Raw genomic sequence first — 72089 nt, 5'->3', positions numbered from 1 at the left:
GCAGTACCTCCCCACCACCTACCTAGGGCAGTATAACCCTAATAACTACAGTAATCTCCACCCATACAGCTGTAGTATACTGTCTACCATTATTAGCCATTACAATGTATAGTTCTGTAGTTAATTTGCTGTCGGTTGTTAAGAAAATCGCGCCGTTAAATTTAAATAGTACTGTACTAATATTCACAATAATTTCTTACATTTTGCTGTTTAATATAACATCTTTTTGATGATGATGTAGTTTTGATCTAAAACATTCTGTATATAAAATAGTGAAGAGAAGAGGATGGCTGTGAATCTGGTGATGCAGAAGTACAATTCGCTTAACAAACACTGATCTGTCAAATGATATAATTATAACTTCTCCTAAGGTCACCAAAAATGGGTTGAGCTGGTTAATTAGGTTAACCAATCCCATGTATATAGGGCCATAGGGGGGTAATGTTGACAATTATACATCTGCATAATATAAAAATAAATTCTCAGGAGAGACAGAAGTTTACTGCATGAGTTCTGGACTTGCACACAGAAGACGCACCTGTCTCCTTGCTGGTGAGTTTGAACCTCTTCTCAATGGTGGAGAGGACTGAGACAGAGTAAGTGAAGAACATGCCCTGCGTCAACCCCACCAGGCAGTACACCAGCATGTACATCTCCTTTGTTGCAAACCACTGTCAAGAGAACATACCATAAGGCATCTAATATACTATAGGACTAGGCGTGTGTCTGTCCGTTTGTGTGTGTGTCTGTCTGTTTGTGTGTGTGTCCGTTCTGGGCAGCCGAAACGGCACAATCGTTTTTCATCAAGCTTGGTGGAAAAATCGCAAAAAATTCGTAGAGTGCCACAAACCTGGTCCCATATCGATAGTTTCTTTAGGAAGCCATTACATAAACATTTTATTTACGCTGGAAAACGATGCAAGTCTACGGACTTGGCGCACCCTCATTCGCTGTACGCTGTCAGCCCACGATTGCAGTTATCGTACGGCTCCCTCCTCCTCCCCCCACTTTTTTCTTAGCCTACTTTTTTTAATGTTGTTTGGATTAGTAAAGGAAGGAAGATGAGTAAATAGAAGAATAAAGAAGGGGAAACAGAAAATAGTTCAAGAGATAACAGGTGGGGGGGAGCTGAGTTTCATCATGCGTCTGGATGCACAGTTTCAACGTTACCAGACGACCTTACAGCTACAGTGTATACTTATTCCTGTGGGTGACTGTACATGGAAAAAGAGAAGAGATAAAAAGATAATAACAGGAATGCATGGAGAAGATCACTCCAATAGACACAGGGTGAATATAGACAGTGAAACAGACAGGAGGTTGACAAAATTAGACAGATTCATACAGGCACATGCACAAATAGACAATATGGCAACTAACATGACAGACAGACAGACAGCTGACTGACTGGTTCACATTAGACAAACAGGCAGACACACGCCAACAATGGATAAGACAAGACAGATTTGACGACACAAAGAGTACAGACGGGCTTACATTCAAACACCACGCAGACGAACAGACAGTTGGGATGGCAATAGACAGGACGGATAGACTTGAAGCAGATTAGAAGGCATTTATAAACAAGAATAACACCAAATTGACCATAGCTGTGTCAGTGAGGGTAGGAGGTCTTACATCCACCAGCGTTAATAATAAGACGCATTGAAAACTAACACCCTCGCGCGGAAAGAACATAGATTGTCGGTCAGTCATGTGAAATGGGCCTAAAACTGACTAACGTAGATGATGACTTAACACAGGTGATGACTTAAGCAGATGGTGACTAATCTAACCAGAATCAAGGTCACTTCTCTTCATCGTACAGTATAATTTATCTCGGAATGATCATCAGTGATTCATAATAATTTTTTTTTTATGATTTTAACCTCTCCTTATGGCGAATATTTCTTTAACTAATTATTCTAACCTTTATTCTATTCCTTCTTATAGTATATTAGATACTGTAAGTATCACAACCATGATTATAACAACCACGACCATGATTATAACAACCACGACCATGATTATAACAACCATGACCATGTTTATAACAACCACGACCATGATCATAACCACGACCATGATTATAACAACCACAACCATGATTATAACAACCACGATCATGATTATAACAACCACGACTATGATTATAACAACCAGGACCATGATTATAACAACCACGACCATGATTATAAAAACCTCGGTAAACTGTACCACCGGACTCGCCACCGAGCACGAAGGGCCCACGATCACTTGTCACTACTATAATAGAAGCTTAAGTGTGTGCCCATCACACTATAGTGTATTTTCATCCTGTTGATATCTTTGTCTGTTATGCTTGAACATTAGCACACCAATGACATGCATATCAGATATGCTTCAAAATTCATTAATTAGTGAACAAAGAATTCAAATAGAGATACGAGTATGTTCACCAAGAAAAAGACCTATATATCAATGTCTTGAGTTTTGAACAACAAGCGCCTGAACTTGCCTAGCTTATACTACAGACGGGCAAGGGGCGACCTAATTGAGGTGTATAGACATCTCAAGGGGCACTACTCAGTCGAGTGTCCTTACTTGGAGCTGGCGGACGCTCGCCCCACAAGGGGTCACGGCTCAAGATTGAAGAAGCCGCAGGTCCAGAAAACTGTGAGGGCAAACTTTTTTGGAGTGAGAGTTGTGAACTCTTGGAACAATCTGCCAGAAAGTGTTGTGACGTCACCAAGTGTGAGCTCTTTCAAGATCAGACTTGACCAACACTGGAGCAGGTTCAGGTACATTCAGGAGCCGGTGCATGCCCAGTACTTGCCAACAGTGCATAATAGAGATGAGAGATGTGACCGATCGCCCAAGAGGCTAACGAGCCGATCAGTGGTGAAGAGGATAAAAGTAAAGTAAAAGTATATGCTGAGAAAGCGAACAAGGGGCTTATCTAGCAATCGTCCCAGTATATGGGCATTCAAAACTCCAGATGGCTGTACAGGCCTCACCTGGAATACGCTCAGTCAGTCAGTATAGTCCCCATGTAGCGTAGGAAGAAAACTGTGGTCGCTATTGAGAACATCCAAAGGAGAGCAACAAAGTTGGTTCCAGGCTAAAGGAGTTGAACTATCCCAAGAGGCTGAAGAAATTACCAACACTGGTATACCACTGCCTTACAGGAGATAGATACAGGTGTAAAAGATTATGAATAGGAAATATGACGAAGATTGATAGATGCATCAATCTGCCTGTTAAAGCACGGACAACTACTATGGGAAATGTGTTGAAGCTATACAGTACAAAAAAGATGTCAAATGCAGATAAAACAGGAAAAGTGATCAGTCCATGGAATATTCTTCCAGATATTGTAGTCAGTGTCCCTATACTGTACTGTATACAGTATATACCAGTATATATATAAAGAGAGAGCACACTAAGTAAAAGGACCCACCTGTAGCCACTTGGATTTACATGGTCCCAGGCCACACTGGGTGTCCTTCAGGTCCTCCTCAGTAAAGAGAGCCTCCAACTGGTCCTTCTGCTCTTTGGTCATCTTGTGGCTGAGGCTCTTTTCCTTTGGTGCCACCCTATTGGCCTCTCCTTTTTCTGTCATTTCCTAGGCCTATGCAAAATGGAGAAATGGTTATTATGAAATATATAAAATTAAGAAAAAAAATGCATAACCTGTTAAATACAGAAAAGGAGTAGACAATCTGTAAAAGAAACGTCAGAAGACACACAAAACATATACAGTACTGTATAAGAAATATAAAAATTAGTTCTTGTGAATTGCTCATGTCCTCTGGGTAATGAATGAAGTTTCATGCAAGACAGATGTAAGGACTCGCACCAGACACCGATGGTAGGGACAATGACAATACCCCCCAGACAAGGGGTATAACGGTATTTACAAAACACTCCCCTACTTACGACATACTTGACTTACGACAACCCGGACATACGACCGCCGTGGTTGTATAAAATATTTTTCAAGTTACGTATTTTCTAGTACCGACGTTAGTGATCGCGCTGTGTATTGACAAAATTTTAGAATTTCTATGTATTATTTTTGCCTTTTTGACTTACGACCTGGTCATCGAGACGGAACCCTGTCGTAAGTCGCCATTTTGACATAGGTGTGTCATCTGCATTCTATACTTTTTTGTATGTTTTGACCATGAAATTAGAATGCCTACACAGTAATTTAAAATTGTAGGTGTTGTGCCAAGGTCACCGAGTCACTGAGAGTCAGCGCAGCAAAGAGGGCAGAGTCAACTTAAAGACTTTACCTTCACCTTTCTCCAAACTCTACCACTAACCTACCTTTCATTCTTCATATCTTTATTGAGGTGGTGTGGCTGCCAAGACCTGAAAGGGTGTGATCTCTAGCACTGTTTTTGGGCTCTAGCTGCTTTTGTAGCAGTGTCGCTCCTTGAGAGGAAACCCAACCCTTCACCCCCTCCTCTGCTGCCAATGCTGGGCGGGGAGGTTCTGGTCCTGACGATCTTAGGACAATCCTATTCCATCGGGCAAGCTGTGTTGAGCCACAGCACCCTTTTCTACTCCTACAACTCCCTTCCATCCACCCTTTACCCTTCCACTGAACCTTCTTCACTTTTTACTTTTATCCTCTTCACCACTGATCGGCTCGTTACCCACTTGAACGATCGATCACGTCTCTGTTACGCACTGTTGGCAAGTACTGGGCATGCACCGTCTCCTGAATGTACCTGAACCTGTTCCAGTGTTGGTCAAGTCTGGTCTTGAAAGAGCTCACACTTGGTGCCATCACAACACTTTCTGGTAGATTGTTCCTAGAGTTCACAACTCTCACTCCGAAAAGTTTGCCCTCACAGTTTTCTGGACTTGCGGTTTCTTCAATCTTGAGCCGTGACCCCTTGTGGGGCGAGCGTCCGCCAGCTCCAAGTAAGGACACTTGACTGAGTAATGCCCCTTGAGATGCTTATACACCTCAATTAGGTCACCCCTTGCCTGTCTGTAGTATAAGCTTGTCACCTGTCTTTTGTTTAGTTAATTAGTTGTTTTGTATCATTCTCTCTGAGGAAGGCACAACGATGAAGTGTAAGAGAATAAAACTTCTGCTGTATTCTGTGCTTCCTTACCACCACAATTCACTCATGTATCATGAGTCCAGTCAAAATATATACATATATACAGGTTATATAAATATATAGGGCCGGATCCAGGCCGATGCGAATGATGCACTTACTTCGCTTAAAAAAATTCTGACTGATGCAAAGGTATCATATGCATCAGTCAACTGTCGGTAATGTGATCTCATTGTCAGTGCTGACCTGCATGGCTCGCCAGCTTCTGACCGTAGCTGTCACTTTCTGTCTCAAGGGCCTCGTGTCCCAAGGGCCTTGTGTCTTGTGTGATGGAGGCTTTCAGTTACAGCATCACATTAATCTTGCTAAGACACTCATCTCTTTATTACATCACATAACTTGTAAATAAATAAATAAGGTTGTGGTTATTTACACGGGTCTGTCTCTTTGTATGTTTGCTATTGTCAGTAATGGCTAGTGTAAGTTGTGAGCACGTCTGTGCCCTTCTGAGGGCCGAGTTAGTGAAGGTCAAGGACGAAAACTTGAAATTAAAGGAAGTGATTGCGAGGAGGAAGACACGAGACAAGGAAAGCCCATGTCTGACGAAGACACAGACGAATGGAGGGTTATCGGGAGAGGAACGACCAAATTAGTTAATTTCGCCTGATTGGTGGTATCATTGGTATACCGGTAGTGTGCTTGCCTCTCTTCATTATGTCATGGGTTCAATTCCCGACCCGGGACACATGAGAAGAGTGTTATAGTGTGATACTACCACACATGGCGGGTCTCCTTCAGATACCTGAACTACAGTCAATCCTGTACAGACACTGGACAGTATAGGTTACACTAATAACACGCCGATCTTTTGGTGAAGAGGATAAAAGAAAAGGAAAAGTAATCAGAGACGTGACCGATCGCCCAAGCTGCTAACGAGCCGATCAGTGGTGAAGAGGATAAAAGTGAAAAAAAAGGTGAAGCTGACATATGGTAAACAAAATACAGAAATTGTTTGACTGGAAAGTGACTGTCAAATAGCCAGCTCGTTGGGGGGGGGGGTCAATATTCCTGCTAAGTATCGGAAAAAACCGTTCACTGCTTTGGACTTACAGTACAGTACCTTGTTCACTTGAAGGTCACGTCTGGGCACAAGAGGCAGTAAGCTATTCCTTATAGTCCCACAAGCTTGTTCAGGGATACAATGAGTTCGTTATGTGACAGGTAAAAATATGTTGGTCACTGGTCTCTATACAGTAAATCATTTGTGTATGTCCAGTCACATCAAAACGTAATTTATGTAATAATTTGAGCTGATTCTCAAATGAGATGAACGGTTAGAAAATAAGAACGTGGCCATTTTGCGATTCTCAAGAATCACAGGTAAATTTTCTTCTTACCTGGAGATGGGATGTGTCTTATTTGAGCCATGACGCTGTGGTGGTGGCTACAGTGTAATTACATTGACTTTCAGTCGTGTTTATAAGTGTTGTCTTGTTTACAGTCAGTGCACCAAAGTAGTGTATAAACTTTTACGAATATGTAAGGTGAAAATTATACTGATGGTGCGTCAGTTACAATGGTGAGGGAGATTATGTTACTGTATTTGGCAGAACTTATACGACTCAATCAACGTAATAATATGATTCATGCCTAACGTAATCCAACACTCTATTTAAACTAACCTAATAATACCTAAGCCAGTCTAACTCTCTCTACCTGTTTGCACGAGTACAATAACACGCAGAAATACTTTTACTAAAAACGTACAGATTCCTACAGTAGTAGTAGCAACAGCAGCAGCAACTGTCGGGGCAGGGTTAAGTGTGTGCTTCCTGCCCATACACCGCCATCATCACTACACAACCAGTGGGTTACACTTAATAGTTGACAGCCGCCGCCAACCTTACTCTTGCACTACTGCCTCCAGATCTTCAACTATTTTGCAATAACTAATATCCCACAAAAAACATAAAGGCGAGAGGGGAAGGTGCCGATAGTCTCGAGGCTACTTGTCCGGTCGTATGTCTGTGGGTAATGGGTTTTTAGCCTTAAACCGACATCATTTTTGGCAGTAGCTGATTGAGTAAAAGTCTCACACTTCGACATTTTATGTTAAAATTGGACTGTAAAAGCTTTGAGAATCCGGTAGCAGTGCTTACCTCTGAGTTGGGATTTCACTCCCCGGTGTTGCGTTCTCAGAGGTCCCCCATCCTCAGAGGGCCCCTTGTATAATATGTGCCGTCACAACACTCTCTGGCAGATTGTTCCAAGAGTTTACAATTCTCTCTCTGAAAAAGTTTGCCCCCACAATTTTCTGGATTTGTAGCTTGAGCTGTGACCCCTAGTGAGGCAGGCGTTCGCCAGCTCCAGGTATAGACACTGAGTAGTGTCCTCTGAGATGTTTATAAACTTCAATTAGGTCCTCCCTTGCCCATCTGTAGTATAAGCTAGAAAGTTCCAGGCGCTCTAATCTATCTGGGTAACTGAGGTGCAGTATTACAGGCACTAGTCTGGTGGCTCTCCTTTGGACATTTGCAATCAACTGACAGTCTCTAGCATATCTCGGGGACCAGACGGGGTGACACTACTCCAAATGGGGAAGCACCTCACTCTTTGAAGAGCGTTACGATATCTATAGATATATGAGCGACCTCATAAGACCTACTAGCTTAGTTGCTTGATTCACCTTCTCACAATGGCCCGAGAAGTTCAGTTCATTGTCAACATACACACCCCGGTCCTTTTCGTATTCGGTCTCTGTTAATCTGTTTCTTCGTCCCGTTGGGACACGTGATATGCCTCCTTACTGTTGGTATGACCTATGTGCATTCTCTTACACTTCGTGCATTGAATCTTAACAGCCATTTCTTCAATTACTCTTGAAGCTGTCAAGAGATCTTTCTGCAGCTCTTCACAGTCTGTTTGGTTCTTAATTTCCCTGAATATCTTGGCATCGTCTGCAAATATTTGTATGGAGGAGTGTATAGCTTCTGCCATGTCATTTATGAAACAAGCAAACAACAACGGGCCCAGTACACTGCCCTTTGGTAGCCCGTTTGCCACGGGTACACATGACGATTTCGTGCCATTAATTACCACACGCTGCTTGCGGTCATGAAGAATGTCTGCGATCCACGCTAGGACACTTCCCCGAATCCCTTACCCTTCCAGTTTAATTCTCAGCCTTTCATGGACATCGCTTAACACAGTCTCGCAAGCCAAATGACAACACTCGGCTTGGGGTCAGTATTCTTAACTGTTCTCTAAATTTCCCGTTGTTTGAGATTATGTAATTGGCTCACTTAGCTACTTTATGAAATAGGCTGCCAATATGTTGTCATATTTCGCTGAGACTCGTAAATATAGATTTCGGACCCAACTGCAGCAAGGAAACTCATCGAAATAAATTGTACTTCTCCCAACAACCATTATCTGCTTTATCTTGAGTGTACGTCACATAAAACTTTCACCTGAGAGTTTGATATATAACTCAGGTTATCTTTAATTGAGTCACGCGGAAGACAACATACATTAAAAGGACATCTACAGAGTGGTACCTACAGTAACTATAACAGCTGGGGAGGTTAAAGGTAGTAGACTGCAGTGCCGGCCATGTTGTCTCCTTGTGTACTGAAGATTTCGATTTCAGTGTAACATAACTCTACCTTCGTCATGACAAGTGGGATCACTTGTAACTTACTCCTATAAAGTACGACACGAAGAAGGTGACTCAGGTGATCTTACAGTCAAGGCTTAGGATCACCTGAAGGTTAAACATCCTAACGCTACCTGGGGGTTAGGTTAGGTCAGGTCAGGTCAGGTTTGGTTTGGTCACGTTAGCGTTAGGTTCGGTCAGCAGTTTAGTTTTCATATTTAAGTTGGCTGAAAATTTAACGTTGGAACCCATGAAAATCTTGATACCTGTGAGATAACACTGACTAAGATAACACATTTATCTGTCGTGTATATCATTAATGTTATCACTGAGGGATGATAACTGTGTAGGATAATGAGGTCGTTTCTGTGCGTGTATGGAGACCTGTGGTGTAATGGTCAGCATGCTCGCCTTGCAAGCGAGTGGACTCGGGTTCGATCTCCGAGCAGCAATTGGGAACCTGTATGTTAATCGATTTGCTGATCGTGTTCTGGGGTAATGGTTAGCCAGTGCAGTTGGCGAGTTGTCCGATCTTCTCGGACTATTCCTTGACACCGGGTCATGCAGCTCGTTAACTCAGGGTGTGGTTGTTGTGTTGACGACAGCTTCTACACCTTAAACAAATTCATGCCGAGGTGGCATCCATTATTATTATCTGTGCGTGTGTTAGGGAGACTAGTGTTTATGTCATGTGTTGAGCTGTTGTGGCCACTGTAGTAAGAGTTGTGTTAATAGTTAATACCATGAAGCCTCGGCCTCGACCCACAACACAACACCTCTTATTGTGTTAAGCGATAGAGAGAAATTAGTATAAATCCAAGAAAATTTTTATAGTAAAAATATTCCAAATAAACACAATAGGTGGGCAGGTTAATGTAGCCTCACAGGAGGTAACGCGCGCACTCACTTTCATGCCAAAGGTTCGAGTCCTACTTTGCCCGGGCACATGTGAGGTGTCATCTAGTGTCACTACCAAACATCACATATTTTCTCCTGTATTAACACTGGACAAATAAAGTTCATAACAGAGTAACAAAGAACGAACCAACCACCCTAAAACTTAGTAAGTTGATAAGACTTGAAATGATGAAGGCGGCCATGGAGGCGAGGTCAACCAATCACGAAGCAGTTTAGAATAATACGGGCCTTCAAATAGCCAATCGAATCCCAGGAGATTTATAACTTCAATTTCGAGTTCAAATTATATAAACAAATAAGTCTAGGGATATAAAGTAGAGTTAATTTAAGCACACGACTATGTTAACTAAACGTAAACTTGTTTTAATAAAGGTAAAAGAAGTTTCATGTACCATCAACAGATACGACTCTGTGATCAAAGAGAGGACAGATTGCACTTCAAAGAGACTCTTAGTGTTAATAATCCCCAACCTTACCATTTATATATTTATGTAAGGCCCATCAGGATTGGGAACCATTAGGACTGAAGCCCATAACGTTTGGGCTTCAGTCCTAATAGTTATGTTAGGTTACTTAACTTGGGTGTGCTAGGACTTGGTCATTTGACTAGTGTCCAAGGTGACTTATTTTACAAACCTCACACACACACATACACTGAGAGAGAGTAGCAGTACGTCCTCTCCCCTTCACAGTCAAGGTTACACTGACTTACGAAGCTTCAATCTGACATCTCAGTAGTACGACTAAGTACCCTCTTTGAGTGGTCATCGTGACTATTGATTTAACAACACTGATAATAGTTGAAATAACCAAATGTGATTTTATTTTATTCATTTGTGTATACAGTATAAACACATATTTGTCTCTAAGATTACGCACGTGAACACTCTGTTAACCACAAAACTAATTATAAATAATGGATAAATTAGATCCAAGAGTAAATATGTAAATTTCGACTAGATGGTCAATTGTTTCGAATATGCAGGTGTTGTTAATCTATACACGACTTTGACTCACTAATGGAGAAAAAATGAATTTCACTCTGACGCTACGTACAAATAACTTAATATTTCAGCTTAACTAAATTATAAAATGACACATTATTATATAATATTGCACCAAGCTATAAATTACTTAATCTGTAGTAAGTTTAAGGTTCACAGATTATGAGAAACACGAGAAAGTGCACTTTACCTGTGTGATAAGTGATGGACACTGAGGAGATTGGTGACCCGAGTGACGTTATCAGTAATCATTATCAGTACTAAGTAACGACAAGTTTAATGTTGGCACTCCTGATATGCTGTTATATTTATAGTTTCATATATCCCCTCATATTTATAGTTTATCATGTAGTCTGTTACAGTTATAGTCTGTCATATATCAGGACTAACACGGGACAAATACAGTTCTTAGAAGGTAACGAAGACTTAACCAACCGTCCGAACGGCTAGTAATCTGATAAATGATATATACGGCACTTGTAAATAATAAGAAAAAAAAAATATATTTTAAGATCATTTGAGATTGGATCCTCCCCCCAGCCTATTTCACATGATCAACCACGCTCCTTGGGGGAAGTTAGGTTAGGTTACGTTATGTTAGATTAAAAAATATTAGGTCATGTTAGGTTAGCATTAGGTATGGTAAGATTAGGTCACGTTAGGTTAGGTTAGGTTAGGTTAGGTTACATTACGTTGCTGAAGATCTTACAGGAGCAGGAAAAGTGGAGGGCATCAGAAAGTGGTGGGACCCGGTAACATCACGTGGTCCACAAATATGGTACCACCCAAATGCCAGCAAGTCCTTCCTCTTTGTGAAGCCAGAATACCATGACCGGGCTACAGAGGTGTTCAGCGGAAGTGAGGTCAAAATAACAAAGAACGGCCTAAGACACCTAGGTGCGGTAATCGGCACGAACGATTTCAAGGCCGAGTACGTAACGGGAAAGGTAAATGAGTGAGTGAAGGAAATCAAAGCTCTGTCTGATATTGCTAAGCCACATGCGGTCGTTTGCGGCATTCACCCACAGGGTCTTGCATCGCTGAACTACCTGATGCGTACTATCCCCGATATCGGACCCCTCCTCCACCCGCTGGAAGAAGCCATCACGGTCGCTTATTACAACACTAATGAAAAGCCACCATTTAACCCCAGCCGAAAAGTCACTCCTTGCACTACCACCGAGACTGGGAGGAATGGGAATTGCTAATCCAGAGGAGCTTGCTGACACCGAACATCAGAACTCTGTCAACTCATGGCAGCCCTCACTGAGCGCATAATAGCTCAAAATGTAGCAAGTCAGGCGGATACCAACGAATTAAACAAGATTCGACGTTCCATTACGACATATCGGCAGCACACCCACAGCTATAAACTTCAACAATTGATGCAGCAACTGTCACAACCAACGAAGCCAGTGTGGACGTCAGTGCTCGAGGAGTCTAGATGCGGGGGCAGCGACCCTTCTTTGATTTCAGGATATTCGATCCCATGGCCGTATGTCACCGTAACCTGTCTTTCAAGGCTGCACACAAAGAGAACAAGAACGACAAGAACACGGCGTATGACGAGAGAATTAAGAACTCCTTTGGTGATCACAACATTTGGCGGGATGGGACCAAGTGTAAGATGCTTCCAGACTGGCCGATGTGTTATCTGAACAGAAGCAGCATCCCAGAAGCTGTGTTGCAGCCTGGTCAGCATTGCTTTGCCTCGGGGAACAACAGTCGTAGACAGACTATGAGGCAACAGTCACTGAATGCAGCATAGATTTGCCGCTTAACTAACTCAGCTAGGGTAGCTACTTTTGTATTAGGATAATTAGGTAATAAAATGGTGGAGAAGGATGGCTATAAAGAGAGGTTGGAGGCCATAACCAAACGAAAGAAAAAAATAGTAGTAACATTAGTAGTACGTTATAGTCCTCGTGTTCATTTGTACTGCGTTAATTTTTTCACGGGTGGTATTTTATTTCCTTGCTTCTCATGTTGTGGTTCAGCCATCTGGACCTCCTTCCTTACTTCCTTCTTCCGGGGTACACACCTTTACTTCCTTCTTCCGGGGTACACACCTTTACTTCCTTCTTCCGGGGTACACACCTTTACTTCCTTCTTCCGGGGTACACACCTTTACTTCCTTCTTCCGGGGTACACACCTTTACTTCCTTCTTCCGAGGTACACACCTCCTTCCTTATTTCCTTCTTCCTGGGTACACATTCCTTTACCACTGCCTCGAGGATTTGTTTATATTTTTGCTAGTTCTTTTTTTTATCTAATTATTTTATTATGACATATTCTCAATTAATTGCTTTTATATTTTTACGTGCGCAAGCAAGTCTCCGTGGATGACGTTATAAATTATCCTTGTATAACTCTCATCTGGTTTTCAAAGATTGTTTTCCTCCTCACTAGATAATGGTCGCTGGTAGTAGACTTCCTGGATGTGGACCTCGTCTACCGCTGCTTTGTGTTCCCTCGTGATCTTATGTGAGGTCAGGGAATTCTTCTTCTATGCCGTCTGAGGTAAGATTCACCCAGTTTATCTCTTTGTGGTTAAAATGTAACATGATGATCGCTTGTGGCTGAAAATTTCCCTAAATGGCTCTGAACCAAACTCTATCTGAAAAATAACGTTATTATTCATCTTCGCCACAGATCGGCTCGTTAGCTGGTCTGGCGGTCGCTTAATTCTCTCTTACGCATTGTTTAACTTTTATCCTCTTCACCACTGATCGGTCACGTCTCTGTTACTTTTCCTTTTCTTTTATCCTCTTCACCAAATGATCGCCTCGTTAGCCGCTTGGGCGATCGGTCACGTCTCTGCTTAAAACATAGCTTCGTTGTCTTCGTCATATATTTCAGGATATGGGTACAGTATATAGCCAGTGCAGTGAGTGGATTTGAGTTCGGACCATCGTGACTTCTGATCGTGTACCTTGTAGTTGTTTTGGGGATTACTGGCCACTTCGCCTTTAGGCTATTTCGGCCGAAGCTGTTTTTTTCCTGAGTCGTATACTTTGGACTTCTTCCTTTTGTTCTTTTTACTTATCAATTTCCATTCTTCTTCTTGGTCTTGTTCTTGTATATTTTCGTAAAAGTCTAAAAACGGTGATGATTTTAATGTTACACTAGTATCTGGATCCCGTTAATTTCTGTTATGTTGGCTATTTGCTGGGCCTATCCTTATTCCGTGAAGGTGACGATAAGGCCACCACTCACTGGTCTGCGGACGACCCTTGTCACCCTCCTGATTCCTAAGGAGTCAAAAAACTTCCTAAGAACAAGGAGGTTTAGTTGCTTGTGCGAAGGGCATGTGACTGGATACAGTCTTACGACCTTCGCCTGGTCACTAGTCAGCATCGTCAGGTTCACGTAGTACCTCGGGAGCAGAAAAGATCTTGCCTCGCCAAGGTGCAGTTCTCAGTCTCGAAACCTTGTAAATGTGTTTCCCCTTTATAGGCAGTCACTGAAAACGCGTTGATTCGTTTTCTGTAAAGTTATAATGGCTAAACTTAAGTAACTTTTTTTTTCATAAATTTAATTTCGGGTACAAGTAATTTCTGACTCATACGTTAATGTTATTCCTTCCGACTGAGGCTTCTTTACACTCTTCAATGGAAACTATGCTAAGGGATGCTGGACCACCTCCAGTGGCATTCATTATTTTAATGGGAGCTACAGTCCGACGAACGTCCATCCCCTTGCAGAGGAACCTTTTAATGAAAGCCATAGCTAGACTAGAGTTATCGTCCACACCCTATCTGCAATGGTTGTGAGCGCAATAACCCACCTTCCGCTGCCGATGAGACCTCAGATAACTAGATCATTCTCACTCATTTTCAAAAGAGTTTTGCAAGAGACCACAGTGACCCAGCTCAGGGCTAAGAAATATCTAAATTTCGTACGAAGGATTTTTCTTCCCCAACTGTATGTGAGACCCCATCTAACAGGTTCACTTAAGAGGGATATGCATTTACGTTAGCGGGTCTCTTGGGTTGGATAAAGGGTTTGTATTTACCTTAACCCCTTCACTACGGAGTCGCCACTTTTGATATTTTATTTGGCGGTGGTTTTAGATAGATATAAGTTTGATAATTACATTAAGGGAGATATAGGATTGTATCGCACCGACGATGATCAAGTCAAAAAGATTCATTTCAATACTAAAACGCCCAAGCGGCTAACGGGGCCGATCAGTGGCGAAGAGGATAAAAGTATAAATACAGTATATCGGTCATATGAGGATCAAAACTACATTGTGACTAGTGTAAATACGTGTTCCTAACTTTTGTCATAGATGATATAAACGGAAAGGCAATACACTGTATACACGGCGAGGCAGTTACCAAGAATCCAAATTTTCAAGAGTTTTCAGGAGTACTGTATTTTTTTTTTCATTATTTATTGGGCACTCCCCACATCCTTGTGTAAGGTGAAGCGCAGAAGCGTTTACAGCGCCCAACAGGGAAGCATGCTAAGTTCATGCTTGCCTTTATGTCTCATGAATTAAGGGCGTAGAAGCCTGAAGAGTCAAGGGCATAGAAGCCTGAAGAGTCAATGGTTTATGTCATCAAGTTATTGGAAGCTCCAACAACTTGTCCCTGAATACGAATTCGCAACTTTCGACTTACACCAGGTACCTACTTTACTGCTAGGTGAACAGGGACTAATGGGGGCTAGGAAGTAAGTCCAAACAACTTCCACCGGCCCGGGAATCTTTGTAAAGTTCCTCTCCGTGAGTGACAAACCCGCGGGTGATTGCTTTTACACAAACATAATGCCACGGACAGAAACATTTTGGGGCCGTGGTATCATTGGGGACGGAAACGTGCTGTACTGAGACAATTTTTTTTTAGACTGAGACAAGGTTTTTTGATGAGACAGAAACGTTGTGGATGGCATTATGAGCGAAGACACCAAAAATTAGAAGATAAACATGCCAGTGAGTCTCTTGGAAAGGATTCTATACCCTATTTTCTACTCTTGAATGGTACACACTGAATTAGAAGCCTTCCGTACATTAGCATTCGACCGCCTTCACTTTGTGTCTATAAAGTCAGGCACCTCTTTACAGTTTGGTAAACTGGGCTCGAACCAGTACCCGTTAGGGCAGAAGACGAACATTGTATCCACTTATCCGCCATGCACTGATGTATTGTGGTCGTTTTCAGCACTGCTGCGTTTCCTGGAAGCGGTTAGAGCATTCTAAGTACTCCAGGTTATGGCATAATGTGAATGCGTGACTTCAGAAACCCTCTTTTCAAAGCTTTGATCTTGGCCTTTGACCTTCGAGAGGGGGATTACCAGGCGGAAGTTGACATTGACCTTGAGGGTAGTTTAGTTGATTATATGTGGTTGGAAAGAGAACTGCTAATATAATACATTTATAAAATCAGACAAAATCTTGATGTTGTTGAAATGAGAGAACCATGTTTGTTGTGGTGAGTACAACAACGGTCTGAATGTAACTGACAGGGCGGCGTCATTGTGTGTCCCGCAGGTGGTGGCGGTGTTTTGTTAATTTTAATTCAGATACAGTGCTGGTGGGGTACTTATGTACTGCACACTGTGTATACTATCTAAACTTTTGTTATGGTGTACACGGGACCTCTCTGAACACAACTCACTATATCTGTAAAGTATCGCGAACAGGGTAAATTAATCCTTTATTTTTCACACGATACGAGCAAACCAAACCGACCCTGAACTAGCCTAACCACATGATCCCAGCACTGCATTCGTTAGGTAAGGTTAACTGGGCTCGTTCGTGTGCCTCTCTAACATTATACATTTAGTCAGATTGGTTGTTGCCAGTGTAGCTCTCAGCTGCTGGCAGTGTTGTGTGTACACTGTTAAGTTGTTACACCGCGACTGCTGGAGCTGTTCTCTTACAGCTGCTGAAGCTGAGCACCAGAGAGAGAGGAAAGAGAGATGGACACAAAATGGAGTGAAAGAAAAATAGAGAACTAGGTGAGAGACAAAAAGTAAACAAGGTGAGAGATACACAGAGAGAAAGAAACACAGGCTGAAGAAAGGAGAGTAAGGAGAAGAGATGTATAAATAAATACACACAGTGGGCGAGACAGCACACAGGGGTGGGTGGGGGGTAGAGATGCAACAATAATCTGTTTCCTCTTTAACGTACACTATCTCTTGTAAGTGACCAAGTGGTGCAGCTCTTCCTAATATATATATATATATATATATATATATATATATATATATATATATATATATATATATATATATATATATATATATATATATATATATATATATATTTATTTATTTATTTATTTATTTATTTATTTATTTATTTATTTATTTATTTATAAAGAGAGAGAGAGAGAGCGTTGAGTTGTGAGGATGAGAAGGAAGCACGTTGTTAAGCATACACACACACACACCCTCATACACCAACACTCCTCATAAAACTCTCCTTCATCCACTTCTGCCACTCTCGATTTTGTTTCTATTCATCATCGCCTCGTCCCTGTGTACTGTTATTTCATTTTTTTGTTTACCTCTACACTGTTTATCATCATCCTGTTTATCCGTATTCATTATCTCATCTCCTACCTCTCATATGTTGTTTTGCAGTCAGTGTCGTCTTTGTCTGTCTGTCTGTTTGTCTGTCTCACTTAGGTATTTTATTCTGGCTAACGGTAGAAAGGTTAATGAGATGTAAACAATGTGTAAGTGACCACAAGTACCACAAGCACACATGTATTGATCATGAACAGGGTCAAGGGAGGGAGGTCATGGGGTTCTCTGACGCTTAGGTAGTTAGTTGGTTGGTTACGTAGTTAATTACGTAGTTATTAGTTAGTTTGTTTGTCAAATGATCTCTCAATCAGCGAGTCTATCAGCCAGTTACCCAATAAGCTATTAAGTTAGTTTGTTAGTCAGGCAGCCAGTCAATTATGTAGTCAATTAGTCACTCACTCAGTCAGTCAGTCAAACGATCAGTCTGGAACGTTGAAATAAACTTAACTAATATTCACCCACGAGGTAAGTTCATTCACCTCTGGGAGTTAATTAGGAGATGTAGGGCAGGTACACCACCACTCACTGATAAGGCGAGTCTTACCTGGAAGATGACAAGATAAGCCTCATCTGATCACACACACACACACTGACCTTCGCCATCAGTACACACAATGATGGACTTCCGCAGTGTGTGGGTGACCTTGACTCCTCCCAGCCACCAGAGCTGTCCACCAAGACTGAGGAAAGTGTCCACCAAGACTGAGGAAAGTGTCCACCAAGACTGAGGAAAGTGTCCACCAAGACTGAGGAAAGTGTCCACCAAGACTGAGGAAAGTGTCCACCAAGACTGAGGAAAGTGTCCACCAAGACTGAGGAAAGTGTCCACCAAGACTGAGGCAGGTGTCTAAATACTCATGCCCGACTTTACATGGTCAAATGGTACCATTTTATTTATTCATCTTCAACCCAATAGTACACCAGAGCTTTGAAGACCAGACCCTGAAGTACACACACACACACACACACACACACACACACACCTTAGTATTCTCATAGGAGCTAAAACAAAGCAAAATAACTTCTTAACATTTCCAAGTCATCTTTATTCTTTATCTTCAATATTGATGAGGAAGTAGGAACTGGATCACCAAACTCATGATGCCAAGATGGAGCCAGAAGTGCGTTGTGGTTTTACCGTCCTCTCGAGTGTCGTATTTGTGGCATCAATAATGTGTGTGTGTGTGTGTGTGTGTGTGTGTGTGTGTGTGTGTGTGTGTGTGTGTGTGTGTGTGTGTGTAATAATAAAATAATAATAATAATTAACGGTTTATTGAATGAGCATAGCAGCCAGAAGGCTGAAAATATACAGTTACATAATTGGGGAATGGGTTACGAATTACAAATAATATCATAAGTGATACAAATAAGCTATATAATAACTAGATGGGGAAAAGCTCAAACTACAGGGCATTTCAACATAGTGGCAGTGCAAGAAGTAGGATTTACTGGGAGTGAATACACTGGTTTATTACAAGTTATTGATAATTTTTACAGTGGTTGGGACTGGGCTGTTCTTATAGCGATCAGTTCGTGCACGTATGGGCTGGGTGCGGTTGTGGTGTCGAACAGCAATTCTCGGGCTAGGGATCTCAGGTGGTAGTAGGAGCCGGTGTCGAGGTTGGTGTAGAAGCTTCTTACCAAATTTGCAGATGAGGTCGTGGTGATGGTCAGTGAGAGTCGAAAGGGTACAGTTAAAAAAAAATAGAGACCTCAGTTCCTGTAGGCTTCAGGCGTACTGTACCTTACCCTAACCTATCCCACCCATTAAGACTTCAACCACCCAATTCTAAGGATAGGTTATGTTTGGTTAGGTTAGGCTTCATTAAGTTAGGATAGGTTAGGTTAGGTTAGGCTAAGGTCAGACTAGGTTAAGAAAGGTTAAGCTTGATTCGATTAAGTTATTTTAGGTTAGGTTAGTTTAGGTGTGAAGCCAATAAGACAAGACCCCATTAGGAACAGGACACATATTCCCTTTGACAAATATTACAGGAGCATTACTAAACGTTATGTAACTGTAATTTGTTATGTATTCTATAATTATGTAAGTGTTTGTCTACCATTATATAAGATCAAGTCACTTACCCTTAACTAATTTCACAGTGATAGTGCATTTACTAATATACTCACATAACTTTAATATAAGTACAGTACCTAAGCTGACCCTCACACATACACACACACAGAGGCAATAGACACATCATTGTTGACCTACATGTTACCATACACTTATTTTTGTTGTTTGTTAGAGATTATGGCTTTGAGTTAGGCCCTACACCGTACTAGACTGTGGCAGTGTGGTGAGTGTATCAATCAATCACTGGGTATAGATTTTTCATTAGAAAGGAACATTAAGAAGCAGTTGTTGTGTGTGATGAAGTGTGAGGAGGAAGAGAGAAGTGTGTGACGGAGGGTGAGGAGGGAGAGAGAAGTGTGTGACGGAGAGTGAGGAGGGAGAGAGAAGTGTGTGACGGAGAGTGAGGAGGGAGAGAGAAGTGTGTGACGGAGAGTGAGGAGGGAGAAAGAAGTGTGTGACGGAGGGAGAGAGAAGTGTGTGACGGAGAGTGAGGAGGGAGAGAGAAGTGTGTGACGGAGGGTGAGAGAAGTGTGTGACGGAGAGTGAGGAGGAAGGGAAGGAAGAAGGAAGGAATAGCTCTTTCATTATATACAAAACCATATACAAATATATACTGTACGTTCGTTACTCCACCAGACACCACTAATAAGATGTCACAGCGCCGTTCTCTTAAAAAAAAAACAACAACAACACACAACAAAAAAACATCAATATCCAATGTTTTTGTTTTTAATCTCATTCTTGTTGTGGATCAGTGAGCGGCTGAGTTTCCCCATCATTGTTAGAGTGACCATTCCCCAAGACTGCTTCATCTTCCTTCTTGCCGTACAGGTCCAGCTGACGACTGTAGTAGAAGACGACAATGTCCCCGAACACAGAGATGAAGATGAACGCTGCCACACAAACACATAAATACACCGAATGAGTGACTCGAGTATAGTGACATTGTATATATGTGAATAATTACTATACGCATACATGAACTGTGTTGATGTATTAAAATGATGGTTAAATTTAAACGCATATACATACTGTACATACATACATACATACACACACATGCATACAAACACACACACATTCAAACAAACAGTACACACACACCCACACACACACCTACAGTACACCTACACCTACCTGCCGGGACCAGATGAATGATGAGTCGGAACTTGTCAGTGTCGTACAGCCAACAGTTACCTGAGCGGCCACACTTATTGTCCCACACCACACACGCTGAGTCTGTACCACCCCGGAGTGGATAAAGTAGATTAGTTAAAGTAGATGAAGTAGAGACCTATAATTTAACCTGTATTGACCTATAATTCACCTGTACCGACCTATAATTCACTTGTACCGACCTATAATTGACCTGTACTGACCTATAATTCACCTGTACCGACCTATAATTGATCTGTACTGACCTATAATTCACCTGCACTGCCCTATAATTCACCTGTACTGACCTATAATTCACTTGTACCGACCTATAATTGACCTGTACTGACCTATAATTCACTTGTACTGACCTATAATTCACCTGTACTGCCTTATAATTCACCTGTACCGACCTATAATTCACTTGTACCGACCTATAATTGACCTGTACTGACCTATAATTCACCTGTACTGCCCTATAATTCACCTGTACCGACCTATAATTCACTTGTACCGACCTATAATTATTGACCTGAACTGACCTATAATTCACCTGTACGTACCTATAATTCACCTGTACCCTATAATTCACCTGTGCCACCTGTACCGACCTATAATGTACACTTGTACTTGTACCGACCCCTATAATTGACCTGTACTGACCTATAATTCACCTGTACTTACCTATAATAATTGACCTGTACTGACCTATAATTCACCCGTAATGCCCTATAATTCACCTGTACTGACCTATAATTCACCTGTTACTGACCTATAATTCACCTGTACTGACCTGTATCTCACCTGTACTGACCTATAATTGACCTGTTACTTACCTATAATTGCGCCCATCAGTATAGGAGCAGGTAGGAAGGCGAACACACTCAGAATCACGTTGAGTGTACCTAACGCGATGCCTTTATCTTCCTCCGCTACTGATCTGTTAACATAGAGGATCATTATTACCTTTACAGTATGTCGTTGTTTTGGTTGTTGTTTTGGTTGTTGTTTTGGTTGTTGTTTTGGTTTGTTTGTAGTTATTTATTTATTTAGTTTAGTATTATAATTATTGTTGTAATATTATCATTAAAGGTAAAATATAACATAAATACTTGAGGTAATATATTCAATACTTTTATATCAGTCACCTATACAAATCTTTTAATAATACGTGTGTGTGTGTGTGTGTGTGTGTGTGTGTGACAGGTAAAGAAGGAAGGTGGAAGTGGTTATGAACTATATATTTGACTATTGTATGTATGTATGTATATGTATGTATGTATGTATGTATGTATGTATGTATGTATGTATGTATGTATGTATGTATGTATGTATGTATGTATATGACAGTGGATGATGAACCTGTACCTTAGATTAATGAGGTTACTACCGACTCTACCAGTGGAAGCTACCGTCTTTATCGCCATCTGGATAACAATATAGTAGATGAAGTTACCACACGGTTCTGGACAATAGCCGCTGCTTCCCGACCCGTAGGAGGCACCGTTCATCTGTAGAGGAAGGTCGTGACGTGTAGTGAAGATAAACCTACACACACACACACACACACACACACACACACACACACACACACTTTTTTCTTCCTTACATTTTAAAATATAATAAGAATTTTGGGGTGCGTTTATAGTTTCGTTGTGTATATATAGACAGACAGACAGACAGACAGAGAGGGAGGGATAAATAAACTGATAGATGGACAGATATCTTGTTACAACAGGTGAGCGAGTGACTTACCGAGTGGGTGGGGTCAAAGGTCACATTACTGAGGAGTGGTAGAGTGTCATTGTTGCTGCTGGTTATGTTGTCGATACACCTACAGTCACCGTATGCCTGTACAAGACGATACAATGTGTAATAAAATACTATATAATACAGTTTAATACATCATAATTCAATAGCTTATATCAGAGAAGAAAAATATAGGACACGTGAAGATTAGACACCCCATTTTACCTGATGATCAAACACCTAATTCTTCTACCTGTGGGGGGGGGGGTTAGGTTAGGGTAGGGGAGGTTAGGTTAGGTTATTACAGGTGGGTTATATTATACCTGGTTAGGTTAGGTTAGGTTAGGTTAGGCTATTACAGGCGGGTTACATTATGCTAGGTTGGGTTAAGTTCGGCTGGGGTGCCTATTCTTCAGGTGACACAAGATCACCGCTTACGATGGGGCTGGTGGAGGTGTTGACGGTGGAGCAGCCGGCGTAACAAGCGGAGTAGTAGAGGGTAGACTGGTCCTCTGCACACACTGGTGAGAACTTATCCGAACACCCACACTGAGTTGAGCAGTTGGGGGGAAGTGACCTGTGTTGGGAGGGCGATGGTGTATGAGTCTCTCTCTCTCTCTCTCTCTCTCTCTCTCTCTCTCTCTCTCTATGTATGTATGTATGTATGTATATGACAGTGGATGATGAACCTGTACCTTAGATTAATGAGGTTACTACCGACTCTACCAGTGGAAGCTACCGTCTTTATCGCCATCTGGATAACAATATAGTAGATGAAGTTACCACACGGTTCTGGACAATAGCCGCTGCTTCCCGACCCGTAGGAGGCACCGTTCATCTGTAGAGGAAGGTCGTGACGTGTAGTGAAGATAAACCTACACACACACACACACACACACACACACACACACACACACACACACACACACACACACACACACACACACACACACACACACACACACACGCACGCGCACACACACACACACACACACACACACACTTTTTTCTTCCTTACATTTTAAAATATAATAAGAATTTTGGGGTGCGTTTATAGTTTCGTTGTGTATATATAGACAGACAGACAGACAGACAGAGAGGGAGGGATAAATAAACTGATAGATGGACAGATATCTTGTTACAACAGGTGAGCGAGTGACTTACCGAGTGGGTGGGGTCAAAGGTCACATTACTGAGGAGTGGTAGAGTGTCATTGTTGCTGCTGGTTATGTTGTCGATACACCTACAGTCACCGTATGCCTGTACAAGACGATACAATGTGTAATAAAATACTATATAATACAGTTTAATACATCATAATTCAATAGCTTATATCAGAGAAGAAAAATATAGGACACGTGAAGATTAGACACCCCATTTTACCTGATGATCAAACACCTAATTCTTCTACCTGTGGGGGGGGGGGTTAGGTTAGGGTAGGGGAGGTTAGGTTAGGTTATTACAGGTGGGTTATATTATACCTGGTTAGGTTAGGTTAGGTTAGGTTAGGCTATTACAGGCGGGTTACATTATGCTAGGTTGGGTTAAGTTCGGCTGGGGTGCCTATTCTTCAGGTGACACAAGATCACCGCTTACGATGGGGCTGGTGGAGGTGTTGACGGTGGAGCAGCCGGCGTAACAAGCGGAGTAGTAGAGGGTAGACTGGTCCTCTGCACACACTGGTGAGAACTTATCCGAACACCCACACTGAGTTGAGCAGTTGGGGGGAAGTGACCTGTGTTGGGAGGGCGATGGTGTATGAGTCTCTCTCTCTCTCTCTCTCTCTCTCTCTCTCTCTCTCTCTCTCACACGTAGAAGTAGCTCTTAACTCACCCGTCTACAGGCCCTATGATGTCCAGCCTGGGGCAACCAATGGAGCTAAGGACGATGTAACTACAGCAGGTAAATAGCGTGATGAAGATGTTGTACCCTGTCACGAACCTGGGACCTGGTTGTGCCCACCTGAGTACAGCTCCCCCTAGTCCCGTGCCCAGTACCAGGGATACAAACGATGCCATACCTGTGAAAATAAGAGTACCTGTTGAACCTGTCATTTAATCCTCAATCACCTGTAATTTTTGCCTGTATTTATACCTGTTCTTGATTCATCCTCACCTGTCGCTGTACCTGTTCTTGATTCTGCCTCATCTATCACTGTACCTGTTCTTGATTCATCCTCACCTGTCGCTGTACCTGTTCTTGATTCTTCCTCACCTGTACATGTTCTTGGTTCTGCCCCATTTGTAGCTGTACCTGTTCTTGATTCTTCCTCACCTGTCGCTGTACCTGTTCTTGATTCTTCCTCATCTGTCGCTGTACCTGTTCTTGATTCTGCCTCATCTATCACTGTACCTGTTCTTGATTCTTCCTCACCTGTCGCTGTACCTGTTCTTGATTCTTCCGCACCTGTCGCTGTACCTGTTCTTGATTCTGCCTCATCTATCACTGTACCTGTTCTTGATTCTTCCTCATCTATCACTGTACCTGTACTATAATTCTCTCTCATATCTTGTCATCTTGCATTGGTGTTTGAATGCAGGTCCTGGGTCTTATCGTGTACCTGTACCTGTGGGAGTCAGGTAGTGGTGGTGATAGGTTGATACTGTGTGGTAGCTCCGTCAGGTATGTTCACAAGTAGTGTGGTCAAAAGAGGTCCAATCCTATCAGGTCCCAGCGTAAGGTAATCTAATCTGACTTCACCATTAGGACTGGAACACTTTCTATAGTCCTCATTTAACTCAGTACTGGTGGACTATGGTACAAATGAGTCATGATTTAATGGTTAGATTTAGTTAAAGGTTAGGTTAGGTTAGGTTAAATTTGATTATGTTTAGGTTAAGGTCTATTATAAGTGGAGTTCTTCTGATCTACGTCCTACTCACACATTCACCTGTAGAGAACAGGTAGACTCACCTAAGGTAGAATCCAGGTATACTAGAGGTAGACTCAACTGAGGTATACTCGAGGTAGACTCACCGGTGTAGTAGCTGGCGGTGGTGGCGCTCTGCCTATACTGCGTCTCCAGGTATTTTGGTTTAAAGTTCCAGTAGCCGGCCACACCAATCAAGTAGGTGGTGGTGTTAAAGAGGTTCCCTACCCAGATCTTATTGGTGAAGAGCCGCTTCAGTGCTTTCAGCAGGTCTGAGGAGACGAGAGTTATAACATGATAACACCTGGTAACTTAAGGAGCCTCAGTAGACCTTTTAATGACCAAAGTTATACCCAGATGAAAGATGTTAACTCACTCTTCATCGTGGGTTTCTCCTCTGTCTTCTTGTTCTTGACGAGGGAGGCGAAGTACTCCACCCCTCTCTGGCCTCCTCCGTCCTTATCGTCCTTATCCGCCTGGCGAACGATCTTCCTTGCCTCTCTCTTCAGCGTCTCCGGCAGTTTACGAGGGAATAGGAAAAGGAAATTACCCGTGAGGAGCAATCCGAAGCCGATGATGAGAAAGCCTGAAGAGGATGAAGAAATAGACAAAGTCACGTTATAGCTGTTCAGGTAGTTCAGTAAAAAAGTTCACCCTCACCACAGAACTTGACGCCACTCACACTAACTTGTCTTGCTGATGAATATATAAATCACGTATAAACACTGTAGTTGTTTCCAAAATTTAGCTGTGAAGACAACATACTACATACTGTAGATGTACTTCCCTACTTTCAGAGCAGTGACCGCTCCTCACACATGACACTGTCCGCACCAGTACAGAATCATGCGGTAGTGTGTGTGTGTGTGTGTGTGTGTGTGTGTGTGTGTGTGTGTGTGTGTGTGTGTGTAGGTCCTATTAGAGTAAAATACATAGACGAAGAACCACCATAAGCTAGAGACTCACCTATCCACCAAGCGCCGTACCAACGTGGGTCCTTTCTCGTAAGGTTAGGCTGCACGGACGGATCTATCCACAAAGACAGACACTTGCCACCCACGAAAAACCCGCATACAGGCCCCATGACCCTCAACATGAAGGCGAGGGCTGAAGGATAATAACACTTGACTTATAAGCTTGTTGACATATAATTCAGGATGAGGAATATAAACAAATACGAAAATAAATGTATGTGTAACGAATAGAAGAAGAAGAAGAAGAAGAAGAGATTAACTAATTTTTTAAGACTATAAAACAACAAAATGATAAAGAGAATGCGAAAGAGACAGAGAGGAAGGGGGTGGGGGTACTCACAGTAATACATAGGGTAGGTCTTCTTGCTAATGTTATCGTCCATGTAGGTAATACCGAGGCTGTAGAAGATGCTGAGGGTGATGCCAAAGAGGAACTGAGAGACGAAGAAGAGGATGAGAGGTCCATGAACGGCTCTCTGCTGTCCCGTCCGCTTCCGTCCTCACCACAGTTCTCCTCCGGCTGGAAGAAACACAGCTCCTCTTTCTCTGTCGGGGCGGAGAGAGGGATGAGTTGAGGGAGGCTGTCGGGACGGAGAGAGGGATGAGTTGAGGGAGGCTGTCGGAGCGGAGAAGGATGAGTTGAGGGAGGCTGTCGGGACGGAGAGAGGGGTAAGTTGAGGAGGCTGTCGGGACGAAGAGAGGGTGAGTTGAGGGAGGCTGTCGGGGCGGAGAGAGGGTAAGTTTAGGAGGATGTCGGGGCGAGAGGGATGAGTTGAGGAGGCTGTCGGGACGGAGAGAGGGGTGAGTTTGAGGCTGTCGGGGCGGAGAGAGGGGTGAGTTAAGGGAGGATGTCGGGGCGGAGAGGGATGAGTTGAGGGAGGCTGTCGGGGCGGAGAGGGATGAGTTGAGGGAGGCTGTCGGGGCGGAGAGAGGGATGATTTGAGGGAGGCTGTCGGAGCGGAGAGAGGGATGAGTTGAGGGAGGCTGTCGGGACGGAGAGAAAAAGAGAGGGGGGGGGATATTCAACTTAAAGTACATTTCAATCAATCGTTAAAGTCCTATCCATCCATCCATCTGTCTGTCTGTCTGTCTGTCTCTATCTATCTATCTATCTATCTATCTATCTATCTATCTATCTATCTATATCACAATGACTTCATCCCCAACCACACATTGTAGAGTAAACACAGACTCACAAGAAGATCCATAGATAACAACAACACCATCAGTCAGGACAGGTCAGGAGGTCAGGTCTTACTAGTGTGAGAAGTGAGGCTGGTGATGTTATCCAGTAGATCTGGAGTGGCACCAGCAGTGGCGGCGCGGGCGATGGCGAGAGCTTGTTCGCCAGGGCCATAGAGGAAGTGTGGGAGGGCGGCGGCGAAGCCAGATAGGGCAGCGAAGAATACCCCCATACCCACCCAGCGAGGCCGATGACCAAAGGTGCCATAGTAACCCAAGACGATGGATAAGATGATCTGTGACACGTCGTTGCCCGAGAGGATGGTACCTGGATGAATCAGTAGTGGTTACGTTAGGTTAGGTTGGGTTAGGTTAGATTAGGTTAGGTCTAGGTTAGGCTAGGTTAGGTTAGGTTAGATTAGGTTAGGTCTAGGTTAGGCTAGGTTATAACTGGGACTATATTGATCAGGGCCCATTTTGATTTGGGTCCACTATGACTAGGACCTATTATAACTAGGACCTATTATAACTAGGACCTATTATAACTAGGACCTATTATAACTAGGACCTATTATAACTAGGACCCATTATGTCTAGGAGCCCATTATAACTAGGACCCATTATACCTAGGACCCCATTATAACTAGGACCCATTATACCTAGGACCCATTATACCTAGGACCCATTATACCTAGGACCCCCATTATAACTAGGACCCATTATACCTAGGACCCATTATAACTAGGACCCATTATAACTAGGGACCCATTATGCCTTGAACCCCATTATAACTAGGACCCATTATAACTAGGACCCATTATACCTAGGACCCATTATACCTAGGACCCATTATAACTAGGACCCATTATAACTAGGACCCATTATGTCTAGGAGCCCATTATAACTAGGACCCATTATACCTAGGACCCCATTATAACTAGGACCCATTATGCCTTGAACCCCATTATAACTAGGACCCATTATACCTAGGACCCATTATACCTAGGACCCATTATACCTAGGACCCATTATACCTAGGACCCATTATGCCTAGAAACCCATTATACCTAGGACCCATTATACCTAGGACCCCCATTATAACTAGGACCCATTATACCTAGGACCCATTATACCTAGGACCCATTATACCTAGGACCCCCATTATAACTAGGACCCATTATGCCTAGAAACCCATTATAACTAGGACCCATTATACCTAGGACCCATTATAACCAGGTCCTAAGCCCGTGATGTAAAGTACAGTAGACTAACCACGTACAGTAAAGTAAACTAACCTGTTTCTTTGCTGGTAAACTTAAATCTCTTCTCGATGGTAGACAACACAGACACCATGTAGGTAAAGAAGATGCCTTGAGTCAACCCCACCACACTGAACACTATCATGTACACCTCCTTCTTCGCCATGCACTGTACACACCAGAAATAATGTACATAAGTATCGATGCTTTACAGTTGTTCTATCTATATATCTATCTATCTATCTATCTATCTATCTATCTCTGTCTATCTATCTATCTCTGTCTATCTATCTATCGTTTCTCCTTCCACGCCAGCCATTTTGCAAACAAGAAAGATGTATGAACAATCTCTGGCACTTTATCTCACAAACGGAGAGAAAGAAGATATTTGTCACTCCACTATCTCGCGGTAAATAACGTCAAGAAAGAATCTCTCACTCTATTATCTCACAATCAAGAGACTAAGGGAAGTCTTTAACGACAGGATCTTTAAAACAAGAGATAAATCAACTCTCTCTCTCTCTCTCTCTCTCTCTCTCTTTCCAATAAACTCACAAAGAGATAAATAATTCTTCCACGCCACCACTATCTCTCAAACTAAGAGCTAAATACACTTTTCTTTATCTCACACGCACAAACGAAGTCCCTCGCGCCATTATCTCACAAACAGAGAGATACAAGATGAGTTTCTTATATCTCGCCAACAGAGAGACAATAGAACTCGTGGTCACTCACCTGGAGCCATTGAGGTTTAAAGGAGCCTATGCCACATTTGGTGTCCTCGATGTCTGCCTCTTCATGAAGGAATGTCCTGGCCTCGTCCTCCCGCGAGACCTGGCGAAGTTCTCCCTTCTCGGGCGCCATTTGTGTTCTCGTCTGGCTGCTTACTCTTCCCTGTGTATAAAGGATATAAACACTGAAATATGTTTACGCCTCTACCTGTGAAGGCTAAGTGTATGTATGTATGTATGTATGTATGTATGTATGTATGTATGTATGTATGTATGTATGTATGTAAGGATTGGTAGAATACAGAAACTAAGTATTCGAATACAAGCAAACACGCATAATTTTCCGTACGTATGTATATTTAAAAGTATACATAAATACAATTATTAATACTATGGTGAGTGAAATAAGTAAACATCAGTACCAGGAGGTGAGGATGATAGTGAGGATGGTAGTGAGGATGGTGAGGGTGGTAGTGAGGATGATAGTGAGGATGGTAGTGAGGATGGTGAGGGTGGTAGTGAGGATGGTGAGGGTGGTAGTGAGGATGGTGAGGGTGGGTATGGTGAGGGTGGTAGGAGGATGGTGAGGGTGGTAGTGAGGATGGTGAGGGTGGTAGTGAGGATGGTGAGTAAGGATGAGGGTGAGGATGGTGGTGAGGATGGTGAGGTAGTGGTGAGGGTGGTAGTGAGGATGGTGAGGGTGGTAGTGAGGATGGTGAGGGTGGTAGTGAGGATGGTGAGGGTGGTAGTGAGGATGGTGAGGGTGGTAGTGAGGATGGTGAGGGTGGTAGTGCTCTAAGATCACTCAGTAATGCATTCAGTTTATACATCCAGAATGTTATATATAATTCTTGCTACTGATGCGATAATACATGATCATGTCAGTCACTCACAAGGTCTGACATGGATGAAGACATATTACGTCAATCACCTGTCAGTCATATGTTTCGTCTCTCAGGTGTGTTAAAAGTAAAAGTGGATCTCGTGAAGATAAGACACGACTTCAGTTTTGGTGATCTTAAGGTTAACCACCCTAACGCTAAATTAGCCTAGCCTAACCTAACCTAACCTAACCTAACCTAACCACCCTAACGCTAAATTAGCCTAGCCTAACCTAAACTTCCCCAGGTAGTGTTAGGGTGTTTAATCATCAGGTGACATAAGTTAGGGTAGCTAGTCTTCAGATGATCCGGCTAAGGTTATGTGAACATTAAAAAAGTGGTCCCCTACAGTGAATCAAGTCACATTACCTGTATAGGAGTAGAGGTGGGATACTGCACCGAATTCCCGTTTGAGGTTGTAGCAGCAGGAACAGCGGCTGCAGAGGGAACAGGGAGCAGTAAGAACAAAGGCAGCAGTACGAATAGAGGCAACAGTTGGACAGCTGCTGGAATAGAGTCAGCAGCAAGAACAGAGGCAGCAGCAGCAGTAAGCCGCAGCAGTCCTATCAGTTGTGCGGTGCTGGCGGGAGGTAGAGTGGCATTGATGAGGGTCGAGATGCGGTGTCCTGCCCACCACCCATCATCTTAACACATCATGACAAGTCGTTCCTTACATAAGCTGTCGCCAAAGTCTCTCTCAAGCGTTAATCCATTTTATAATACACCTTAATGAATCTTCTGTGCGGCTCTTTGTATAAGTAACTTAAAGCCATTATTTATTTATCAATTTCCTCATGTTAGTTTTTCCACCTTGTTATTCGGGTGGTGGGGTGTGACTGGAACCACACACACACACACACACACACACACAAAAGGCGTCAACAACATACAAGGCTACTGTCTCAACACACGTCCTCACCATCAGATTTATCTAGGCCATAGCCGCAAAATATCCCGACTAAGGCGCCAACTCACGCCGAGTGATGTTTTTTTCAAGGGCATGAGTTTGACCTCCTCTTAAGCCGCAAATCCTGGCAGATCTGGAGGCTGCCATGTCCGGTATATATTTTATCAGGTATGAACACTGTAGCCCCAGATGTTCTTCGGTTATGTTGTCAACGAACATTCAATAATGTTAACAAACGCGACACTGACCGCCCTACCCTTGTTAGACACACATCAGTGACCTTTAGTTATTGGACCATGACCTACTACTGTCACCATTACACTGGGTCTCGTCCACCTATTGTACTCTACGGCACAAAGTACTGACGGTAAATATAGCAACTTCTACTTCATTAAATTATTTGACAGCAAAATAATGTAGGAATTATTAAAGTCTTATTTTCCATTTACGAATGTTACTTTCTTCGATTTTCTTTTCAGGGTTTTGTGTTTCTCATCAACCATTTCAAAAGCTTTAATTCGTTTAATATTTTATCAAAACATTTCGTTTAACAGCTTTGGTTTACGTAACAATTACCATGATGCTGAAAATCTTATGTCTACTTTCACAGACCTCTCTCTCTCTCTCTCTCTCTCTCTCTCTCTCTCTCTCTCTCTCTCTCTCTCTCTCTCTCTCTCTCTCTCTCTCTCTCTCTTGTCATTCTTTCCTTCTTTCTCTTATTGTTTGCGTGTCTGTCTCTTATAAACAGACACTAACCAGCCTCAAAAAGGCCGTCGAAGGAGTGTAACGGAACCCCTGACGCTCGCTGGCATAAAGTACTGTATTCTGATTGTCCTTTGCCACTGTGGCCTCTGATCTTATCTAATGTAACTGAACCTTATAAACACCATGCCAAATTTAACTAATCCTGAAATAACGTTACTTGAGCAAATCCTGGACAGCTAGTAGTGACGTCATGGTGTGTGAGGACCAATCAAAATACACGGAGCCTGGGTTATGTTGCGTAACTTTTTGGAAAACACCCAAAGACGAATTCTGATTGGCTAATATAGATAAAACGAGTATGAGTATTGTACAGTCTATGAATAAGTGACGCACGTGATCTAGTGACGTAAAGGTGAATAATTACATTATCGTACCAACGGTCTACAGCGTCAGTGACTTGAACTAATTTGTTGTGGTTGCCCTCCATGCCTGTCAGTGGTTATGCAAGCTTGGTGATGATTGGTTGGTTATCTGATTATATTTTTGGTTTTCTTGAAAGGTTGGTTCTGATTGGCCGACAACATTTGTGTCGCTGTATATCCGACACATTACAGTATGTCAAAGAAATCCATTTTGCTGGCACAGCTTACTGTGGTTTACTTTTTTGCTTACTTAACCTTACTTTTCTTCTTAGTTGTAAGTAGTTTATTCTACCCTACTTATCCAGGAAAAGATTTGATCAGCATTGGTGATGCATTATTTACTTTAATTTATCCTCTTCGCCACTGATCGGCCTACTAGCCGTTTGGGCGGTCGGTCATGTCTCTGTTACACGCTGTGGCAAGTACTGGGCATGCACCGGCTCCTCAATGTATCTGTACATGCGCCAGTGTTGGTCAAGTCTTGAGTCTGGTCTTGAAAGAGCTCACACTTAGTGTCATCACAACACTCTCTAGCAGGTTGTTCCAAGAGCTCCCACTCTCACTCCAAAAAAGTTTATCCTGATAGTTTTCTGAACTTGTGTCTTCTTCAACCTTAAGCTGTGACCACTTCTGGGGCGGGTATCAGCCATTTCCAGGTATGAATACTCGACTGATTAATTTATATGCTTCTATTAAGTCCCCCCCCCCCCCTTGCCTGTTTGTAGTATAAGCTAGGCCACTGTTGGCGTTCTAGAGGGTACCTCGGGTGCCGTAGTGAAGGCACCAGTCGGGTGGACTTCCTTTGGACATTTTCAATCAACTGACAGTCTCTCGCATATCTTAGGGACCCAAAAGGGCGACAGCACTCCAAACGGAGAAGTACCTCACTTTTGAAGAGCATTGTGAGTATGTCTGAACGCCCTTCTTAAAAGATCTGATAGTTTAGTTGCTTGATTCACCTTCTTCTCACAATGGTCTGAGAACTTCAGTTCGTTGTCAGCATACACACCCAGGTCTTTTTCACATTTGGTCTCAGTTAATGTTGTTTCTTCGTCCTGTTGGGACATGTGATACGCCTCCTTACTGTTGGTTCGACTTGTTATTTATGTCGTTTTTCAATCAACCTTGCGTGTTTTCAAATAACTTTGACACAACCAGACACAAAAAAGGTTGTGGATAAAGAAAATGGAGAGATCATCCACATTAACAATAATCATGGGCTTTGTGTTCAAATAAATTTGCTTTAAGTCAGAGGTTGTGAACCTTTTTCAGCTTAATTCTCAATTACTTCATCTCTACGGGTCTTGTCACTCACCACCGTGCCAGTCCAGCCTCTATCAAACTGGGTTAGGTACCAAGACACCTGACCGGAACCTAATTTACATTTTCCCTTACTTGGCAATGGGAGAATTGCCTAATTCCCAAATTACCCATGGGTTAAGAGCCACTGATCTATTGGAACTACCTTTGTTTTGAGCACATTTCACGATGTGATACAATTTTGCTCGAAATTTTTGTGCCATGGTTACATGGACTTTGTGCTCGGTGTGTCGGTGATGCAAACCTCAGAAACCTTTCTCTTCATTTTGAAGAGGAACCATTACTACTGGGATGACTTTATTTATAGTCAATATTATATCACTTGGCTGGCCTGCTGCTCTTACCTGCATGGTTGGCACCCTCGCTCGTCCAGTGTTGCTGTCTCAGGATGTTCACTACAGTATTTATCTTCCACGTTATTATTTTATTTTTTTTAGCTTCCCTCATCCGGCTGTTGTTATCACCATGTGCTTACTTTAATGAGCGGGATCATCGCCACACTGGTTTTCCTGTGAATGGTGGATCATATACACTATCACAGTCCTTAGTGCACTATCTCCACTAGCCCCTTCATTAGCCCCTTTACTGGATTTTTATATATATCTATTGTGGTACCATTTTTTTTTCATTTAACTTATTTTCAAGTTTTCCCAGCAATCACTGACGTCACTATTGTCTGCCTCTTATAGACTCACACTGCACTCTGTCGTGGTAGACTTGTCACCGCCACATTCATTCACGGTGACTTTTAAGTAATTACGATTCAAGCTTATAAGGAAAAAAATGAAGAGATAAATCAATAAATATTTAATGAGTGTAAATATACTTTAACACTTTCCTTTTTTCTACTTTACTTCTTTTCTTTTCTTTTTTTTATCCATTTTTCCATTGTTTGTGTTTGTTTTTTAGTTTCATTTTATTATTATTATTATTATTATTATTATTATTATTATTATTATTATTATTATTACAGTATTATTATTATTATTATTGTTATTGTTATTATTATTATATTATTATTATTATTATTATTATTATTATTATTATTATTATTATTATTATTATTATTATTATTATTATTATTATTATTATTATTACAAAAGTAAAAATAAAACACCAACATTCAACACGTAAATGTTTATTAAACTTTACAATATAACACAACTCTTAAACATTGGTACTTTATAAACATTTTTACAAGTCTTGTACTGAATTAAGGTGACAGATTAGCTGAGTCCCTCTCCTTCAACATTAGGATTTGGTCCCTTTAAGATTGGAAGTCATTATGATTGGAACCTGTAAAAAGGACTGGGGCCTATTATGACACCTCAGCTGATGAATTGGGGCCTATTTTACCCATCACTACTAATATAAACTACTACTATATACATCCTTACAATACAAATGGATTTAAGACACTAGACTCTGTGATTCAAACTTAACCCTGAACACACTCGTAGCTACTTGGCCTAAAATGAATCTTTATCCTAACTAATAAACCATTCTGGAAACTAAGGTAACAACATGGCGGTGAAGTAATAGTGTTAAATCTATCCTAAGGACTCAAGGTTTATATCGATTTCAGGAGACATAGTATTGAGAAACATCTACTAGGAGAATTCTTGTTGCTTTTGAGGGATGAAATCTTCCTCGTTATGAGGGTTAAGGGGTTCCGGTTCCTCTGTGTTCATTTCCTTCTTCTCCAGTTCGACTTCGTCTTCCTTATCACCGTACAGGTCCAGCTGCCGACTGTAGTAGAACACGACCAGGTCCCCGAACACCGAGATGAACGTAAACACTGTAAAAGTAGATGTCTCCCTTTAACATACTATTGTCATTAGTGTACTACTACTACTATTTTATTTATTACTTTTTTATTTTTTTTGAATGGCCTCCAGCCTCCCCCAATAGCCACACCTTCGCCACCATTTATTTACTTTAATATTAAATATCCTAATACATAATAAGCTATCCTATCTGTGTTAAATTAGTTGAGCCGCAGATCTATGCGGCATTCGGTGACTGTAGCCTCATAGTCAATATCTGCAGCAGTTGTCGGAGTAGGGGCAGAAGCTCTCGTTCCCCTGAGGCAGAGCAAAGCCGACCGAAGGAGAGAGAAGGACAGTCGACATCTCATCCAGGCTGTAACATAACTTCTGGGCTGCTGCTTCTGTTCGGAGATCAACTCCGCGAGTCTGGCGTAGAAACATCTTGCACTTGGGCCCATCCCACCAGAGGTTGTGAACACTAGAGGAGTGAAGCTGCCTTGATCAACGTTTTGAATTCTCTCCCCATACGCCCTTCTCTTGTCGTTCTCGTTCCTCCTATGTGCAGCATCGAGAGCTAGGTTACGGTGACAAGTGGCCATGGGATCAAAAATCCTGATGTCGAAGAAAGCTCGCTGTCCCCGCGTCCAGAATCCTCGAGCACTGACGTCCACACGGGCTTCGTTAGATGTGTTTGAAGTCCTGTGTTGGAAGATCTCACCATCCAGTGGAAGGAGGGTCGGTTCTACCATGACGTCCCGGCAGATTTCCTTCAACATATTTGCTGTGAGATCCCTTACCTCGTCATGCCTCATGCAAATGAAGCCCCCCTTCTTGCAGACCATGGCGTGATCGCCGTCATAGGAAGAGCCACACACGCATTGGGAGGGCAAACCATCCACTGGCCAACCGTACCTTAGAGCAATGGCATCTGTAAATTCTTGTTTGTTAAGGCTGAAACCATTTGCCCTTATCGGTAACGTAGTTAACCAGTTCGAGGCGCCCACCTCCTGCGCTATAGCTACTTTTTTTGTCAAATTTTCTGGAACCTGCAGCAATAGTTGCTGCAACATGTCATTTTGGCAGTGCTGCCGATCTGTTGTAATGGCCCTACGGATCTTATTTACTACTACTACTACTACTACTACTACTACTACTACTGCAGGTGAATAATTAATTAACAGGTGTGGGAAGTTATCTTGATATAGGGAACATACAGGTGTGTACATACCTGCAGGTACCAGGTGTATAATGGTCCTGAACTTGTCCGAGTCGTAGAGCCAACAGTTGCCATACACCCCACATGACTTATCCCACACCAGGCACGACGAGTCTGTGGGTACAACACATGTGTACAGTACGACCATGACACGTGTACGACCATAACATATTTACGACCATGACATGTGCACGACTATGACATGTGTACGACAATAACACGTGTACGACTATGACACGTGTACGACTATGACATATTTACGACCATGACATGTGCACGACTATGACATGTGTACGACAATAACACGTGCACGGCTATGACACGTGTACGACTATGACACATGTTCGACCATGACACATGTTCGACCATGACATGTGTACGACAATAACACGTGCACGGCTATGACACGTGTACGACTATGACACATGTTCGACTATGACACATGTTCGACCATGACATGTGTACGACCATGACACATGTTCGACCATGACATGTGTACGACAATGCAGCAATGAGGAATTGTGATGCGTAGTTGTTCAGTGTCACAAAATATGTTTTTGCAATATACAAAGACAATATTACGTTCCACGGACGTGCTTGGCGACCTGTGTTTGTTTATCTCGTCACCACGCCACCAGAGGGACACAAGGCAGATGGCTGACAGAAGACAGATGGCTGACGCAAGACAGATGGATGACACAAGACAGATGGCTGACGCAAGACAGATGGATGACACAAGACAGATAACAAGCACAACACAGATGGCTTACACAACACATATGGCTAACGCAAGACAGATGACGAATACTAGACAGATGGCTGATGCAAGACATATGGCTAATACTAGACAAATGGCTGATAAGACAGATGGTTAACACAAGACAGATGGTTAATACTAGACAAATGGCTGATAAGACAGATGGTTAACACAAGACAGATGACTAACACAAGACATATGGCTAATACTAGACAAATGGCTGATAAGACAGATGGTTAACACAAGACAGATGGCTAATACTAGACAAATGGCTGATAAGACAGATGGTTAACACAAGACAGATGGTTAATACTAGACAGATGGCTAATAAGACAGATGGTTAACACAAGACAGATGACTGACACAAGACAGATGGCTGACACAAGACATATGGCTAATACTAGACAAATGGCTGATAAGACAGATGGTTAACACAAGACAGATGGTTAATACTAGACAGATGGCTAATAAGACAGATGGTTAACACAAGACAGATGACTGACACAAGACAGATGACTGACACAAGACAGATGACACACAAGACAGATGGCTGACACAAGATAGATGGCTGACACAAGACAGATGACACACAAGACAGATGGCTGACACAAGATAGATGGCTGACACAAGACAGATGACACACAAGACAGATGGCTGACACAAGACAGATGACTGACACAAGACAGATGGCTGACACAAGACAGATGACACACAAGACAGATGGCTGACACAAGACAGATGACTGACACAAGACAGATGGCTGACACAAGACAGATGACACACAAGACAGATGGCTGACACAAGACAGATGACACACAAGACAGATGGTTGACACAAGATAGATGGCTGACACAAGACAGATGACACACAAGACAGATGGCTGACACAAGATAGATGGCTGACACAAGACAGATGACACACAAGACAGATGGCTGACACAGACAGATGGCTGACACAAGACAGAGACAGATGACACACAAGACAGATGGCTGACACAAGACAGATGACACACAAGACAGATGGCTGACACAAGATAGATGGCTAACACAAGATAGATGACACACAAGACAGATGGCTGACACAAGACAGATGGCTGATGCAAGACAGATGGCTGACACAAGATAGATGACCTTTTAGTTCTAAAACCCTTCTCGCCTATAATTCCTCCCCACTTACCTATAATTTCTTCCCATTCATCTATAATTCCCCCCTCCCCACTTACCTATAATTCCACCCCAATTATCTATAATTCCTCCCCACTTACCTATAATTCCACCCCAATTATCTATAATTCCTCCCCACTTACCTATAATTCCACCCCAATTATCTATAATTCCTCCCCACTTACCTATTAATTCCTCCCCACTTACCTATAATTCCTCCCCACTTACCTATTATTCCTCCCCACTTACCTATAATTCCTCCCCAGTTACCTATTATTCCTCCCCACTTACCTATAATTCCTCCCCACTTACCTATTATTCCTCCCCACTTACCTATAATTCCTCCCCACTTACCTATTATTCCTCCCCACTTACCTATAATTCCTCCCCATTCATCTATAACCCCCCCCCCTACTTACCTATAATGGCTCCCATGATTATAGGTGCTGGGATGAAGCCGAAGAAGCTAATGAAGACAGTTAAGGTGCCTAAAGCCAGACCCTTGTCTTCATCTGCCACTGACCTGACGAAGACAACAACACACACACACCATTTACCTGTCAGTGTGATCTTATGACTCTGAACTTATGACCTGATATATGACTTTGAACTTATGAACTGATCATATACATATGACTTTGACTTTGAACTTATGACCTGATATATGACTTTGAACTTATGACCTGATCTTATATTTATAACTTTGAACTTATGTCTTTAAAATACAGACGAAAATCTCTCTTAAATCTGATTATGGATAATTATATAGACTTCGGGAATTACTATAGTTTATAAAATATGACTTAAAATCTGAATAAAAAAAATCTGGGTTAAAAATCTGACTTACCTGAGGTGGATGACACTACTGCCGACCCTACCAGTAGATGACACTGTCTTGATGATGATCTGGATGATGAGGTAGTAGAAGAAAGTGTCACACGGCTCCGGACAGTACCCACTAGTACCGTATCCATTCGCGTCGTTGGACTGAAAACGAAATCCCTGACAGACACTGAACCAAAAGTAAACAGTACAATGATCTATGGAAAAGCACAATGAAAACCTCCATATAACGGACTTTTATCTCCATATAATCCGTTAATTGGGGTATCACTTCTAATGGATTCTCGATATAACGGACTTTCATCTCTATTTGGTTCGTTAGATGGAGGTTTCACATCTAACGGCCCTCGATATAACGGACTTTCATCTCTATATTGTCCGTTAAATAGAGATTTCACTATACAAACAATAGTTAACTTGAAATTCTTCGATAGAGCCGCCGTGAACGGGGTCAAATCAGGTAGGTAATAAAGTAACCTAATAATTTATAGATGAAGGAAATATCCAGGTGTTTAGTGCACTATATGTTACCTGGTTTAGTGGTGGACTGGAGGCGGTGAGTGAGTCTAACAGTGGAGGAGAAGAGATGTTGCTGGGGATACATTGGCAGCCACTGAACACCTGTAGTGATAAAAGCTCAACAGAGAGGGTGTAGGGGAGACGAATGATAAGAGACGAACAACAACAACTTCATTATAAAAATCATAATACGTGGTTTGAATAATAACAAAAAGATGTCAAAATTTCAAGGACGATCATCCATACAATTTAAAAAAAACTGGTTAAAATATTAATAAAAAAAAACTTGAGAATTAATCAAATTTCTTTCATATCTTAATTAAAATATGTTACCAAACACTTAATTACACTTGAGTGAAAATACGATAACATTATGATAGGTTTCAAAAGTTATATCTGACACGTGTGATGAAGGGGACACTGTCATATTGATATAATTTCCATACAGTACATGTTAGTTCATTCTATACAACTAAGTTATCATGTTAACACCTACTATACACCTGTCACGTTAACACCGACTATACACCTGTCACGTTAACACCTATTATACACCTGTCACGTTAACACCGACTATACACCTGTCACGTTAACACCTACTATAAAACACCTACTATACACCTGTCACGTTAACACCGACTATACACCTGTCACGTTAACACCTACTATACACCTGTCACGTTAACAACCTACTATACACCTGTCACGTTAACACCTACTATACACCTGTCACGTTAACACCTACTATAGTACTGTCATGCTGTAGAACTCACTATGGGACTGGCGGAGGTGTTGGCCTTGGTGCAGCCGGCGTAACAAGGGGAGTAGAAGACAGTGACTTGATCTTCAGCACACATAGGGGAGAACCTGTCAGAACACCCACAGTCCGCTGAACAATCCGGCACCGTCGACCTATACACGGAGAAGGTTGTCTGACACTCTGATTGGTGGGGAATGTTAGGGAGTTGATGCTGATTGGTGGGGAATGTTAGGGAGTTGATGCTGATTGGTGGGGAATGTTAGGGAGTTGATGCTGATTGGTGGGGAATGTTAGGAAATTGTTGCTGATTGGTGGAAAATGCTAGGGAGTTGATGCTGATTGGTGGAGAATGTCAGGTAATTGATGCTGATTGGTTGGAAAAAGTTTCGTAAGGTTAGGTTAGGTGGGTGATTGCAACGTTTCGGGAGACACAGAAGTGAGAAAAAATACAGAGGAGCAAGAAGATGAAAGGAGGAGCAAGAGCAAGAGGAGGAGGAGGAGGAGGAGATGATGGTGCAAGAAGGAGAAGAACAACAACAGCATCATCATAGCAAAAACAATAACAATGTACCACCACTACAGCAACAACAATAGATAAACAAATCAACAATCACAAGGAAAACAATATAACCCCCTCCCCCCCCACACACAAGAAAGCAACGTGGAACTAAGCTAAAATCATCTAACTTCCGCAAAACATTTTAAATCAATGTCTTGTCTCCTAACACTGTCACCTTCACGCTGAACAGATGACTGTCTTGCCTGAGCACGAACACATTATACACCATGGTAAACGGGGCATGATCGGGCATAATGGGGCATGTTGGGGCATATTAAGGGCGTAGTTTCCAGTGTGACGTATTATATAATGAAGAATATACATAACGTTACTGTATTAAAATTTATGTAAAGGTGATTTGTATACATGTGTTAGTACTAAGACTATACAATATTATCTATATGTGGCCTCGTGTGGATTTATTTCTCGCGTTAAGGTTTGTGTACATGTATATTTTCTCTACATTTGTACAGTAGCTAAAACAACTATCTGTGCAGGGGGGGGTCGACATGCTCTGAAATTTTACGTGTGACTAGTGACAGTTTTCATATACCAATATTTATCGTCTATGGTCTCATATTGTTTCCCACAAAGTTATGCACAGATAGTTGTTTTAGCTACTGCATACTGTACGTCTGTTTGTCTTAGCATTATTTTTCTTTTAATTTTGTGAGTTTATTATTTTAGATTTTTTCTGTCAGTTAATTTATTACCCCTTTGTTTTGGTTCCGATTTTGGATTTATTAATTTTTTGTGTTAGTTAATATTCAGTTCTTTGTTTTTTTTTTTTAAATTATCCACATGTGACTTTGTCCCTTAAGTCTCTGCTCTGGGGAAGAGGTAAGTGTTGTTCCCAGACGTCAGTTGAGTGTGTGTATGTATTTCCCTTCTTTAGTCATTGTCTTATTTTCCTCAGTTTACGTAAGTTTAGCTTATTGGAATTTTATCACATTCTCTTCTGCTTCCTTGTTCACACTTGTTTTTATTTTATAAATTTCGTTCATTGCGGAAATTTACATGAAGAGAGAGAGAGTTAACTCACCCATCAACAGGTCCCACAATGGTCAACTTAGGGCAGCCAATGAACATGAGGACGATAAACCCGGCGGTCAGGAACAAGGTCACGAAGATGTTGTACCCGGCCACGAACCTCGGCTTGGGACGTATCCACCTCAAAACGGCTCCGCCCACACCCGTACCCAGCACCACCGACGAGAAGCTGGCCATACCTAGGATGATAAAATGATTACAAGAGCTTTAGGAGATATGAGAGTACCGTAACGATGTACTGAACTGGATGATTATAATGGTTTACTGTATGATGAATAAAATGGTATACAGTGAACGAGGGGTATGATAATAATGTAACACTATGATGATGAGGATGATTGTGATGAGTGAATAATCATACCTGGACAGTTATGTGGGACGTATACTGTAGAGGAAGAATGTTGGGATGATGAATCACTCCGCCATGGAGGATGATCATGATGATGCAATGTCATGAAAAAGAGGTGAAAGGATGATTGTGGATCATTAGTTACTATACATTACTCATGAGAGCTCATCGTTATTCAACATTATTCATCATTACTCAACATGATACAGACCCGTATAGTAGTTGGCCTCGGTAGCACTTTTTCGAAACTGGTTCTCAAGATATTTTGGCTTGAAGTTCCAGTAGCCAGAGAGAGCGAGCACTATGGTGACGGTGTTGAAGAGGTTCCCCACCCAGAGCTTGTTGGTGAAGAGCCGTTTGAACGCCTTCTTCAGGTCTGCCGTGATGAGAGGTGTGATATACATGTGTTATAAATGATACATAATGGATCACAGGAAGATTTAGACACCCCTAGTTTATTCTATCATAAGAAGGTATGAACACAGAGGAGGTGACTCACTACTGAGGGTGGGTTTATACTCTATCTTCTTGGTCTTGGCCAGCGAGGCAAAGTACTCGACCCCTCTCCTGCCCCCAGCCTCCTTGTCCTTCTCCACCTGACGAAGCACCCTCTTCGCCTCCCTCCTCATCGACCCCGGCATCGTACGAGGGAACAGGAACAGCAGAGTACCCGCGAAGAACAAACCGCACCCGATGAACAGGCTCCCTGTGTGGGTGAGCGAGGGAGGAAGGAGATCATTATTGATACTTATGCCTGAGGTCGTCTGTGTAAAGTGGTCAGTACCGCATATATATATATATATATATATATATATATATATATATATATATATATATATATATATATATATATATATATATATATATATATATATATATATATATATATATATATATATATCATGTAGATCCTGGATAAGATAAATCTTGATAAAATCACACGGGAAAATGGAAACAACGGAGCACCTTAGCTTTCGTCTTTATTCAAGACATCTGAAGATGTCTTGAATAAAGACGAAAGCTAACATTCCCTATATATATATATATATATATATATTCGCCATGAGTTTTGTACCTGTGACACCTACATTGTAGGATAACCTCTCTCTCTCTCTCTCTCTCTCTCTCTCTCTCTCTCTCTCTCTCTTTCACACACACACACACACACACACACAAATTGGATTTATTTATGTACATATTGACATACACTTTCCTTTTGAAATTAACATTAAATTTCCTTTTGACAGGTGGTGGACATCCGTGAGTTCACCTGGCGTGCCACTCTGCCTTGTTGATTAAAGACACTATAACGTAAACAAGGTGAGTAGTATTAACAAGCACTGTTAAGTAGTTTGTGCTCACCTAGTTTTTTGATTGACCAAGAAGTTGACAGGATGTAAAATAATGGTAAAGTACTGTAATGCAGGTTAGGTTAGATTAGGTTAAGGTTGGGTTACGTTTAAGTTAGGTTAGATTTAATTAGTTTAGGTTAGGATGACACATGAAAGCAAAGGAAACCAACATCCAAAACTATCATGGTGTTATACTGACGGAAACCCAACTGTACATGTGCCGCCTTTACTCACCCAGCCACCAGGCACCCAGCCAGCGCGGGTCCATCCTGGTGAGGTTGGGGCTCTGGGTGGGGTCTATCCAGAGGGAGAGGCACTTACCCCCCACCAGGTAGCCTAGCACTGGCCCCAGGATCCTCAACAGCAGTGTGATGGCTGTAGAGGAGGAAGGATAACTGTCTTGAGGAAGTAACAGATTATTTTACACGACTTAACGCGACTATTCACCTTGAAAGAATGAAAAAAAAAATTATAAGAAGGAAAAGACGGCAGATTTCAAGGCTATGGAATACGAAAATAATTAATGAAGGAGAGGAAAAGGAAGACGGAAAGATAAAGAAAATATAATTAAAAGAAGAAACGTGACTCACAATAATAGATTGGATAGGACTTCTTGCTAACGTTGTCGTCCATGTAAGTGACTCCGATGGTGTAGAAGATGCTGATGGCGATACCCACGATGAACTGTGAGATGAACAGGAGGATGACAGGACCTATGTAACCCCCGCTGATGTCTGAATCCACACAGGTGTCCTCAAACTCAGAGTAACACACCTCTGTCTTCTCTGAAAGTTGACGACACCAGATAAAATAATGCGAACATTCTCAACAAGATCCACATACCAAAGAAAAATATAATGAACGCTGTAACCTGCTTGGGCAGAAACATATTGTTCGTCATTTTTTTCTAATAATATTTCATGGTAAATAATTTTGAAGTCAGAATTAGCAAAAAATATTCATAGTGCAGTACAAATTTATGACGGGTCTTCATGTATACAAATTACGTAGAATATATGTGAGGGTCGTCCTAGTCCTTAAAAGATATGGATTCGTCAGAACTGGGAGGGGGGACCTATTGCGAAAAAAACACCCATACTTGACTGGGGACAAACACCTACTGGCTTTCTTAGTTGAGTTAGAGATGACGGAGTTGACCAGGCCTGTGGTAGTTTCAACGATGTCTGCAGCGTCTTGGCCAGGCCCGTAGATAAAGTGGGGGGTGGCGCCGATGAAACACGATACCGCAGCACACATCACCCCAAAGGCCATCCACCGAGGACGATGACCGTAGTTGCCATAGTAAGCTAACAATATCGCCAAGATCACCTGAGAGATGTCGTTGCCGGAGAGAATTGTACCTGTTGGGGAGATTACCATGATGACGGGATGTTGGGATAGGTTACCATGACGACGGGATGCTGGGATAAGTTACCATGACGACGGGATGTTAATGGTGATAAATTTGATAAAACCGATGGTGATAACAGCATAAATAATAATGATGATAGTTATAATTATAATAACAGTAATATTAATAACTGCTATAATGTCTTAACAAAAAGGCCCACCTGTCATAACCGCCCACCTGTCATTACCACACCTGCCATAACCACCCACCTATCATTACCACACCTGTCATTACGACACCTGTCATAACCACACACCTGTCATTATCACCCACCTATCATTACCACACCTGTCATTACCACCCACCTGTCATTACCACCCACCTATCATTACCACACCTGTCATTACCACCCACCTATCATTACCATACCTGTCATTACCACACCTGCCATAACCACCACTATCATTACCACCTGTCTTTCACCTGTCATTTTTATAATCATGCCTATCATTACCTCCCCTATCATTACACACCTGTCATTACAGGCTGTCATTACCAAACCTGTGGGCACACACTATCATTACCACCTGTCATTACCACCTGCCATAACCACCACCTATCATTACACTGTCATTACCACACTGTAGCCCACCACACCTGTCATTACCCACCTATCATTACCACACCTGTCATTACCACCTGTCATTACCACCCACACCTATGTTTCACCACACCTGTCATACCACCTAACATTACCCACCTATAATTACACTGTGTTAAACCTGTCATTACCGCCTGTCATTACCACCTAACCATTACCACCTGTCATTACCACCTGCCATAACCACCACCTATCGTACCACACCTGTCGGTACACACCTGCCACGCTTTCCTATCATTACCTGTCGTACACCCACCTAACATTACGCCTGTCGTACCACCTGTCATTACCACCCACTATCATTCACCTGTCATTTACACCACCTATGTTACCACACCTATGTCATTACCACCTATCAGTACCACTGTCATTACAAACCTGTCATTACCAAACCTGTCATTACTACACCTATCATTACCACACCTGTATTACCACCTGTAACCACCCACTATCATTGCCACCACCTTATAATTACCCACCCATCATTACCCACCTGTCATTACCCACCCTATCATTACCACCTGGCATGTTCCACCTGTCATTCATTACCTATCATTACCTGTGTTCAAACTGTATCATTACACCTATCATTACCAAACCCATATAACCGCCCCTGCCATATACCCACCCTATCATTACCACACCTGCCATTACACCTGTCATTACAAACCTGTCATTACAAACCTGTCATTACCACCTATCATTACCACCTGTCATTACCCACCTGCAACCACCTATCACTACCAAACTTGTTACCACCTATCATTACCAAACCTGTCATAACCGCCCACCTGCCATAACCACCCACCTATCATTACCACACCTGCCATTACCACACCTGTCATTACCACACCTGTCATTACCACACCTGTCATTACCACCCACCTGTCTGCTTGCTGGTAAGTTTAAAACGCTTCTCGATGGTAGATATAGTGGAGACGTTGTATGTGTAGAACATGCCGAGGGTGAGGCCTACCATACAATATACTACCAGGTAGGCCTCCTTCCTCGCCAGGACCTGTAGAGAGAGAGAGAGAGAGAGAGAGAGAGTTTTAGTTAAGAATTACTATACATCAGAAAATATCAGGACCTGTGTTGTAAAAAAAATAATACGTGGTGTAAATTTGAAAATGTCACGACCTGCTGTATGTTGTAAAAAAAAACCTTTGCAGCGTATATCAGGTGTAAATCCTATAACATAAATCAAAGAGTGTAAATCATAAATACTCAGCAGGAGTGTAAATCAGAAATTCTAAACGTTATTTCAGGGTTGTGAGGAGTGATATCAAGTTTTTAAATGAGTCACTCATAAGAAGTAGTGTTAGTCATTACAAGGAACTTATTTATCTCTTAACTAACCTAACCTGTGTTAAAACCTTACACCTGTCTACTAATTCACCACACCTGTATGTTAAAACCTTACACCTGTCTACTAATTCACCACACCTGTATGTTAAAACCTTACACCTGTCTACTAATTAACCTCACCTGTATGTTAAAACCTTACACCTGTCTACTAATTAACCTCACCTGTATGTTAAAACCTTACACCTGTCCACTAATTAACCACACCTGTATGTTAAAACCTTACACCTGTCTACTAATTAACCTAACCTGTGTTAAAACCTTACACCTGTCTACTAATTAACCACACCTGTATGTTAAAACCTTACACCTGTCTACTAATTAACCTCACCTGTATGTTAAAACCTTACACCTGTCTACTAATTAACCTCACCTGTATGTTAAAACCTTACACCTGTCTACTAATTAACCTCACCTGTATGTTAAAACCTTACACCTGTCTACTAATTAACCTCACCTGTGTGTTAAAACCTTACACCTGTCTACTAATTAACCTCACCTGTGTGTTAAACCCTTATACCTGTCTACTAACCTCACCTTAGTTAATACCTTACACCTGTCTACCACCTTACACCTGTCTACTAACCTCACCCTGTGTGTTAATACCTTACCTGTAGCCATCTGGGTTTAAATGGTCCAATCCCACAGTAGGTGTGTTTTAAGTCCTCCTGAGTGTGGATCAAAGCCCTGGCCTGCCAGATGGACTCCTCACTGGGCTTGTGCCGGTTGTCGTTACTGTCACTCAGTTGTTTCAGGAAGGTGGGCTTAGACAGGCGGCCGCTGGGCTTCTTCTTCTGTTTATCCATGAGCCCGTTTTGTTCAGGGGTCATAGTTAGTCCTGTAATACAAGGATGAGTCTAGAGACAGACAGACCGACAGACAAGAGAGACGGAGAGAAAGACTGACAGAGAGATAGAGAAAGAGACAGACAGACAGACAGATAAGAGAGATACAGACAGACACAGACAGACAGACAGATAAGAGAGATACAGAAAGACACAGACAGACAGACAGATAAGAGAGATACAGAAAGACACAGACAGACAGACAGATAAGAGAGATACAGAAAGACACAGATAGACAGACATATAGAGAGAGACAAACAGACAGACAGACAGACAGATAAGAGAGATACAGAAAGACACAGACAGACAGACAGACAGACAGACAGAGAGACAGACAGACAGACAACCAGACAGAGAGCCAGACAGATAAAGAGAGATACCGACAGACACCCGAGGTTTCTAACACCCACCCACCAGTACAGTGCTGTGGTCATTAAACCCAACAAGTGTTCTTATCTTGAGTGTCTTCTCTACCTTCACCAAGTGACCCCGGGGAGTCAACAGGTACATCGCCTACACTCTCTGACGCACTTAACACTCTTTTTGACGCACTTAACACTCACTTTGACTCACTTAACACTCTCTCTGACGCACTTAACACTCTTTTTGACGCACTTAACACTCACTTTGACTCACTTAACACTCTCTAATTCACTTAACACTCTCTCTGACTCACTTAACACTCTTTTTGACGCACTTAACACTCACTTTGACTCACTTAACACTCTCTCTGACGCACTTAACACTCTTTTTGACGCACTTAACACTCACTTTGACTCACTTAACACTCTCTCTAATTCACTTAACACTCTCTCTGACTCACTTAACACTCTTTTTGACGCACTTAACACTCACTTTGACTCACTTAACACTTTCTCTAATTCACTTAACACTCTCTCTGACTCACTTAACACTCTTTTTGACTCACTTAACACTCACTTTGACTCACTTAACACTCTCTAATTCACTTAACACTCTTTGATGCACTTAACACTCTCTCTGACTCATTTAAAACTCTCTGACTCACTTAACACTCTCTCTGACTCACTTAACACTCTTTGATGCACTTAACACTCTCTCTAACTCACTTAACACACTCTTTGACTCACTTGACACTTTTTCATGTACTTAACACTCTCTGACTCACTTAACACTCTCTTTGACTCACTTAACACACTCTTTGACTCACTTAACACTCTTTCATGTACTTAACACTCTCTCTGACTCACTTAACACTCTCTTTGACTCACTTAACACTCTCTTTGACTCACTTAATACTCTTTCATGTACTTAACACTCTCTCTGACTCACTTAACACTCTCTTGACGCACTTAACACACTCTTTGACGCACTTAACACACTCTTTGACTCACTTAACACTCTTTCATGTACTTAACACTCTCTCTGACTCACTTAACACTCTCTTTGACTCACTTAATACTCTTTCATGTACTTAACACTCTTTCTGACTCACTTAACACTCTCTTTGACGCACTTAACACTCTCTTTGACTCACTTAACACTCTTTCTGACTCACTTAACACTCTCTTTGACGCACTTAACACTCTCTCTGACTCACTTAACACGCTTTGATGCACTTAACACTCTATCTCTGAACTCACTTAACACTCTTTGATGCACTAGACTCTCTTTGACGCACTTAACACTCTTTAATGCACTTAACACTCTCTCTGACTCACTTACACTCTTTGATGCACTTAACACTCTCTCTGACTCACTTAACACTCTTTGATGCACTTAACACTCTCTCTGACTCACTTACACTCTTTGATGCACTTAACACTCTCTCTGACTCACTTACACTCTTTGATGCACTTAACACTCTCTCTGAACTCACTTAACACTCTTTGACGCACTTAACACTCTCTCTCTGAACTCACTTAACACTCTTTGCCGCACTTAACACTCTCTCTGAACTCATTTAACACTCTTTGACTCACTTAACACTCTTTGACGCACTTAACACTATTTTACACTCTTTTGACGCACTTAACACTCTCTTCTGAACTCACTTAACACTCTTGCCGCACTTAACACTCTCTCTCTGAACTCATTTAACACTCTTGACGCACTTAACACTATTTGACGCACTTAACACTCTTTTGACGCACTTAACACTCTCTGAACTCACTTAACACTCTTTGCCGCACTTAACACTCTCTCTGAACTCATTTAACACTCTTTGACGCACTTAACACTATTTGACGCACTTAACACTCTTTGCCGCACTTAACACTATTTGACGCACTTAACACTCTTTGACGCACTTAACACTATTTGACGCACTTAACACTATTTGACGCACTTAACACTCTTTCACGCACTTAACACTCTCTCTCTGAACTCACTTAACACTCTTTGACTCACTTAACACTTTTTGATGCACTAAACTCTCTTTGACGCACTTAACACTCTCTCTCTGACTCACTTCAAAGGTACACCCTCACTAGTATACCCACACTAGGTATACTGTACCTCGTAGGCATACCTGTCGTCTGTGTATTGCTCACACTGAATTGACGTAAACTTGTTTGACGATTTTACTGAATCTCTCTCTCTCTCTCTCTCTCTCTCTCTCTCTCTCTTTGGACCAGATGACAGATGTATATAAGTTTACATTAACAATAATGTTAACACATAATAGTAAACAATATTTTTGGGTGAGACTTAGTGTACACAGACCACTGGACCTGAACCTTAGACTAGAGTAAATAAGATAATTTATAAGATGTGACTTAGCAGTATTAATGACCAATAGTGTTAGTGTGTCACTGACGACAGGTAGCGAGGAATACCTGTCGGTGTGGTAGTGCTGACAGTGAGACGGCAGTAGCTGTGGTGGGCTGTGGCTGCTTCGGTGGCCTGTGGTGGATTGTTGATACTGTGATGGACTGTGACAGCGGTTACAGCTGTGGTGGACTGTTACAACAGTAGTGATTGGCTCCTGTGACAGCTGTGGTGGACTGTTACAACAGTAGTGATTGGCTCCTGTGACAGCTGTGGTGGACTGTTACAACAGTGTGTGATTGGGCTCCTGTGACGTGGTGGACTGTGATTGGCCCTGGACAACAGTGATTGGCACAGTTGTGGTGACTGTTACAATAGTGGTTGGCTCCTGTGACGGCAGCTGTGGTGACTGTTACAACAGTAGTGATTGGCCTGCTGACGGCTGTGACAGCTGTGTGGTGGACTGTTACAACAGTGATGATTGGCTCCTGTGCAGCTGTGGTGAACTGTTGCGGTGGTGATTGGCTCTTAACCGACTCTGTGACAGCTGTGGTGGACTGTTACAACAGTGGTGATTGGCTCCTGTGACATCCGTGTGGACTGTGGCTGTGGTGGACTGTGGCGGCTGTGATGGACTGTGGCAGCTGTGGTGGACTGTGGCGGCTGTGGGACTGTGGCGGCTGTGGTGACTGTGACAGCTGTGCGGTGGACTGTGACAGCTGTAGAATCGGCAGCTGTGGTGGACTGTGGACGTAATGGCATGACCAGGACTGTGGCGCTGGCGGTGGACTGTGGCAGCTGTGGGTGGACTGTGGCATGTGGTGGACTGTGGCGGCTGTGGTGGACTATGACGGGGTGGTGGACTGTGGCAGTTGTGGTGGACTGTGGCAGCTGTGGTGGTGTGGCGCTGTGGTGGACTGTGGCGGCTGTGGTGGACTGGCGACGACTGGTGGCGGACTGTGGCAGCTGGCGGTGGACTGGTGGCGCTGGCAGCTGTGGACTGTAGCAGCTGGACTGGCTGTGGACTGGCGCTGGTGGACTGTGGCAACTGTGGTGGACTACCGGCAGCTGTGGTGGACTGTGACGGCACAGCGGTGGCTGTAACGGCTGGCTGGTGGACTGTGACTGGCAACTGTGGTGGACTGTGGTGGACTGACAGCTGTGGTGGACTGTGGCAACTGTGGTGGACTGGTGGACTGTGGCAGCTGTGGGTGGACCGTGGCAGCTGGCAGTGGGCTGTGGCGGCTGTGGTGGACTGTGGCAGATCTGGGTGGACTGTGCGGCTGTGGTGTTGGACTGGCAGCGATGGTGGACTGTGGCAGCTGTGGGTGGAATGTGGTAGCTGTGGTGGACTGTGGCAACTGTGTGGACTGGCGGCTGTGGTGGACTTCTGACGCTGGTGGACTGTGGCCGCGGCGGTGGTTCCAGCGACCCGCTGTGGTGGACTGTGACCGCTGCAGGCTGGCTGTGGCAGCTGTGGTGGACTGTGGCAGCCGTGGTGGACTGTGGCAGCTATGATGGACTGTGGCGTGGCGGTGGACTGTAACAGCTGTGGTGGTTGGTAGCTGGGTGATGCTGACTGTGGTGGTGCCGCAGCTGTAGTGGTATGACGGCTGTGGTGGACTGTGGCGGCTGTGGTGGACAGTGGCAGCTGTGCGGTGGACTATGACAGCTGTGGTGGACTGTATGTGGTCAGCGCTGTGTGTGGCAGCTGTGGTGGACTATGACAGCTGTAGGACTGTTGGTCTGTGGAGCGGTGCTGACTGGCTGTGGTGGACTGACAGCGCTGCGGTGGACTGTGGCAGCTTGTGACTGGATGCTGGCGGCTGGCGGTGGACTGTGACAGCTGTGGTGGACTATGACAGCTGCAGGTGGCGGACTGTGGCAGCTGGGAGGACTCGTGACAACTGTGGTGGGACTATGACAGCTGTGGTGGTCTGGCAGCTGTGGTGGACTGTCGCAGCTGTAAGTGACTGACAGCTGTGGTGGACTATGACAGCTGGCAGTGGACTGTGGCAGCTGTGGTGGACTGTAGCTGTGGTGGACAGTGGCAGCTGTGGTGGACTGTGCAGCTGTGGTGGTGTTGACAGCTGTGGTGGACTGTGACATTGTGGTGGACTGCCCGTGGTGATGCTGATGCCAGACTGGGTGGGTTCTCAGGCTACTCACCCACACCCTCATCTTTTCTCCCTCAGTCTCCTCCTAGACCCTCCCTCCCTCCACCCCTCCCTCCCTCCTACCCTCCCTCCCTCCTACCCCCTCCCTCCCTCCTACCCCTCCCTCCTCCCTCCCTCCCACCCCCCTCCCTCCCTCCCCCCTCCCTCCCCCTGCCCCTCCCTCCTCCCCACCCTCCCCCTCCCTCCCCCCCCTCCCTCCTTCCCTCCTCCCCTCCTACCCCTCCCCTCCCTCCCTACCCCCCTCCCTCCCTTCCCTCCTCCTACCCTCCTCCTCTACCTCCACCCCCTCCTCCCTACCCCTCCTCCCTCCTACCTCCTCCCTCCTACCCCCCCCTCCTACCCCTCCTCCCCCCCTCCCTCTGCCTCCTCCCACCCCCCCTACCCCCTCCTTACCTCCCTCCCTAACATAACAGTATTGCATGTGTAACTACGAAATGACCTCTAAAATGAGGTCCAAACACGGATCCAGAGGGTCACGTTCTGGCTGACAATAAAAGCATGACTGGCAATAAGCTTTAACCACTTGAATATTAGCCCTACATCCCCCGCCAGCTTAATTCACCTGCGGGGTTAGGTTACGTTACCTTATGTTGCATTACAGTAGGTCAGATTAGGTTAGGTTAGATAGGTTAGGCTAGGTTAGGTTAGGTTAGGTTAGATATGTTAGGTTAGATTAGGTTAGGTTAGATTAGGTTAGGTTAGATATGTTAGGCTAGGTTTTATGAGGGTAGGTTACGTTATGTTACGTTAGAATAGGTTAGATTAGGTTAGGTTAAGTAAGGTTAAAATAGCGTTAATATGGTTACTCTTAAGGTGAAGTTATGCTGGGGTGGTGATTCTTAAGTAATCCAAGTTTTGCAAGAAGACATGTCAGTGTTGTGAGGCTTACCTCGACGTAGTTGTTGCTGGATCATGATTACAGTTCAGGAGTTGAGGATGGAAAGAGGAAGGAGAGAGAAGAAAACAATATTAACAGGATATACGCTTCAAGATCTTCCTTTATTCTTTTAAACGAGATGTGACTAATTCAGGTTCTGTATGCTAAAGATTTTATGTAGATTGTTACAAGACTAGCGAGATTCCCCTAAAATTATATCTTGCGGATGTGAGACCTCACTTGGAAGATGCGGTTTATTTCTGGTCACCGTACTACAGAATGATTATTGAATCCCTAGAAAGCATACAGAATAAAATGACGAGACTAATCCTGGGCAATAGGAACCTTGAGTAGAGAGACAGATTAAAGCATCTTAATTTTCACTCCCTCGAGAGACGTAGAGTGAGGGGCGATATGATCAAGGTGTTTTAATGGAAGTCAGGGTTAAACAAAGGTGATATAATAAAGGTACTTAAATTATCCAACCAGGAGCGATCTCGTAACAATGGTTTTACATCTGAAAAATTTAGATTTAGGCACAAGATAGGTAAACATTGATTGGGAAATAGAGTAGTGGATGAGTGGAACAAGTTACCAAATATCATCATTAACTCGAGCACGCTGGATAGCTTTAAACAAAGGTTGGACGGATATGTAAGCGATCGGGGTTGGGTGTAAACGGGACTGCCCAGTATGGGTCAAGAGGCCCTCTGCAGTTTCCTCCATTCCTACGTACTGTCCATGTTCGGTGAGGTAAGACACTATATAGGTGGTACTGTCCATGTTGGGTGAGGTAAGACACTATACTGTATAGGTGGTACTGTCCATGTTGGGTGAGGTAAGACACTGTATCGGTGGTACTGTCCATGTGGGGTGAGGTAAGGCACTGTATAGGTGGTACTGTCCATGTGGGGTGAGGTAAGGCACTGTATAGGTGGTACTGTCCATGTGGGGTGAGGTAAGGCACTATATAGGTGGTACTGTCCATGTAGGGTGAGGTAAGACACTGTATAGGTGGTACTGTCCATGTTGGGTGAGGTAAGACACTGTATAGGTGGTACTGTCCATGTGGGGTGTAAGGTATAGGTGGTACTGTCCATGTGGGGTGAAGGCACTATATAGGTGGTACTGTCCATGTAGGGTGAGGTAAGACACTGTATAGGTGGTACTGTCCATGTGGGGTGAGGTAAGGCACTATATAGGTGGTACTGTCCATGTAGGGTGAGGTAAGACACTGTATAGGTGGTACTGTCCATGTGGGGTGAGGTAAGGCCCTGTATAGGTGGTACTGTCCATGTAGGGTGAGGTAAGACACTGTATAGGTGGTACTGTCCATGTGGGGTGAGGTAAGGCACTGTATAGGTGGTACTGTCCATGTGGGGTGAGGTAAGGCACTATATAGGTGGTACTGTCCATGTAGGGTGAGGTAAGACACTGTATAGGTGTTACTGTCCATGTGGGGTGAGGTAAGGCCCTGTATAGGTGGTACTGTCCATGTAGGGTGAGGTAAGGCCCTGTATAGGTGGTACTGTCCATGTAGGGTGAGGTAAGACACTGTATAGGTGGTACTGTCCATGTGGGGAGAGGTTAGGTTAGATTAGGTTGCACTGTCCATGTGGGGTTATTTTACTCTAAAAACTTTATTGACAAAGCTTGGAGTACAGTTTGCCTATTCTGAGTAATTAATTCAGGTCTTGACACTGAGGGTGGTATCACTTCTCACTACTAACTTGTGGTTGTCTCTAAAAACACTGAATATAGAATGGTACTGCATTATTATTATTATTATTATTATTATTATTATTACTATTATTATTATTATTACATTTTCGCCCCCAAGGCCCCGATGTGGGTCAGTGACCTGTGCCCGGATGGGCTAATACTGTAAAAAAAAAAAAATGGCAGCATTACCTCTCTGCGTCGCACCAAGAAACCGGGATGTATAGATGATGAATTTGAAAGTAAAGACTTTTGGTGTTGTTGATATATGGTACTGAAGAAGAACAAGAAGAAGAAAGAATAAGGTCTACCTATCAACCAGACAACAGTTGACAACCGTGTTGGTTGACTTTCGTATAGGAGGTGATGGCAAAGTGTAAGCTCTGGTGTTGGTACTAACAGCAACAGTGGTATATTAGTTATAATAACAACAACTGAGCTAGCAGCAAATCCCACAGCAGCAGGAATGATATCAACCATTAAGGGAGGGTCAGGCGGGGCGTGCTGTCCCAGGATCACAAATGACCATCTTGGCGCCGCTTTTATTCTATCAGATGCTGCATCGTCATCACTAATATACGACCATACGTAGATTCTCGGCAGCTGTGTAACGACAGAGAGGCGGCACAGCATCGAGAACTTTCATAGGGATGAGTCTTATACTGACCTCAAGACCCCCAGACTCCTTATCCCGTACGCCCATGATATCAGCGATAATTAAACTGGCGTAAATTTAAAGATTATTTAAGTCTATATCTTTGTTATTTCTTCTAAATCATAACTAAATATAGTTAAACTGAAGGGGGTATGCATGACGAATCTTGTCGTATTCTTCAACACGATAGGAGCAATAATTCTCTCCGTGATTTTTTTTTTTTTTTTATTTCTATCCTCTTCGCCACTGATGGGCTCGTTAGCCGCTTGGACGATCGGTTACGTCTCTGTTACACAATGTTGGCAAATACTGGGCATGCACTGGCTCCTGAATGTATCTGAACCTGCTCTAGTGCTAGGTAAAGTCTGGGTTTGAAAAAGCTCACACTCGGTGCCGTCACAACTCTCTCTGGCAGATTGTTCACATTCAGTCTCTGCTAATGCTGTTTCTTCGTTCCATTGGGACATGTGATACGCCTCCTTACTGTTGGTACGACCTATGTGCATCCTCTACACTTTGTAACGTTGAATCTTCGCAGCCATTTCTTCGACCACTCTTGAAGCTGACAAAGATCTTTCTGTAGCTCTTTCCAGTCCGTTTGGTTCTTAATATCCCTGAACAACTTGGCATCGTCCGTAAACTTTTTTTTTCTATTTTACTGGGAAAGGACCACCCGGGCACAGGTCATCGACCCACAAAGAAGCCGGGGGGAGTGGTAAGAGTATAACAAAAATAAAATTAGACGAGAAAAAGGCTTTGTTAATCTACACCACAAAGTTGCTGGAAAACCATATCAGGATGTCATATCATGTCATGTGTTACGGTCTGGGCTTTCAGAGAGAATTATTTAGGTACCCCTTATTATACCATCATACTCTGTTATCTCCATTAGCTATAGTTCGTATAAATTATTTGTTTCTACTTATAATACTGTATGTTGGGAAAAGTATTCATAATATTTTGATGTTTCCATTATTTTATTAAATTATAGCGCATATTTGTAATTAAAAATATTAAAAAAAATTGTCCGAAACTAGATATTATATATCGGTTAGAGGGCGCAGTAGCGTCTTTTCATATTTTCGCGCACGTAAATATAGCAGCAAGTGTCCCAAGGAAAATTGGTTTGTATAGCTGTAATATTGTGTTGTGTGTTAATATGATGGAGTTATTTGCAGGGATTATGGTGTTGTTAAAGAGAGAGAGAGAGCCAAATATTTGTTGTGAGGACATTTTGGGGAATGTAAAAGACATGGTTCCTGCTGCCAGGAGTTTAACGTGTAGGCAGGGGGCTATGTGACCGCTATTCGGCCGAGTAGCCATTGACTATTCACCGTGGATTTTCTATATTTTTATTGTGTATTGTATATTCATTATTGTACCATGTGAATAAATATTTGGTAAATTTGAATTAGGGCACACAACTCTGTTAGAAAGTCAAAACTATGTTTGTCGAGTGTATTTTTGAGTGCTTTGATTGGTTTTGACTTTGATTTCCGTCGGAAATTGCCTGTATTTTAGTTATCGGGGGTTTTGAGTGGGGAGTTTTCCGACAAAAATACAAAAACATATAAACCGAACCTTTATTTGGATGACCTAAAGTGGGTATTATTGTATTTCCACACCCAACATTCCTACCCCTAATCTATTATCATATTCGAAAAAGACGTCTAATTATAAGATAATTTTCTTCTATTACATTACCGTCGCAAATGTATAATAACGAAGAACTTGCCAAAAGTGTGTAACAGAGACGTGACCGATCGCCCAAGCGGCTAACGAGTCGATCAGTGGTGAAGAGAATAAAAGTAAAAAAAGTAAAAATAAAGAGTCAATTGAGAGTTTAACGATAGTAATCAAAATGGATGAAATGAGTGTCTATATTGTACAGGGATTGTGTCATTCATTTCAACTTGTGAGGAACAAGAGTGAGAGAGAGGAACACGTCCTTAAGTTCAATTAAAACATATTAATAATATATTGGTGTTTTATTTTATAATTAACAATCTGATTCTAAGGTCATTATTTAGTTACATCAAGATTGGCTATTCTTCACTCCCTGATTATTAAACACCCCAAACTAACCTAATCCTAAGTTAACCTAACCTAATTTAACCTACTCTAATCCAACCTAATCACATCTTACACAACCTAAACTAACCACATCACCAAACTTCCTACAGTTTAATTGACCATCGGGTGTTTAAAGTTAATGTGACGAAATGGTGATAGGTACTCGAACACCCTTCTTATGTGTGCCTCAGGGCCAACAGGACATGAACCTAGGACGTAATTTATGAGGTACTCATTATTCAAGAATGATTAAATATTAATAAGATAATTAGTATTTAATCATTATGAATTTATATGTGAAAGTTAATTAATTTTTAATAATTATTGTTCAATAATTGTCTAGTTCAAGAGAGAAGTGCTTTCCCATCTGGAGCATATCCCCGAGATATACTAGGGACTGTCACTGACAGTCTATCACAGTGGTCCTCAACCTTGTTTGCCCCATGCACCCCTTTCACCATATGTCAGAATGTCATTCCCCCCTCCTTTCCAAGATTGTCTGCCTCAAAAAGTGCATTCCAAATAATATGCATATAATACTGAAAATCCTTTATTTTTTCCATATTAGTATCAGTTTTCCCCTCCCCTGAAAACCTGAGGGGGGAAATTCCCCCCTGGTTGAGAACCCCTGGTCTATCAGTTGGTTGAAAATGTTCAAAGGAGGGCCACCAGACTGGTGCTTGCGCTTCGGCACCTCGACTAAACTGAGAGATTGGAGCGCCTGAACTTGCCTAGCTTTTATGACAGATGAGCAAGGGGCCACCTAACTGAGGTGTATAAGCATCTCAAGGGGCACTACTCAGTCGAGCTGAAGGTTGAAGAAGCCGCAAGTCCAGAAAACTGAGGGCAAACTTTTTCGGAGCAAGAGTTTGAACTCTTGGAACAATCTGCCAGATAGTGTTGTGGCGGTGTAGTGGATTTCTCCCCTACAAACACTGTTTGTCGCTGAGTAGCCGACCCCGCGAATTCCACAGTGTATGCCTCGTGGTCTAGGTCAACCAGCGCCGCCCACGGAGCGGGGATCAACTATCTACCCACGCCTACCTCCACTAAAAAAGACCTGACCTCGTGGTGACCTGTCTCTTTTCTACCTACACCAACCAGCCAGCAACACCTCCTCCTCCTCCGCCTGCCTGGCGGTCCTCGCTCCCGCCGGCGAGCATGGCGACCCACAAGCTGGTCCTCCTCTGAGCACCCTCACCAACCAGCTCTCTCTTCTTCTAGCTACAGCCGCAGCAAGCTACACCACCTCCTCCGCCGCTGCCTGGGGTCCTCGCTCCCACCGGCGAGCATGGCGACCCACAAGCTGGTCCTCCTCTGAGCATCCTCACCAACCAGCTCTCTCTACATCACGCTTGTAACCATGCTGTCACTTCCCAGCACCAAGCTGCATTGTACATCCAATACAACATGTATACAGAGTGCACATTGTGAGTTTCCTTTCTCCATCCCATCCCGAGTCCGAACAAACATCTCATACCCCACAGTGGCACTGAGTGTAAGCACTTTCAAGACCAGACTTGACCAACACTGCAGCAGATTCAGGTACATTCAGGAGCCGGTGCACACCCAGTACTTGCCAACAGTGCATAACAGAGACGTAACTGATAGCAAAGCGGCTTACGAGCCGATCAGTGGTGAAGAGGTTAAAAGGAAAAGTTGAGAATAATAATTATTATTTAGTTATACCGTATAGTTAATATGGCGAGTTTAATATCTCGTTATGACTTATAAATAGTATCATAATATTTATAAATTATTACTAAATAGACTTTAAATAGCCAAAGGAATTTTTTCATTTAATTTTTTTAGTGGATTTGTAAAAGCTGTCAAATCATTTGGTTCTCTGGCTATAGACTTAAGTTTCGTTTAATATTAAAATATTACCTTTAGGGGGAATTTAATCAATAATTTAACATTATAATTAAAGCATAATTTATTTATGTGATGTAAATTTTATTAGTAAAATACTTTTATTACAGTAATATTAATGAAAACTTGTAATTACCGAAAGATAAGAGAGAGAATCGGACAAGGTGTAGCAGGACGACAACAAGTGACGTTGGTTTGGGAGTATTTGTTAATTTTGTGAATAAATGTTAATTTGTGGGCCTTCCTCCCTCCCCTGTGGTAAGTTAACATTATGTATGTGTGTATGTATATACGTATGGCCTTGTTAAGGTAATAAATAAGACACAGTACAACTAATGTGGTCGTTTTGTGTATTTTTGTTAATTGGTGGGGCATTCCTCCCTCCCTCGTGGTAAGTTAACATTATGTCTGTCCTTGTTAACTAGGTACCACTTAAGTTTATATTTATTTACCATATAATATAGTAATGTTATAATATATTACTGGTATAATATAGTACTGGTATAATATTGTGCTGGTATAATATAGTACCAGTGTAATATAGTATTGGTATAAGGGTCCGACTAATTACCCAAATGTACCCAAATGTAGTCAAATATAGCCGGAATGAAGTTAAATAATGGTCCTAGATGAATAAATCGGACTGCCAATCACTTCTCGACTAGTATTTGGTGTCACAGTCACAAAAAATTGGTAAACTTAATTTAATCTGAGTTAATAGGTCGCGTGCATGTACCGACGGAGCGAGGAATTACCCAAATGTAGTCAAATATAGCCGCAATGAAGTCAAATAATGGTCCTAGAAGAATAAATCGGACTGCCAATCACTTCTCGACTAGTATTTGGTGTCACAGTCACAAAAAATTGGTAAACTTAATTTAATTTGAGTTAATAGATCGAGTGCATGTACCTAACCTAACCTAACCTCGACTAGTATTTGGCTTCACGAAGTAACAAAAAATTGGTAAACTTAATTTAATCTGAGTTAATAGATCAAGTGCATGTACCTAACCTAACCTAACACCACAACTCAGATTAAATTAAGTTTACCAATTTTTTTTGACTTTATGACACCAAATGATAATCGAGAAGTGATTCACAGCTCGAATTACGCTTGTACGACCATCATTTGACTTCATTGCGGCTACATTTGGGTAATTCCTCGCTTCGTCGGTACATACACGCGACCTATTAACTCAGATTAAAGTAAGTTTTCCAATTTTTTGTGACTTTCTGACACCAAATACTAGTCGAGAAGTGATTAGCAGTCCGATTTATTCATGTAGGACCATTATTTGACTTCATTGCGGCTATATTTGGGTACATTTGGGTAATTAGTCGGACCGCTGGTATAATGTAGTACTGGTATAATATAGCACTGGTATAATATAATACTGGTATAATATAGTACTGGTATAATATAATACTGGTATAATATAATACTGGTATAAGTTAATATTCGTCCATTGGCTGTCTGCAGGTTCCCAATATAACAGACACAAAGACTGATTATATTAATACAGTATCACAAATTTCAAGGCTTAAATTTATATTCCCGCTATGTTGCCTGAGTCTTTTATCATCTTGTCCTCACTTTTATCATCCAGTAGATAAATTCTGTCCTCACTTTTATCATCCTGTCCTCAATTTTATATGATAATACTGTACTGGTATATTTTATATATGTTGATACTGTACTGGTATATTTTATGGTAATTAATGATGACTGACTCGCGGCCAATTTTTCATGGGAAACGTTTATAAAAAACTCAGTTTCACTGTGTTATGTATTGGACACTGTCATAGTTTGTGAAAATGTGTTAAAACCTGGTTATTTCTAAAGTAAACTTATCCTAACCTAACCTCACCTCACCAAGTTTTTTTTATAGTAAATATAGTGTTTTGTTTGTTACAGGAGATGTTACAACAAAACTTTGGGAGATTGAACTGCTCTATAACAGCTGAAAATGATAACTGGAGCATGGAACAAAAGCTTCCACCAGCACTGCCACCACCACTACTAGCACCACCACCTATGGCAAGGTAAACTATAGGAACAGCTCTCATAGTCTATACAGGAAATCTTTGTGCTCATCAAACTCTTAAGACAAGTTGTTGTAAATATGGTCCTGTTAGTCATTTGTCTGTCTGTCTGTATTCCATTTTTATATCTTTCTATCTATTTAACAGTCTGTGGCTCCCAGCCTGTTGACCATGGGGGTAATTTAAACCATGTGAGTTCATAATAAAACTCCTAACAGAGTGCCAGAGTTTAAACGAGGGGTCTGCAACCCTCATATTTGTGGCCGGCATTATAGCATCCATAATATGTGATGAGCGGTCGGCTAAGTTTATAAGTAAGATAAGGATGTTGGAACACTTGATGACCTAATGTGATACTCTTTGTTGAACTGGTAAATTATACCTGACAATTCTAGTACCTGTAACAATTACTGTTGAAAATCTGCTTCAACTCCTAAAGTTCAGTTGATCCTGGGGTGCCTAAAGTTCAGTTGATCCCTGGGGTGCCTATACAAGTTGTACCTCTCTAGTCCGGCATTCTGTGGTCCGGAAACTCCCGTGGCCGGAACGATTTTAGTTTGCCCAATAGGTAGATAGGCAGCCATTATTATTATTTATTTTTAATTTTTTTTTTTACTAATCTGAATTATTATTATTATTACAGGAGTATTAAATTTTCTCCCCTCAGGCCCCAATGTGGGTCAGTGACCTATGCCCGACTAATCCCCGTAAAAAAAGCCGCGGGATGTTAAGGTTTGTTTACATCCGGCAGTTCAGCTGCTCTCTCTCTCACTGTTTGTCTATACAGAGTACAACAGCCCATAAGAGCCCGCACCGATAGATATAAGAACAGCACCATCCCAACTATTGTTAAAATAATAAACAACTCCTGATTTATGTACTGTACAGCCCTGTAAATGTATTCAATGCATATTACAGTATATCATTATGTCTAAATGAAATGTAAGTCTGTATATTTTCATCCACCGGCTGCAACTCTATTAATAAACCGTTTATTATTATTATTATTATTATTATTATTATTATTATTATTATATATGAGCAGTAAGTAAGTGTTGCTTTCATATTCTTATGTAGAGTAATGACGATATGTTTTCATGTGCTCACTTACATATTCGCAGTCTCACTTTTTTCCTTTACCATTAATGGTTAGCTACTTTTATTGATCCATTTATTAACATTAAATAACATTACTTAAAACAACCATATTAATTTTTTACATTAATTTTACTACAGCTACAACCAGGGTCTTATTTTCTTCAGTTTTATATGTAGAACCAGTCAGTCACTGGTTTTGTAATCAACGAAGACAATGCTGTCTCATTTCTTCGTGTGTTTCAATATTCTACGTATTATTAATGAATTGTATTGCTCATTTTGCACACATAAACATTAATTCAATAAAAATGACATTCAGTAATAAACAATAATGAATCCTTTGGACATAAGAGAAATGACGCTGTTTACACGATTGTGCATGTAGTCTGAACGTTGACAGGCCGTTCAAACCCGTCGAAATTCGAGTTTCCGCCGTCAAAATTTTAAATTATGCAGTGTTTTTTTTTTGTGTTTCCAAATAAAAAACGTTGAATTAAAAACTCGCGAAATTTGAGAAGCTACTGTATGACATTTAACCCTTCAATGTGTCTTCAAAGAGACCATGAAGCAGAGAAAGTGGTGCTAGTGCTTCCAAGTGTATGCACAAGTCACTATCTATCCAGGAAAAGGGTGAATTTCCATGGTCTGGAAATTTCCATGGTCCGGCACCGGTCAGGTCCCGAGGTTGCCGTACTAGAGAGGTACAACCTGTATAAGCTTTGGGTAGAGCTCCTTTGTAACTTGGCTTATATATAAATAAGTTAAGGGGTTAATTTACAAACCCAAAATGGTCTTTTCTCCATTTATTCATAAACTGGAAATGTCACAGGCTATTAGTATAAGCACCGCAATTAACACTGTGAGCTGTGAGTGTTACTTGAGGACAGGGCTCATTAGGGCTGAGGTCCAGAGGACTAGTACCTGTGAGGGGAGGTATCTCTGAGAAGAGAGGGGCCTCTGAAGGAGATGCCGAGTTAACCCTACAATCTCAAGGTCAGCCTACTAAGGAATTTCCCTTCACGTGAACAGCGCAAGGCATATCACAGCTTATGGAAGATTACAATAGGGTGATTGTTTTATGCAAACTAAATGTATTAACCCAAGTTTATGTAATTGTTATTGCCATTAGACAAGAGATAATACAGGGTCCTAAATTAACTAGGGTTTTAAATATGAAAAGTTTTTGGCCGAACCGTTGTTATCAGAGGTTTTACTGTACTTCTATCATATCTCCTCGCTCGCTTCGTCTTTCTAGGGAATGCAAGTTTAGTTTCTTTAATCTACCCGGTATCTTGATAGGGAAGGTTTCTAAGTCCCGGAATCATTTTCGTCATTTTTCACTGCACCGACTCCAGGGAGTTGATATCCATTCTATAATAAGGGCACCAGAACTGAACAGCATAATCGAGGTGTGCCTGACTAGCGCAAGATATAGTTGCAATATGACCTCCACACTCTTATTACTTACACTTCTAGATATAAAACCTAATACTACTCTGTTTGCCTGATTTCGAACATTAACACACTGTTTTCTAGGCCGAAGGTCTGGCCTTACGAGTACCCCTAGGTCTCTTTCACAAGTCGACTTCTCAAGTTTTATGCTGTTATTGTTGTATACGTTTACAGTGTTTGTTCTACCAATATTAAGTACGCTGCACTTGCTGGTGTTGAATTTTTATTTGCCATTTTTCTAACCACTCCTGCAGTTAATTTAAATCCTCCTGTAGTATATTTGCATCCTGCCCTGAATTAATCTGCCACCCTATTTTGGTGTCATTCGCAAATTTGCTTATGTCACTGCTGATCCCAGTATCTAGATCGTTTATGTAGATTATGAACAAGAGTAGGCCCAGTACTGACCCCTGGGGAACCCCACTAGTTACACAGCCCCACTCGGATTTAAAACCATCTACGCTGACCCTCTGTGTTCTATCGGTGAGCCATGATTTTATCCAATTTAAAACTTTTCCCTCGGTACTATGAGCCTTAACCCTTAAGCCCCGGGTTAGGGTGCTGCTGGCAGTACCCCTTCCCCCCCGCGGGGATAAATCAAGAAAAAATCAAGTTTAAAAAAATAAATAAAAAAAAAAAGATTGGAAAATAGGTGGACGTGTTGGAACGTCAGCCGGGGCGTGCTAGTCGGATGTTCTGGAACGTCACCCGGGGCCTAAGGGTTAACTTTTCTCAGAAGCTTCTGATGTGGTACTTTGTCAAATACTTTGCTAAAGTCGAACTGTCCTCCGTTAGTTGTCTGACCCTGTCTTGTCGGTTATGTTTTTTTCTGCACGCGGTGGCGAAGTGGTTGACGATTCCACAGTAGTTGCAATTTTTTCCAAATGCAGGACATTGTCTCTGTCCATGTCGATGGCCAGTGCCATTACACCCGAGACAGTTCAGTTTTGGGTCGCGTGGCGTATCCTTACTTTGTTGTCTTCAATTGCTTTCCCAGTCCCGCTGATGTTGTTGTTTGTATCTTGTGTTTACCTTGTTCACATTGGTGCCTTCTTCACCTGCTCCATCTGGCAAGCTTGGGCTTCAGTTGATTCATAAGTGTAAGCGATTTGTAGAGCTTTCTGTACTGTTATGTCTGTCTCCTTCAGGTATGCACGACGCATTTTATGTGAAGTACATTTCTCCGCACTTGGCCCCTTGTGTACGTAGGCGGGTTACGTAGTTGTGTGTACTTTCCCCGACCACCTGCACCAGCATCCGGAACTTGTGTCATTCAAATACTTCGTTTGTTTTCTCACCGAAGTATTCATCAAGTGCTATTTTCATTGTTTTGTACATTGGCTCTGTTTGGTCTGTCGGTATCGCTGGATGTAATGTCTTCATGATTTCCTTCAGTTTCTTTCTTCCATAGAATCTGATGAGTGCTAGTCTTTTGGCATCTTCAGTTATGTTGAATGCAATGAAGGCATCTTCAGCATGCTCTATCCAGTCAGTCCATGCTTGTGTTTAGTCAGTCTCCTCTAGCTCTAGAGGTTATAGTGTTGGTATAGCAGTGGCCATGTTGTGAATAGATGTACCGGTATGTGCTTGATCCTCATCGCCAATTTACTGTATGCACCAACGGTCAGTAATATACTGTTTAATTTTGTTGATGTTTATTGTCTCAATACAGAAGGCACCAATACCTGAAATGTACAGAACAGGAATTAACACACATAGGCTACACCATCTCACACATATACTAGTACACACACTCCAATGACTATACGCTTGGAACAGTACAGTTGGGAACCACTGATCTAACTGCTTATGTATGTCTGTGTGTCTGTCTTTCTGTGCCTTTTAGTATATACCTATCTCAGTCAGTTTTATCTATTTATCAATACAGTACAAGTATTTGTCAGTCTGTCAATCTATGAACTGTATGTCTATCCATATGGCTTACCAGTATCTGTCAGTATCTATTTATTATTTAGAGAATGTATATAAAGTGATTTAAAACTTGCAGACACAGCATAATTGAGTTTTTAAATATTCTAAATATCTTCAATTATTCCAAAGGTCATTAATTAACACTTTATCTAAATGTTTAAACTGGACCCAGATCCTTAATCACCATGTAAAGTTGTACCTTTTTGTTGTATTATATTATATTTTCTTTATTTATAAACCACATCATTTATATAGAGTTTAATAAGTGTTAAAAATTATATTTTCTTCCGAGACACGAATTTGCTAGGTCATCATCTAGCACTGTGCATTGTAGGATTTATTGGGGACCTTAAGAGCGAGTTTGAACTAATGGGAAAACCTGTTAATCCGTCACCTCTCAATCCCCGTAGATGCTGGATAACTGGGATTCTACCTGTCTGTCTAAACTACTGTATTAATGTACCACTAATTTAGCTGGGAAAATTAAGGCAAAAATGACAAGTATGAAAGGCTTACAGTCCCAAGAAAGTTTACATAAACCAAACTTGCATAAAATAAACAACTTCTGTACTGAATGACTGTAAATTTATGGGCATATTTTTATCATAAACTGTTGTGTATATTAAATATTTTTTGTTTGTTTGTTACAGATGAGAACCTTGGGAAATTGAACAGCACCATCACAACTGACAATGATAACTGCAGGCTGAGACAGCTGTCATTGTAGAACTTAATTCCAATGAACACCATAACACCACCACCACAGCACTGCCACCACATATGGCAAGGTAAACTAAAGGAGTCATTTGTCTGTCTGTCTTCCATTTATATCTTTCTATCTACTTAACTGTTTCTGTATGTTTGTGTCTGTCTGTCTTTATGTGCCTTTCAGTATATTCTATCAATACCTATCTCAGTCTCTTTTATCTATTGTACTGTATATCTGTCAATCTATTTATCAATACAAGTATTGGTAAATTTACATTTTCAACTAATATGGCTCTTGAGTCGAGCAATGTGTTTTTCTGATGTCTTAGACCGGACATGGGCAACCTTTCCTCAGTCATGGGCTGCATTGTGATTTAGGTATTTTTCTGCGGGCCAACCCACCAAAATTTATATCCTACCTAACCCAAAAGTAATGCTAATATTGTATTAGCACGGACAGTGAAACAGTTTATCATCATGTTCACCTGACAATATTTTCAGTTTACAATCACAGACTTTTCCCATTGATGAAACAAATCAACTTTAATAATTTTTAAAGTAATGTGTTAATATTTTTTGGCATTTAACACAAGATGAGTGAAGCAGTCTGTGGATATGTTGATTTTTCCGACAGCATCTGTCTTACTTATGAGACACACCCACCAGAATAATGTCATTGTTAATCTTGGCATATGAGGAACTACAGTGAAACAACCTATAGACACATCTATTTATTTTACAATGCCAAGAAACATAATAATAATAATAATAATTAACGGTTTATTGAAAGAGCTTGGCAGCCAGAAGGCTGAAAATATACAGTTACATATTTGGGGAATGGGTTACGAATTACAAATAATATACAAGTAACATAAGTGATACAAATAAGATATATAATAACTAGATGGGGAAAAGCTCAAACTACAGGGCATTTCAACATAGTGACAGTGCAAGAAGTAGTATTTACTGGGAGTGAATACACTGGTTTATTACAAGTTATTGATAATTTTTACAGTGGTTGGGACTGGGCTGTTCTTATAGCGATCAGTTCGTGCACGTATAGGCTGGATACGGTTGTGGTGTCGAACAGCAATTCTCGGGCTAGGGATCTCAGGTGGTAGTAGGAGCCGGTGTCGAGGATGGTGTAGAAGCTTCTTACCAAATTTGCAGATGAGGTCGTGGTGATGGTCAGTGAGAGTCGAAAGGGTCAGTGTGTTAAGCGCTTCTTGATATGTGGAGTAGGAAGGGGAGAGAATAATCTTGCATGCCCTCTTTTGCACTTTTTCTAGGTGTTTACGTTGTGTGGCATTTAGGGAGGAAGACCAGGCATAGGTGAGCTTGGGAAGTATGAATGTTGTGTAAACACTGAGGAGCTTGGGTGCAGGAACTCCGAGGGACTTGAGTCGGCGGAGGAGGTGGAGACGGAAACTTGAGGATTTGACAACTTCACTGACGTGTGGTTTCCAATTTAGTTTGTTGTCTATGGTGACGCCGAGGAGCTTCGTGGAATCTACAACCTGGAGTGTGTTCGGACCTAAAGTATCCTTGATAATAGCAAGGGTTAGGTTCCGGAAAACTACTGTACCATGATAACTGACCAAAATATACCCCCAATAATGTGTAGGTAGTAGTACACTAAAAGATATAATACTAATAACATATCTTTACTACCTTATTTTACAGCATATAAGATGATTATTTTTTGTCTGAAAAATGGCAAAAAAATCAGCCTGCATCCTATGCGTATGTGAAGCTGTGGTCTTCCATAAGCTAATTGTATCTAACCCAACTCCAGAATTAAAAATATGTTATTTCAAACTTAAACACATTATTATTATTCTTAATTAATTAAAAAATAATTATTATAAATATAAAACCTGGATTTATAACTATTGTTCTGATGATGATAACCCGAGATGATTAATGTCTGTACGGCACACACCCAATTCTTCAGAGGTAGCTAAGCAGTAACCATTTCTGAACTCTTACAAGCATTACAATCTAGTGATGCCCTACCTGCAACATTTGTTTTTAAATCTACAAATACCTGAAACAAATGAAGATTTACAGGTAACTTTCTTTTCACATTTACATCTACAGTGACTCCTCCGTTAACGAACTCAATCCATTCCAGAAGGTCGTTCGTTAACCGAAAAGTTCGTTAACCGAAACCATTGTTTCAATGGGTTTTTGGGCAATTGGTTCCAGCTCACCGAAAATTTCCTAAATTCAACAAAAATGGTAGAAAAGTTCACTTACTTTGAGGTGTGTATGTAGAAGGCTCCTGGATGATGATGATGATGATGGGATTTAGAATGGGGATGGAGGAGAAGGAAGAAGAGAAGGTATTGGGGTGGAAGAGAAGTCACCCCATAAAATTTTAGCTCTGGTGTAATTCAAGATTATTTTCTTTAAATCAACACTGCACTGCATTATATATTGTCAATATATAAAATATATTTCAAAATGACCAATAATTTGCTTGGAAACACAGAAAAAAAGCGTTTAGTTGAAGAGAGTCTCAAGCAAGATGTTACCTCCAGTGAAAACAGAGAGAGACTAATGCCTGTTTGCTGTGTTAAGAGGCTGGATGCCGCGCATTAAACTAGTCACTTTACCTTCAATTATGTTCAATAATTGTTAAAATGACAAAAAAATTGAATATTAAACTTTTAAAATTATTGAATAGTATAAACTTCTTGATATTTACTAAAATAGTAAGGAATTTAAGCCCTAGAACCGATTAATGTATTGGCAGACTGATACTAAAGCTGGTTGCCCGGTCAGTGCAAGCGAAAACATGTTGAGGTCGGTTCGTAAGAACTTCGTTAACCGAATTTTTTTTCGTTAACCGAATAGAAGATCCTTATGGAAGGCAGTTCGTTAATCGAAATTACGTTAACCGAGGTGTTCGTTAAACGAGGGGTCACTGTATATATATATATATATATATATATATATATATATATATATATATATATATATATATGCAAGTAAATCACTGTGGGTGCGTGTGATCCAGGTATATGCTGATAACCACAAGGAAAGAAGAAAACACAAAGTTCCCAAGCGCTTTCGTGTAATTCACATCTTCAGGCGTGAGTACAGACTAAGGAGAAGTACAAAACAAGGTATATATATACAGAGGAGGGTGAGATCAAGTCCACAATGGTCAGGTATTAGGTAATAACCCTACTAATCTTCAAAAGCACTGCAGCAGTCGGTAGTCAGGTCAGAGGGTGAGCTGACCCAACCTTCTCACCTGGTTACAAATCTTCTTAATTACGAAATTATCCAGTTTGTACATACCATTACTCAAATTCATGTTGACTGATTCGGTATGTTTAATGAGACTAGATTCTATAATGATTCTACTGTCAATTGAATTACAAGGTAATATTGAGGAGGCATTATCCCAGTCAATGCAATGCTTATTATCCCTCAAATGAACAAACAGAGCATTGGATTCCTGGCCTGTCCTAACACTATATTAATGTTGTTTAAGTCTAGTTACAAGATCTTTACCTGTCTGGCCTAAGTAAAACATATTACATTCCTTGCAAGGAACCTTATAAATGCAGCCACTTGTATTGTTGGGGGAGTTCTTGATTAACATTTGTTTAACAGTGCATGAGTTTTTAAATGCCACATTGACATTCCAGGTTTTTAGTTGTAAAGGAATTTGAGAGAAATTTTTGTGAAATGGTAATACTAAGAGATTCTTATGGTCATGGGTGGGCTTGAGATCGGTTCTAAAGAAAGATTTCTTAGTAATGTTAAGGCATTTGTCTATGAAAGATCTAGGGTACTTAAGGTTCAAGCCAATATTATAGAGATATTTATATTCCTCATCGATGAATTCCGGGCTGCAAATTCTCAAAGCACGTAAAAACATTGATGAAAATACTGACTGTTTGACTCTATTATGGTGTAAGTTATTGAGTTTATCAACCAGATTCATATTATTCTTAATATATACAGTCGGCCCTTAACATACGCGGGGGTTAGGTAACAGAGATACCCGTGAATGTTAAAAATCCGTGTACTTTTGCTGCCCCCCCCCAAAAAACCCCTGGCCCCCCATGTCCTTATTTACCGTATATACCTGTGTGTAGTTCGAGTTTTTAAGACCAAATTATTTTGCAAAAAATTGGGGGTCGACCTTTAAAAGGGTAATAGTTTCGTTAGGTTGAAAAATATTTACCAGTAACTACCAGTAAACAATGGAAACGACGCACCAACGCACCACCAGCTGTGAGTGTCGGTACAGTCGCCAGGGCAGATCTCTTGCGTCATCATAGCTAGCCCAAAGTAGCCAAATCCATGGTATGGTATACACAGGACGATGTAAAACAAAGTATTCATTTGTTGAAATTTATTTGTAGATACTGTACATAAATTTTTGTTCATTACATTTGAAACATCAATCTTTGTTAATTAAATTTGATACAAAAGAAAACTACGATACCGTATTTTCATTAAAATATTACATCACAAGTATATTTTACCTTAACTGTGACTGAATGAATATATTCTCAGAAATAAATATGGAAATGTAATATTTTGGCTGAAATGACGTACATATTGCTGTACAGTGGAAAGTGGGATAAAATTATGAAAACAATGACTTTCGCTTTCTTTTGTTGTTCTTTTGAACGAAAGAAAGCGAAAGAGTCATTGCTTGCGTCACAATTTTATCCCACTTTCCACTGTAATACGCACATCATTTCAGCAAAAATATTACATTTCTATGTTCTCAGAAACAAA

At 41.8% G+C, this 72089-nt stretch overlaps 2 protein-coding genes and 1 long non-coding RNA gene across 12 annotated transcripts in view; 1 reads left to right on the top strand and 2 right to left on the bottom strand.

The window, feature by feature from the left end:
- Positions 1-10861, bottom strand: part of LOC121862189 (solute carrier organic anion transporter family member 74D-like) — a 43108-nt gene extending 32247 nt beyond the window's left edge. For 7 of the 10 annotated variants that reach the window (XM_042360268.1, XM_042360271.1, XM_042360273.1 and 4 more), the window contains exons 1-3: positions 10267-10338; positions 3440-3610; positions 539-671 (exon numbers count right to left, since the gene is read on the bottom strand). In XM_042360268.1, coding sequence (XP_042216202.1) covers positions 539-671; positions 3440-3601 — 295 coding nt within the window. In that variant the 5' untranslated portion in view covers positions 3602-3610; positions 10267-10338. Of the gene's footprint in view, positions 1-538; positions 672-3439; positions 3611-7216; positions 7418-10266; positions 10339-10824 lie in introns of those variants that run through there. The other 3 variants (XM_042360275.1, XM_042360270.1, XM_042360274.1) reach the window with 3 other exon arrangements.
- An 8801-nt stretch (positions 10862-19662) lies between these two features.
- Positions 19663-51024, bottom strand: LOC121862027. The gene is given in 35 exon segments (XM_042359958.1): positions 19663-20148; positions 20393-20494; positions 21247-21350; positions 21779-21921; positions 22166-22261; positions 22598-22742; positions 22855-22997; positions 23324-23419; positions 23756-23894; positions 23993-24179; positions 25136-25300; positions 25405-25614; positions 25995-26135; positions 26343-26481; positions 26484-26548; positions 27261-27512; positions 28480-28612; positions 29179-29337; positions 30425-30699; positions 33754-33860; positions 35021-35207; positions 36407-36508; positions 38734-38837; positions 39162-39301; positions 39689-39778; positions 40450-40588; positions 42038-42224; positions 42606-42770; positions 42894-43100; positions 43981-44121; positions 44337-44531; positions 44868-45107; positions 46644-46776; positions 47735-47961; positions 50785-51024. Coding segments are annotated over 34 exon segments (5208 nt in total). The 5' UTR covers positions 47954-47961; positions 50785-51024; the 3' UTR covers positions 19663-19990.
- A 9215-nt stretch (positions 51025-60239) lies between these two features.
- On the top strand, positions 60240-67427 carry LOC121862191. Its single transcript, XR_006088189.1, has 3 exons — positions 60240-60347; positions 62005-62132; positions 67265-67427. It is a non-coding gene; the product is annotated as an uncharacterized LOC121862191 (long non-coding RNA).
- The last annotated feature ends 4662 nt before the right edge of the window (positions 67428-72089 follow it).

Source organism: Homarus americanus, unplaced genomic scaffold (genome assembly GCF_018991925.1).
Source record: "Homarus americanus isolate GMGI-L3 unplaced genomic scaffold, GMGI_Hamer_2.0 scaffold25013, whole genome shotgun sequence".
Taxonomy (NCBI): domain Eukaryota; kingdom Metazoa; phylum Arthropoda; class Malacostraca; order Decapoda; family Nephropidae; genus Homarus; species Homarus americanus.
The sequence above is the reverse complement of the archived record's forward strand: the minus strand, read 5'-3'. Positions and strand labels throughout refer to the sequence as shown.